General features: G+C 33.2%; 1 protein-coding gene across 1 annotated transcript; it reads left to right on the top strand.

The window, feature by feature from the left end:
• The first annotated feature begins 2,161 nt into the window (after positions 1 to 2,161).
• On the top strand, positions 2,162 to 44,444 carry LOC127863321 (cell adhesion molecule Dscam2-like). The gene is made up of 5 exons (XM_052402741.1): positions 2,162 to 2,334; positions 11,609 to 11,766; positions 25,219 to 25,382; positions 28,368 to 28,533; positions 44,356 to 44,444. Exons 2-5 carry the CDS (start codon positions 11,682 to 11,684, stop codon positions 44,442 to 44,444), a joined length of 504 nt encoding a protein of 167 aa, XP_052258701.1. The 5' UTR covers positions 2,162 to 2,334; positions 11,609 to 11,681.
• Positions 44,445 to 55,123: the final 10,679 nt, after the last annotated feature.

Below are 55,123 nucleotides of genomic sequence, written 5' to 3' on the forward strand. Positions count from 1 at the left end.
TATAATGCAAGTTCTGATTGTTTGTATTGATTAAACCAATTAGGAGTAACTCCAGCATTAAACCTCCCTTATTAAATTTGAATTTGTTTCATTTACTTCTTTTTTTGGAGATGGGGCGATGAGTTAAATATTTATAAACAAAACATTAATAATGATTAATGGATTTGGTTACTCCTACTTCTTCAGTGCCTGGATAACAGATCGAATCATGGTTTGCTGAGCTTTAAACAAGTATTAAAACAAACAATTTACCTGTGACTGTTTTGTTATGATAACAGATTATTATAGCAGAAAAATAACCGTCTCAATTTAAACATGTAAACAATGTGCTGAATTTGTGTCGCCACACAGGTCTTATATATAATCAGCCAGTTTGCGATTCGGATACGATTACTATCCTAAAACACGTGAGACACCACTGTGAAAAAAAACAGCATACACGATAATAATTGCTAGAATTTATCTTAGACACTACTTGAATCAAATAACGCTGACACGACAACAATAACACACCATGCGTTATGTACTTTACAAGTCATTAAATTCGTCAGCTGCAGAATTCTCTTTAAAAACTTTGATGTGAAAGGCTATAAAATACTTGTCAATTCAATGGATTAAACGATTGCATTTACACTTTAAAATAGTTACCTAAACAAAATTACAGAATAAGTTATAGGTACTTGTATATGGCATGTATTGTTCTACGTATTTCGTAGAGGTCAACGCAATGTAATTGCGTCTTTAGATAAAAAAAATCTTTTTAATCTTTTCTTTTGATATTTAATCTTATTTTTCTTTTCTATTTGAGCAACAGAAAAGAATAACAACTTAAAAACTAAAACATATTTGACGGATTGTGTTGAATTATTCTCAGATAAATTCATGACCGGCACATTTACGTTTTTGATCGACAATGATCTCGACAATGTTATTTGTTTCACTTCAAAAGTTGATACTTAACAATTCCTATCATAGAACATTGATTCCGTAACCCGGTCGGGAAGAGAACATTAAAGTGTTTAACAATCATACAGTTATTGGTTCTTTATAAGGACCGATGAGTGTTTATTAACAAGAAAAGTATTTGCTTTCCCACCTTTACAGCCATAACAAATAAATACAGTTTGTATATAAGCTCTTTAAACAGTGGATCCATTTATTGTATTTTAGATAAGTTGCATTGGATTTCCAATCAATATAAAAGATTTGTTTTATAACAAATATTAGTATGTCCGTAATACATGGCGAAGGGCTCATGCAAAGAACTGTTTTATACACATGCGTTTGTATCGAACATATGAAAAAAAATCTGTTCAAACAGCTAAGTATTAGATTACAGTTCTGTGTTGTATGGAAAAAGGTACTTTGATGTTTCTTCTCTATGACGTTTTCTTTCATCAACTACCTCCAGCAAGAGAAATTCTAAAATAAAAATGCACACCCAGTTGTGTGTTAATTTAGAAACCAATTTAATAGTACATATTTGTAATAATCTGAATCAAATGATATACGATTACATTAAAGTTGTTATCAACGGATTAAGTCAAAACAAAAAACTGTCAGGGTTAAGCAAGAAACCATCACTACAACATTACTTTATTAATTCAAAGTAAAAAAGTTCATATCCTGTGATGCGATGCAACATATTAAATAACAATTTAATTACATTTTTTAACAGAAACTTGGGTGCACATACAAGGCCGGTAAGTACTAGTAGATTTGTAGGGAAAATACGCATGTCTATGGTTTTAATGACATCAATACCAATAACATTGAGTCATACAAAGACTTAATTGCTTTAAAAGTTGATGGGAGAGTAGCGATACCGATGACGTATATGAAAAACGAAATGCATTAGCGGTTTTTAGAAAACCATTTTCGATTCCAATTCAACGGCCTGACCTTGTCAACATCGCTTATAATTGAAAGGAAATAGATTCCAGCTTCAAACCATGTTAACATACTCAAGCACGCAGATTTGTGCGATATTTCGCGATATTTTACGACGTTTGCTTGCAATTGGAACATTCACCCTGTGAATTTCATTGGCCAATATCCGTTGCGCGCTACAACACTCTCAAGTGTCACGCGCATCGATTCTGCGCAGGTTGCACTGTTGAAAGCGTTTGTTCTCTGGTGACAGAATAGTACTTCTTCTTGATTAGCGCTCATCGCAAAATTGTGACAATTGGTGACATTCTTTTTATACGCGATTCTCAAAATCCACTTGGAATATTAAGTAATTAAAGTTGTGATTACATATACAGGAATCTTACGGTGTCATTAACCAGGAAGGTCCTGGATTTGGAAATAACTTTAAATTTTATCATTAAGGTAATAAACACGTTGAAAATACTTTTGAACTGCTTGTTGGATCTTTATTACACAACACCGTAAAATGTGTTATTGTTTTTTTCTCGTAATATATTGAACTAAACAAACACGGTTATAAACGTAATGATAGACTTACCATTTCTTATCTTGAATACGTTTGTAAATTAAAAATACGTGTATTAAATGTTGTTTTAACATGGTTGCTATTTTTATTATATGATTTATTTTATATTACGAGTAAATACTTGATTAAGATTGTTTTTGCATTAAGATTATGAAGAAAAATTTACTAAAAAGTAATGCTTCATATAGGCGGCCCAACGTATGAGTCATACAGTAGGGGTTCCAAAACATTGCAAAAACATTGTTTTTAGTATAAGAATTTATTTAATTTTATTATATATCTCATGGGCTACTTTTTCGTGTGTTTTCCTAAATGCCTGAGTTTCGGAATTTCTTAATTTATATTTTGTCGTATATAGATATATAAGTACATGTACTATAACTTGTTTTAGTCCCCAAACGGTTTCACCTGGGGACACAATAGCTTTACCAATGCAAATGATCGCGGAAACATTGGTGTAACAAAATATGACATACAAACGACCAAATTTTATTAAAATAAGACACATGTGATTTGTTCAATTATGTATTAACATATTTTTTTATGTCGTATTATGTTCGTGTGTTAAAACGTGTCTGAAACACACAACAATCGAAATAAAAATACATCTTTAACCGATTTCTTTATTTTTAAAATGTAATTTAAGACAAGCATTTACGTACAAGAAAGATATTTAGCAAATTTTAACATGATAACAATAGCACCGAAACATGTTAAATATAATCGTTTGCCTTCCCCGGTATTCGAACCCGGCATGGAGCAACAACTTACGCGCTTCCAGTCCATCATTCAGTGTATGAAATTAGGTCGTATTCAAAAGCTTTCTTTAATACTGATACACGTTCTTGCCAAAGTATCGATTATAAGTCTGGGTGTTAATTTGGCTGGTTTGATTATAATAGATACTTTATTTTTGAATCAATAACCATTTGTTTGAAAATTGACATTTATCCATACAGTGGACAGGTACATATATAACATATTTGACAATTCTTCCTTCATTATATCAATGAGTATATGGCTTTATCAAACGATAGACCAGACCGTTAAAATTATATTAACTATGTAGCATTGTGATATTGCCCTCTATGTATTCGCATATACTTTGGTGAAAATATATTGTCTGTTCTGTACAATGAAGTGTTAATCACTTCAATTCATTATAAGTATAAAGGTTACAGTTGTCAAACGATAACAATATTTTAAAGCAGAGATTTTACTGCTAGGGAAAACTGTATTATTATTGCTTGAGCTTCATTCTTTCCTTGCGAGAATGCAAATTTTGACACCATTTCAAATGTAAACGCTGTCCGCTAAGTCACTCAGTTTATAAACACTTGCTTTGTTTATATACTTGCGGTGGCGTGCCTTTGGTTTAGGTCGTCGACGTATTGCTAGTGTTAAATGAAAGCATTACAATTTACGCTGAGCTACTCTTCACGTTTAGTGCGGAAATATTATATTCATTTGATTAATTCACCGGCATTCTATAGTAATTACTCATTAAGTTCACTGCCAAGTTTAAATTACCTACCTTTTATTCACAACACACACGCACGGTGAGACTAATTGATCCGTGTGTAACATAACACGTTACGCTACATCAAATACATGTAACATACACGCCCAGCTGCATTTAAAACATATGTTACGGGACGAAGCTTTATTTACCAGGAATAATAAAACCCCAGAAGCGCTTGATGACATGTGAAACTCACACGCAATCGATCATCATTAAATGATATTTCGAAATCAAGTCGTAATGGTAAAACACTTAATAATTCAAATGTAAAGGTATGTAACAAAATTGCATTTCAAACTCTTACGGTAATTGAGAGAAAACAACATACATTAGCATGTATTATTTGCATAAGTGAACATATTTTCAATTCGTTACATACATGTTTGATTGAATATCAACACTGTTCCGGTTATCAGCAAGGTGCGAATTGTCAACTCTATGCTGAGGAATACTTAGACCTGCCAGGGGTCTACAATTAGAATATTGCATCCTTCCTTGAACATGTGCTATTGTATCCAGTCTCATATCTTGTAATTTGATTACTGTTGAATCGAATGCTCACGTTATTGGATCCCAGACTATTGTGTATAAAATTGATTTAGCTGCAATGATATTGCGTCTGTAGTATTTTCATTAAAATGTTTTCGGTTTCGTGTTCGAAGCAGCAAATTTTGAATGGGTTTTGCTCAACATAGTTTTTGAAACAAAAATACCAAAATGTATTAACTATTTACGACTATTTCAAGTGATGTATAAGTTATCATAGGATATATTTAAATCGTACAATAAAAATCTTGAATTATGGGAAATTCTCCCTCATTTTCTTTTGATTAAACATTGGTTGGGAGAACATAACTTTTAAATATCGGGTATGGCATATTTTTGTAACATTTCGTTTTGCTTTTTAAAATATGTATATGCGCGTCTATCGGTTTAAGAACGTATCTGTGTTTAGCTTTATTCCCCATCTTAATTGATAATACGCTACTATTAAATTATACAATTTCTTTGATATAAAAAGCATGATCGTGTAAAAATCTTAATTCAAGCCATGTGGTGTTATTACTTAATAATATTCTAGAATATATTTCAGCAGTACCTTAAACAAAAAGGTACTTTCATGATGACAACTGCCGATCCCCGTTATGGAACTTCGTCAACATAATTAAAGCAACACATTTGTGACAAGTTTACATTGGCAAAGATTTAACTTTATTTCGAATTTAAACAATAACAAATATCCTTAGACGTCTAATAGACATCAAACTGGTACTATGCAATTTTATTATACTAATAAAAAAGTAAAGGAATATAAAAAAATGGCGTTGATGTATAGCATATGAAATTTATATGAAATTAATTAAACCTTGTGACATTAAACCTTATTTAATGTATTGGTATTGTTTTTGTTTTTTTTAATCTGAAAAATAGTTCAACAAAAAATAAACAATGATCGTTTAGTAAAATGAGGCACAGTATAAATGGTGATGATAAATCTAGATACGAATCTGTTTTTCATGCAACTTCTGGAACGTACTACATTAATTGAAAGTGCAAACATATTAAACATTATTAATTTACACGAGTTAATAACATTGTAGCATGTTTTTGGTCGCAGTCCAGTCATTTGCCGTACCGCATCAGTTTATGGCTATTTACTTTACTTTTACGTAATAAACAATTCTGGGCACATATGGTTCATTTCAATAGCGTCATCGCTGGAATTTTTTTGTTCAATAATTGACAAAAAATTATAGTGCATTGCATGAAATCGTGTGAAATACGAAACAACTACACATAGTACAAAAGCATATCTAAGACCCTATCAGAGGCACAACTGTCCCTTTCAACGGTATTATGTTCAAGAAATGTGTTTTTGCATTAAGAAGAAAATATTCTGTAAAGGTGCATTTTGTTTATTAAGACACAATTATAACGCTTACAATATTATTATTTTATTGCTGACTATCAATAATACTTATGTCATCTCAATTAACTATTATGTTTATAATTAATCAAATTGAATCAGTGGCCAATAAATTACTGTCAAACGATACCAAAGTGAGTATCATAGTCATACCATATAGGTTACGCATGCGCAATTAATTTCCTTCTATATTACATAAAAAATAGTTGATGTTCTATATCAATTTTTACCATGACCAAGCGTTTCCACACTATATCATCATACATCATTGGAAAGATAAATGCATAATCTTTTGAAAAAATGCATGCCATCAAATTTTATGTGTTGTAACTCAAAATATTTACCTTAGAATAAGCACACCAGTTTTGACACATGTAGAGGCGACCATTTTTACTCAAATAGTATGACCTACTTTCAAAGCCGGGAACCATCAACAGAAAAAGTAGAGCACAAAAATGGCTCTTTTTCTTATTGCTTACAAATATACCTTCAAATTAATACCAAAACGTACCATTTGCATGCTATTTTACAAATCCTAGGCAACATTCACTGAACAATGTGTGCTATATATCAAATTGACTGCATGTAGCCCTGTAAACAGGAGTTCCGGTTTGGGGTTATGTGACCTATATGCGGTGGCACAGATGTGACATTTGCAAGTTTGTATTCGTTCCTACAAATAAAAACCTCTTTCCCAATACTGTGTAACTCGTTCTCACGATTTCGCGATAAGTTCCAACGACTAAATAAGTCGCGAGAACGAAATAACTTAATCGTGTGAATGATTTTCAATGCTGTGAAAACCATATAGCTAAGTCGTTTCAACCCCATAGCTTAGTCGTTTCAACTACTTAGTAACTCTTATGAACGAGCTAACTTACACGTCTTACTAAAACTTTAAAAAACATTTTAAAGCATGACTCCGTCCGATTTATATAATCCAAAACTATGCTAGCCTCACTTGAGTCAGCCATTTTAAAACATTCACTATACAACATGTTTTGATACACCGGGTCGGCAAGCTCAGTGGATAGAGTGCTGGGCTAGACATCCGAGCATCGCGGTCTCGATCCCCTACTCGGTCACATAATTCTATGTACGGCCATTCTACGCATACCTCTGATTTAAGTAGGGAATTTGTCTGTTAACGGCATAAGTGATTTCACTTAGTACTGGTGAACCAGCTGTAAGTGCGAGTTGGTAAACTGACCGCAGTGATGTGACTGAGACATGGTTAATAATGGATAAATATAATACAAGAAATAAAACAATGTTGGTTTTAAATGTCGTTACCACGCATGAGTTAGCTCATTACCGTGAATCCTAAGTCGTTCCCATGTCATATGAACGAGAAGTCGTTGAAAAAACATAAAAAGGAACATACACTTGTCACATCTGTGCCATATATTCAAGACGATATGAAACTAGAAAGGAAAATAGCTGTCATAGATAAGAAAAGTGTACATGATCGAACGAGGTCTACGATAAATGAATACAATATACCGGTAAATAGATATAAAATAGTTTGTATCATTTATAACCCAAAAGTATTATGATTGCTTACTTACGTCTGTATATTATAAATGAGGACATATTCTTCATAAACAAAATATCAGAACACAATTTCTTCGTGTGGGAAAACCCCTTGTCCACTCGTGAGCTGTAAAACTGAACTGTATGACTGCCGATTGCATTAATAATGCACGATCTTGGTTTGTATCGTTTGTACGTGTACCACCTAAACACGGAATAGAACCATAAAACATGGTCTGGAACACCTCAAGTGTTAGTCCCCTCTTTAATTACATAGAATATTTATGCCCAATGTGAATTGTTCGTGTCAACATATTCTAGTATGCTCATGCAGTTCTCCTAATTTACGAGCGTAATTAGTTTAGTGAAGTTATGCAGTTGTTTTACAAAAGCAGATAAATATAAATGTACTTCTAGTTTGCCAATCCAATTCTCCAAATTTACGAGCGTAAGTTTAATGAAGTTATTCAGTTTTTTTACAAAACGAAGCTAGACATAATGTACATATGATGCATGTCATAAATTTAATTATGGGTTGTGTTTGTGTATTACAAACATTATTTCAACAGTTTATGATATATTGCCAAATAGATTCCAAGGTTAAAATTTAATATAATATCAAAGTAAATAATCAACAATACGTTTGCAAAGATTATTCAACAATATAATTCAGTAAGGCATCCATGCGAAATTAAAGAGTTTTTTTTAACATTTGATGTACAAGATTTAATATTACTTGACTGTCCGTAATGGATTGTGCTTGTGCTTGCTTTGAAGTCCATAAACTGGGTTCGTCTGCCATTACATGCGGGTAAATACAGCGCTAATCGATGTCATGCTCGTTCGCTTATCTGTGAAGTGGATAATAACAATATTAATATATCCGCTATAACGGTGGCCTCGCAATACTACGTCCATTTTGCATTGTTTTGCTGTCTGTGAATATTTTGCGTAATACGGACGTTAAGATACTACTTACTACGCCATTATTACGACATGAGTTATATATAATTAAGTCATAAGTTATCTTACAACCAAATGATTCATCGAATGTAAATTTATTTTGAGCGCCATAGTTCCTTCAACAAATTGTTTTTACGATACTTGATTGTGTTTATGTTCTTTTGTATACAATGTATACAAATATAATTACAAAACTCGGTTTTCGTTTACGTTTGTGTTTGATTAACAATCATAGCAATTTTAGACTTATGGCATTATAACAGAGGCCACCAAAGCCGCTTATTTAGCAAATAGATATAAAATAATGTTATTCGATTTTTTGTTTATAGAGATAAAACCACAACACATGCGTTGAATATTTTGTATTGACTTGTGTGTTTCTATCGTACATTAGAGTGAATTAATTTGTAATCAAGTCAAATAACTCAAAGCGCTAATTGCGTTATAGTATCTGATAACAAATCAATAATGTAATATAAAATATAAGAACATATTCAAATATATTATTTTCTTAAACAAAAGAAATTGATAACATATTTGGAGTTTTGACCATTTTCTAATGAAAGTTGACGCCAATGTTTGTCGTCTATCTAACCAAGATTCAACAGAAAAGCACAAATGGTACTAAAACTTGGTCTTCGATAAGTTTTCCTAGCGTAACAAATTTGCAATAAACCCATATTGCTACTGAAATATCGGCTGCTGCGTAGTACACATTTCAATTCGGGTCATGGTATTTTTATTTATCACGTTTAAGAATACGTTTATTTACCTCTATATTTTTGGTAAATGTCATGCATTTCAACTTGAAAGTAATAGCAGAACATAGGTATTTATTCTATTTATTTTTTGTTAAAATCGTTATTTTAGATACGAGTTTGAATGGATATGCGCGTGTGACTCGTGTATATCGCCGCCGTTAGATAGTTAACCCATTTATGCCTAGTGGGCTCTCCCATCCTTCTAAATTGGATCAATTTATTTCCAAAATTAAGGATGTCTAGTATATTTATTTCTATATTTAGAATATTTCTTACAGAAATTCCTTTAAGCAAACAGCGCAGACCCAGATGAGACGCCGCATCATGCGGCGTCTCATCAGGGTCTACGCTGTTTTCCAAGGCCTGTTTTCTTGACGCTAGGCATAAATGGGTTAAAAAGAACCACGTCAACGGTATTCATAAATGCATTTACCGGCCATCAGCAGTTCGAATGAAGGCTGGAAACAGAAATTGAATGAATGGTGGGAAATCTTTGGTACTAACCTGAAACACAAGATTAATATCGTCTCAGTTTCAATAAATAATTCAAGTAGCCGGTTAGTTTTGTATGAAGAAGGAACCTTTGCACACGTCATCAGCGATGACATACGATGCCATTAGAACCCAATCGGCTTTAGCCATAAGCTCTATAGTATATACTTAGAATAATACACATGACAGGAACCAGGGAATTATTTCCATCGAAATTAAATTACACAATTTTCACACACAGCAAATACGGACAAGGAGGAATATGAAGGGATATAACTTACCGAATTAATTATTAAGATAAAATAACTGAAATAATACTCTTTTTTAATTTGTTTTCAATGTTTCAAGCTATTATATAACAAACATTACCTGCACTTGGAATGCTATTGTGGAGTTCGGCATCGGTACTGCTATAATTAATATTTCATGAGGTTTGTGTCAATCATGAATAACATCATCGAGTTTTACTTTGCAGGTTGATTTACACTGAAACATAGCAATATGTCCTACAATGTGCAAAGCCAATTCAGTAGAGTAATAAATCCGCAATGACGGTTTAAATGGTTGCAATTGGTGTTATTAGTATACTTTTGTTAAGATATCACAACTTATATTGCATCCATGTATAGCACCACGTGAATCAATCACACTTTTAGGTGACATAGCTATGATCAACCTTAAAATGTCAGCGTCGAATGTTAATTCAAATCTTAAATTTAGGATGTAGCTTTCAATTTTTCTTTGACATACTCTTTAGAATGTAGTTTACACATCGAAGTAAAACACAAACACTGCGACACGGGAAATATATGCGAAAAGTTGTTACCATGTAATAAATTAAGCAAGGCATGAATATAAAAAGCGATTTAATATATGCTGTTTTCATGGAACATTTTGAAATACTTGTATCACTTCAAAAACCATACATATTGATGATTAATTGGAGTATTGTAAAGATTCTTCTCCGATAATGTGCTAGAAGTGATTGTGATGATTGTTCTGTTTATCTGTCTTCTATACCTAAAATGGTATGTATTACAAATGAATTGTGTAATTATGAATAACAGGAAAAAGACATTTTGAAGATTAAGTGGTGAATTTTAGATTTTAATAGCAATGTGCTTATGTGGCTTCTGGTAATTTTAACATAGCAATAGCACACCGCCATCAGCTTGCCAACTAAATGATATATAATTGTGTAATTCTTAAATCGAATACTGACGGTACACAGACTTAGAATGGAAAACAATATGTGTATACGTCAGTGCACTAGTGCTAAATCCGTATCGTCACATGTTGCCCAAATTATAGTCAAGAGATTAACCCATTTATTCGTAGTGGACTCTCCCATCCGTCTAAATTGGATCAATTTATTTCCAAAATTAGGGATGTCTAGTATATTTATTTCTATATTTAGAATATTTCTTACAGAAATTCCTTTAAGCAAACAGCGCAGACCCTGATTAGGCGCCGCATCATGCGGCATCTCATCTGGTTCTACGCTGTTTGCCAATGCCTTTTTTTCTAGACGCTAGGCATAAATGGGTTAACAGCAAACCGCAACGTATATGTTTTAAATACAAATGCACTGCGGTTTTAAACATGGTCTACTTTCCAGATATCGAGTCGTTAAATACCTTATCATTACGAACTTAATAAATGAGTTTCAGTATTCGACCACAAGTAAATCATAACGCGAATTTTTTTTTATTTCATTTCAACCCTGTGTGCTATGATGTTTTATGATGTTTTAAAATGGTGTTTTTTAAACATCATCGTCAGAAGTTTTTTTTCTGAATAATTGCATCTGTTTCGTCATCAAATGTATCATAAATCTCGGAATTATTTTAATAGATGTTTCTGTACAATTTTCCGTGAATTGAAAATATGTGGATCTAATTTTCTTATTTTTCTAATTTATTTTCTTCACTTATTAATTTTCTTTTTTCCAGAAATGTTTAGTTACGTGACTCTGCCGTAACCAAGACACCACCCAAGTGAGCGGTGACGTCATGCGTGTCCACAATGCGCAGCTTTGCACGTGACGCACATGCGGTTAGAATTGTCGTCGGGTTACTGACTCTGACCTTGGAAATTCATCAAATTAATAGTAAGTATATTTCAAAAGTAATTCACATGGAGCAACTCTACCCCAAACCGAATATCTGAAAATGGTATCATGCATTGAAAATATTTGTAAATGTTTGAAGTAACTTAGCAGGTGCGTAATAAGTATTGTTAGTATCGTAAGAAACGTTAACATTTGGAAGATTTCTAAATTAAAAGGAAAATAATACAATGAATGTTGCGAATGATTTCAGTAGAACATTTTTGCATACTGTATTTTCTGTTTTCAATTTTGGTAATTGCATATTTATTGTACTGTTGAAACACTTAACCAACACTTAAAATCGACATTATGTTTCTTGAGTTATGTTCCCCAAATGTCAAACAAATGAAAGTTAATAAGCGAATATTGTTTCCGGGAATGTTTCTGTCACGTATGAGGCCTTTATATGAACCCGTTAGGAATTGATTTTTGGAAGTATTTTTATGATATTCAATTAGTGGTGTTTTTTGCTTTCTGCAACACAACAACGGAACCCATGGGACACATTACTCATTATTGTTGCACAGCTGTCTTAAGTCATATATTTTTATGAAAAATAATAATTAACAAGTAACCGAGGAATATTGCGATTATATTCAACGAAAGAATATGTTTTAACAACATATTTGAAAAAAAAATTGTGTTCTAATGGCCAATCACAATTCGAAATAAATATTATCTTATACAAGTATTTAGATTGCATATGTGTTATTAACTACATTCGTTACAAATCGATAAAGATGTATGTTGTATGTCCATTGTGCAGCTATGTAATGTGAAAACTACAGGAATAATTAGACGTAACGATTTTTTTTTCATTGTTTGAAACAACAATTAAAATGATTGCTTTTCCGTGTGAGCATGAGTTGTATATATATATATTTAAATGATCTTCTCTTATTTGAGAAAAGATACATGTTGATCACTACAATCACAAATTATATGAACACCACTTAAACAAATCACTGATTGTTTTGAAAATCGGCAATTCGTTTGTCTGAACATAACTGTCCCAAAACATTATACATTATTAATTTCACAAATGTTCTTGCTTTTCGCCAATAAATGGAGTGTTATGCTTAATTATGTGGAACTATTTGAAATAATTAACAGAATGGTAGTGTTTGGATTATTAACAACAAATCTGATGGAAATGTATTCATCTGAAGTAGACCAGGGGATTGTGGTATTATTACTCCTATAAAGACCGTAAACAAAGTCTTTCAAACGGATTTATGAATTATGAAACATGGAACCTTTTAACAAGACAAAGGAATCATTTGAAAACGAAAATAGCAAGTGAATGCTGTCTATTTTACCAGAGGTATCTGTTTTCAATTTAACATTGAAAATAGTCATTGTTTAAAATGAAACACGCGCAACTATTATGGATTTGTATAAGGATCTTAAATAATATCTATATTTAGTCATAACTTCTAACTCAAGTACATGAAGACGCTTGTCGGTTTATATAACCCATTTATGCCTAGTGGACTCTCCCATCCTTCTAAATTGGATCAATTTATTTCCAAAATAAGGGATGTCCAGTATATTTATTTCTATATTTAGAATATTTCTATGTTGGCGGAATACGCTTTGTGTTAAGAAATAATAAGGAGCGAAATCCAGGTTCAACCTTTTACTTGCATCTCATAAAATCAACAACAAAACATAACGGGCGTTACGTCATGACGGGAAAGCGTGAAATCCCAACATTCTGGGTGACGCGAAATGCAATATACCATAGAATTAATAAAAATAATTAAATACATACTCATAACAAAATATAAACACTACTTAATTTGCAACATACACAACACAATGAAAACGTTCAGTCAATGAAATCAATCACAAGTTTTATAAATGTTTCATTATTTTCACTTCACTTCCAGGGGATAAAGTTTCGTAATTCGTCTGCTAGTCAATTAATTTCCAACAGGAATTTTTGCTGAATGCACCAGTCCATCGTTTCCCTTGACCACCTCCTCGGGGTGTATTTAAGGCGCCGCAGTATCTCTTGTTTGTATTGTTCAATGTGCGACCAGGCGCACATATCTTCCGAGGTGGGCCCACTGTCACTCGCTTCCGGTCGAACGCGGTAGCCCTGTCCTTTTCCCGGCTTCGGCTATTGCGCGTGCACTGCTTGTCGCTGGATCCGTGGATTTGTTCATACATGATGTCAATGATTCGTTCTATAACAGCTTTTCTTTCGTCATTTTCGTCAGAGCTGATACTGCCAGGGACGACGACCGGCTGTCGGCGCTCGGAGTTCTTTTTCCGTAGGCGTCGTTTCCAGCGGTTGTAGCGTTTATACAATACTGCCTCGAAGCAAAACGCATGACCCGACAGCATGCACGAATCATTTGGACTCTTGAGTTTGGAGCGCTGCATGCGCTTGAGGAACGTGTCGCCGCTCTCATCCACTTCCGGCGCACTGTTGAGAACCGGTTCGTTGTCGCCTGTGAACGACATCCGCTGGCTGCAGGGAATCGTGCGGTCCGGTATAATCAACGTGGAGCTCATCGTGCTCTCTTCCTGACTGTTATCACCTAAAGTGAACGTCACTTCGTTTCTGCCCGAGTCGTCTGTACCACTGTCATGTACCGCCTCCATCAGATGGTCTTCTTGGTTTCCGACGTGATATCTTATTGTATTATCCGTTTGCATTCCATTACATCGATCGACACAAATAGATACCGACTGAGCGTTTTGCTCTTTTCCTTCAGATTTTACAGTAAAATGAAGAAACTCCCCGATGTTATTACGCATACTTGTCTCGGTAGTGTATTTGTAGCGCGGTAGCTTGTAGGTTAGGGGAGCGGCCGGTGTCGTATGAGTCAGCATTTGTTGTGCAATGTAGGTGGCGTTGTTTACGACCGGAATGCTGTGCACGGTTTTGCCGGGCTGCTTCCTGTTTTGATCAGCTCCCGGGGAGAGAAAAGCGTTGTTAACGGGTCGCGGTAGAATAATATGCAGTTTTAAGCTATTCGATGAATTTTCGTTTCTGGACTGCTCATTTTGTGGCTGTGCTTCACATCTTCGTGTTGGTACAACTTGAGCATTTTGCTGGTAGATTTTTGGAGTAGATAATGCCGGAATCTGCGCAGTTTGACTTCTAAGTCGAATGTGTATTCTTCGTATTCCAGCATCTCGTCCGGTGTAGATTCGGCGTCGGTAAGCGATCGAATCTTCTCGTTTAGACTCTGAAGACTGCATACTTTGTTCTGTAGTGCTTCGACGGTAGTCTCGTATTGTAACATGTCATCTTCTTTCGCTTCTGCCAGTTTCCCAAGAAATCGCTGAATGATTTTCTTTAAACCGAAAAGCTGGCTCAGTTGCTTTTCTAGATCGTTGATTTTCGTCATGGTTTTCGTCACGGCACCAAAATATGTAGGCGGATTACGCGTTGTGATCAGAAATATAAGAAGCGAAATCCAGGTTCAACCTTTTACTTGTATCTCATAATATCGATAACAAAACATAACGGGCGTGACGTCACGACGGGAAAGCGTGCGTGAGCGTCCCGCAACAAATGGCGCATTAACGTTACGAAATCCCAACAATTTCTTACAGAAATTCCTTTAAGCAAACAGCGCAGACCCTGATGAGACGCCGCATCATGCATAAATGGGTTAACATGTAAAACATGTATTTATGATCGGTAATTGTATACAAATAAACTGTTTATGATAAATTATTCGAAATTGCGTTTATGCCATAACAAATGGACCATTTGTCCTATAGATTTCTTCCTCAAAAGAGAGCGATCGCAATTAAAATATTATGGTTCCATCTTCGATATAATAATATATTAGAGGCAGGCGTGTCATTATATAAGTCTATGCGAACATATTTGTTGAAGATTTCAGCAAAACGCATTCGGCTAATAAGAGGCTTGCATTTTAACAAATTACACACTGTTTGGCGACAAAATAACAGTCTCTATGTCATGTGAACCTTTTAATCTCGCGATACATAAAACATCAGTAAATAAATGTTGTAATATCTTAAATTGTTCCGCAAACACTAATAAAATATTTGTATCGCTTTTAGTGGGATATTTTCTCTTCAAAAGAAACGCCAAGTCACACATATAAAAGATCTTCAACTTGCAGCTTCTTGACTCAAACTGATATTTTATGACATGTTGTCACCAGCAAACATGTGTGCACCGGAGAGAATGTTTTGGAAACAATGTTTCTTTTAATAAGATATAATTAAATAGCCGTTTTTCATTAAAGCATATAGGATAAAAAATCAAGAGATCTTAACACCACTATGTAGTCACCGCATTGCCATGACGTCATAACGTAAAAAAGCTGGTATGAACTCTATATTAAAAACTTTAACATTCTAAGAACTCTTATAAACGAATGCGTGTTACAGCGTTTTGATTACCATGCTAATAGGCTATCTGTGATGATCCATAACGGGTGTTAATGACAGTTAGTACAAAGAATAAACGCACGCACCATGAGTCATACAATGTAACGAATGCGCTCAACACAGTTTTGTAATTGAATAATAAACTAGTACGTTGACGTTATTTTGTGCAATTTGTTTTCATATATTAAATTACAATGATCTTGATTTAATATAATGTCACCAATTTGACGATTGGCATTCTATCGAGCAATTGTACCATAAAAAAGATTTATTAAAAACGCAGTCAGCGATTCAAGTATGTTTTTTATCACTAAACCCATAATATGTTATGCATGCCATGACAATTAGCACTTAGGCAAGTGAAATAGTAATAACTATCAAACCGTTCTGTTGTATAACATTGATTTTTTCGAATGCTTCTCAACACATGCCAAAAATTATTATTTCCGATTGTTTCCAAGATAGATATTTGGCAAAGCATTCCATTATAACAAAATAACAAATGTGTTTGTTTTTACAAAACTACCCATAGTGTTCCAATATCATTAAACAGCTTAAAGCCGTACTATGTTATGTCTATAGCTACCATCCTACATTAAGTGCTTGCGACATGAAATGTTCTTAAAAGACAAATATGATACAATCTGCTAATTTCTTCTTAATATCAAATTGTGAAAAAGCAAGAGACTAACTGAGAGACTTTCGTAATTGACTGGGTTTCGTAAATGAACATTAGAATCCGGTATAAAAATTATTTTTTTCGTTAAACTGTTTAAATAATAATTGATGTTAAACGTGGCTTTTTTGTCCATGCAACACATTTGATTACGGTGTATGTGTGCTTGATTTTGCGTCTTTTTTCTTTTTTTCTTGGAAATAATAAAGTGTTACATTATGTAGTTAACATCCACCAGTAATAATAACATATTGTATAAAATGTTCAGTTAAAAACATGAACCTCCTACACGCTATTCGGAGACGACACTTTCCGCATAGACTTAAATTTTTGTTTAGAAGTGACTTTCGTTAAATTTACAACTCCAATGCGAAAAGTGTCGTCTCTGATTAGCCTCTTTACGTGCATGCATTTAGCCCACTTTTCCAAGAGAAATGCTCGTATATGTTGTATACGGTATCATACGAAGATTTACAATACAGATGCGAATGTTACTTATACTGAAATGTATAAATTACAGAATCATAGCACGTAGCACTGTGAAGCAGCTTCTTCAAAAAGTTATTTTCCGGTATTAGGAAATTATTCAATTATTACGCCTCTCATTGTATTCATTTTTTAACTGAATGACGAAACATATTCACTGTATTATTGTATGTGTTATTAACACGTCGATTGTATATTTACATTATGTATGTTTATATAGAGAATAATAGGTTAATGTTGATTATAGATCAGGTTTATCATACGAGGCTTAGAAAACAAAAAGCACGAGCCTTGGCGAGTGCTTTTTCGTTTTCGTGCCGAACATGATAAACTTGATCTATAATCAACACTTATCTATTTTTCCATTTATCCCACTTTCTATTTTGTAAACCTTTTTGTTTAAACAAAATTAGTTTGACTGGATGATTTCGCTGGATTTTTGACGTCATTTCGTCGAAATATTGACGTCATTTCCTGCCGTTGATTATATATGATATTTAATCAACGGGGCTTTAATCAACCGAATTCGCTGTAAAAGTGGGATAAAATATTTATTATAAAATAGAACTGTTAATAATAGGAATATACATGTTTTGTTAAGTACATACTAGTATTTATGTATATTTATCACACAATTAAATGAAAATTAAGTCCACTCTTGTACGTTTATATATTATAAAACGCATCAGGTAACAAAATTTAAAAGTGTTTATAATTTGAATTTCATGCACAAATACTTAATAATTGATTCGTTAGCAGAATTATGCAGGTGTAATAATGATATGAGAACGTGTGTTATTTCCGTACGTTTGTGAAATACTAAGCGAGTTACTAGGAAGTCATAACCATATTTATTAATTAAAGACACGTACGTTTAATTCAATTAGTACACGCCTAACGATTACTCACATCAAAATGAATGGCATTTTGGCCGCGTCATGCGCAAATGGCTAATGCGACAAGTGTAACTTAAAATCAGCCTTTACAATCGCACTGTCTCACCAAAGGATACCATATACCCGCTTTAAACTCATGCAATGTTTCATCGTCTCGTAACAGTAGGTAACAGTAGGTGTGCAAATGCGCAGAGCAGAGCTACACTGGTCGCATATGACATTAACCCCATTTTCGCATGACGCGGTTCATTTTATTCCCTTCGTTTCTTGTTTTGAATGTCAAAGAAATGCATGTAAATGAGTTTGAAATTGAGGGTAAATGTTCGCTCAAAATTACCAGCAGATCTATGTGAGCTAGTGATTATACAACCAGTGGGCCTTCATCGTGATACAGTATTTCTGAATAATGATGCATCTGTTGTATGTCCCAGTCCTTCAATTAAACACACTTTCAAAGAATGAACATTCTTAAACTTGTGTGAATTTAAGCTCATCTCAGCTTTTCTGATCGTCTTTACTCAGTCGTACGTCGTCTGATGTGCGACGTAAACGTTTGCCACGTGACAAATATATTCGCTTCCTTTCAACAGTAGTTATAGTTAAAAAAAACATTACCCGAGCAGACAGTGTTATTAGTATTATTGGTTTAAAACTATGTTTTTCAATCAATCGTATAATTACCGATAAATAGAGAATTATTCTAGTATAGATACGTTTTTGAAAAAGGTAAGAACCAAATAGATTAAAGAGTTATTCCTTTTAGCACATAAGTCGCATGCATTCAAGCGAATTGATGTTTTATTTAGTCATATAGAAGAATAGTTAATAGTTAATTAATAATATCTTAAATAGACATAAACAATAACAATTTAAAAAAAATAGAGGGGATAATTTAAAGATGATTTTACTTTTAACAATACTTTTTATAACAACATCATTTCTACTATTTATCTTCAAGTCATAATAGTCATCGATATACATGTATTAAATAGTTTCAATTGACTAACATAAAGAACTTGTTATCAAGTTCGTCGCGGATGTTTACGTAATTGATGATTTCAGAAAAGTAATAAAAATGCACTTTCCGCTATACAGATGCATAATTGGGATAATGTTTCGTGAGAACAGGTTATCATTAAGCACTCTCCAACCTGTTCGTGTGCGTGTAAGTAACATTTCTATTGAATGAAGCGTTTGACCGTGAATTTCTGATTAATTACCTTCGGAAAAATTGCTCAATTCGTAGATAGTAGAGGGTAAATATGAGCAAGAATATATAGCCGTTCGTGTATGAATTGTTTAAAAATGCGCCACATTTGTGATAATATGTGATATTTATGAAATTTGGCCAAATGCATTTTTTCCCGATGATATTACGCCCAATTTTAAACCTGGGTCACGTGGGAATAAAACCTCAAGAGACCTCATATATTGCCCATTCTTGTTAAACTTGGTCAGAAAATCTGTCTCAATTATATACTAGTATCTGGCGAATATGAAACTAGGTCATTTAAGGTAAAACAACCGTGACACAATTTTAAATTGAAAAAAGTCTCTAAACACTCTCAATGGATCTTTATTTCAAATCTCCATAAAACTAACTAAACAACATTTGTTCCGATGATATTTCGTTCGACTTTCAAACTGGGCCATGTTGGATTAAAATCAACGTTACCATGGTAAATGAACAGACGTGTTTGTTACAGGGGCCTTTTCACAGATTTTGGCACATATTGAAGTTTGTCATTTAATGCTTTATATTGATAAATGTAAACATTGGATCTAAAAATCTTCAATAAAAAAAGAATACAATTTAAAAAAAGAAAGAAAAACAAGTTACCCTCAACTGGGCTCGAACCACTGACCCCTGGAGTCCTGGAGTAAACGTCTGCCGCTTAAACCACTCGGCCATCCGTGCTCATACTATGAGGGGTGTATTTTGTATTTATATATACAATAAACGTAGTTTCACGAAAAATAACGACAACAACAGAACTTTCCAAATTGTTCAATCGGTTCGCGTTGCAACGCTTTATAATTTTCAGGTTTCAAATCGTCAAAAGATGCATATACTGGATATTTTAAAGCATGGTAAATGTTCAGTATCAGGATGTTTCCTCACAAATATCATAACTAAAACCAAAACTTGCGAATCTGAGACAACTTTTAATTTAGTCAATTTACCAAAACGTGAAAAGGCCCCTTAAACACTTACAGTCAGCTTTTTACGCAATCTTCCTCAAACTTGCTGAAACCATTTGTTCGTATGATTTTTCCGACGAGAGAAAATAGTTTCCGGTCGATTGAAAAACATGGTTTCCATGCTTCGGGATATCTTTCCTTCTGTTGCTTAAGTAAAACTGTTTGATCACTCTAAAATAAACATGTTGACCCTCGCATCGCGAAACTTGCTGAGAGCGACATTAGTGCTTATATGATATCCGACCTAATTTCTAAATTAAATGAGGTTTTCCAAAGACAGGCATGTCAGATATTGTAGCAGTTTTCAGTATAAGTATGTTGTGAAACATTGAGCCGTGTTCTGTGAACAGGGGGTTAAATGAATGTGCGTAGAGTGTCGTCCCAGATTAGCCTGTGCAGTCCGCTAAGGCTAATCAGGGACGACACTTACCGCTTTTATGGTATTTTTAGTTTCAAGGAAGTCCCTCCTTACCGACAATCAAGTTTAGGCGGAAAATTGTCTTCCCTGATTAGCCTGTGCGGACTGCACAGGCTAATCTGGGATGACACTTTACGCACATGCTTTAAGCCCAGTTTTCTCAGAACAAGGCTCGATTGTAAACGTGACCTGCATGGTATATCTCTTGATGGTCTCGGGTGAGCGACTTTGGGGTTTGGTCCCCTTGTTACAGCTATATTAACGCTTATTGCTCCATTGCAGTTTCATGTACCTCATGAATAATTCATACCTTGTTCAGAATAATGTGTGGCTGTTTTTGTGTACACTTTCCTTCATTTAAACTGCATTATAATTAAATTATAAACGCATTTGCTGATGTAGGATCGATAACCGTACAGTTGGCCATTTAAACATTATGATGTGCTTATGGGGACAGAAAGAGGAGGCACTTTTTTATTGGAAAATATTTTGACAAAAGAGTATTCTGTTTAGCTTGAATAAAAATCTATTTCATGCAAATATGACAACAGACGCGCAAATGTCATCCAATTAAACAATTAGTTTACTTATTCAAATATGTTTTCATGCTAAGTGCAAACAAAACATCATACAATAGCGTGTACGAACATTTTGGTTGTGATGCTGCTTACGACACGTGGTTATTTTTCAATTTATTATTTTAAATTAAAAACAATTGAAAACAAACTTTTCATTACAATCCCCGGTTTTGTCTTTTGCATAATTATTTCGTACACTGTACCTTGTAAAAACTCTTGAGGAAACATATTTTGTCCGATCTTCGTGACATTTGATCAGAACATTTGTCCCAATGATATATTGGCCGAGTTTTAAACATCGTCATGCTCGGGGAAAAACAAGGTCACTGTCAAATTGAAGAAAAAGCTTGTTAACACTCTATGTTCGAAGAAACCAGACATTACCATTTTGAACAGAAGTTATTAATTTCCTAACAAAACTTCGAAAAGGCGTTCTGGTTAGCAGAGTTGTTTGTATAAGCAATGTAAATCATTGTTATAAATTACAATATCAATGCATACTTTCTAAACGTAAAAAAGCCTTTTTTCTAAAAAGAAGTCTTTGCACGGAACAGAAATAAAATCATTAAATGGCTTTGCTATTTTGTTGATCATTTATTTTAAAACACCTGAAAGTAGACTATATACAATGATTTATTGATTTTAAAGGTACGTTTTCCATGAAATCTGCGAAAATTTCAATGTTTTATTAATTAATAATACTTTGCAAAATATTCAGCTATAATAATATGTGACTTATTACTTGTTTAAGTAGAAAATATATAATGTGTTGACTTTGTTGTCCTATTTCGTAGATAAGCAGTGTTTATAACGTGTAGTGTCGAATAACATTATTATCCATAATTTATACCAACTTCCACGCATAGCATACAAGTACGTGCACGGGTAGTAATTTGAGACTTCTGTATTTGCGAAATAACAGTAAACATTTCCGTATGAGACTACTGAATCGTGAGTGATTTTTTTTTAGACTGTTTCTTTCAACGTAAATTGTTATAAACACTGTATGCTATTTCAATACAAGCTAAATATGATAATTTCATGGTAAAAAAACACTTTTTTTATTCCAATATTTCGCCCAAATGGGCTTTATCAAGGTTTACAAATATAAATTTACTACATCTTTTTTACTGTCTTGTACATCTTTATCCCTACTGGATATTAAACTAAATATGATAAGTTATATTCGGTGTATATTGACCATAATATCGTTTAAATAATAAATCATGTTCTGTTTAAACGCCTCATCGAGTCATGGAATGTAAAGACCTTCTGCTTATAAGAAAAAGCTCCCGGAAATAATAACACCTCAAACATGTTAGAGCTTACAGCTCCGAGCTTAACAATGGAAGCACAGTCCATTCAACAGGATGTTTTCATTATTTCTATTGTTGTCGGTACGAGAGTTTTGATTATTTAATGCATGTTTTATTTCACGATCATTGTCAGGAGTTGTGTTTTTAACAATACCATCAAGCGACCGTTCTTCGTAGCGGAAATTGTATAATTAATCATGATGTGTGTGACCGGAACTATTAAGACTTTGTCGATGGCATGACGCAAGTGTCGTCTGCATTCGAATTCAATTGATTTAGTACATGCAATAACTGTAAGAGCGTATTTCATATACACGTGACTTTAGCAAACTAAACCTAGATTTCTCATTTGCAATGCTCACATAGTTGTTGTTGTTTTTTCGTAATAATAAAAAACAATATCGTGCACACATTAATATGGTAACGTTTGGTTTTTGGTCTGACATGTAAATCTTCTACTGTCTGCTTACTTTATTATACTTTTACAAATATAAACTATACGATTTTACTGCATTTCTCATATAAATATATTGCTGATTAAGAAGATAAAAATAAATAAAAACTGATACAGAAATGAATTAAATGAATTGTATGTATTTCCCGTACACAAAATATAAGTGACTTGTCGCTACAAGGTTTTTGGTGCTGTATGAGTTTTACATTCAGTACTGTGTAATGTGATTGGATGGAAACAAATTTAGATTCTGCACTATGCATTGAAACGGACGCTTTATATGCATTTACATCGAATTACATTCTTTATTGAAGAGGTGCAACTCCAAAACATATTAATTCCATGCAGAAACAATATATACAAGCAATTAAAAGGGTACAACGAAACATGCACCAGTATCAATATGTACTATTTGATTTTTTTAAACTACAAACAATTGTATTTTAAAACCAAATAACGTAATTTACATGCTTTGACAAATTTAAAATATTGTAGCTTATTAGCATGCGACAACTGACGACCCATATTGTGACTGAAACGCAGAGCTAATAAAACATGCTGCATTACAGCACAGAAAGAGAAACTGCAAAAGCCTTCTGCTTAATTTGTTCGGTACAAATTAGTAACAAAAACTACAGCATGTGTTTCCGCGAATCCTAATAAGGGCATTAGGCCTCGAACTTTCTAATCTGGATTCCTTTATTTCCATAGGAACGAATTAAAAAGGCATGTCTCATGTCGTTATTTCGTGAGCTCCACGAGCTGACATCATGACTCCATCAGGAGTAATTGCGTTAAAAATTGAAATGTAATTACAGTTGCGCGACGGGAGAAAGAAGGATCACCGTAGTAATTAGAATTTAAGCACCGGAGACTTTTTCACACTCGATTTCTTGGAACAACCGGGGTACAAATACATTTGCCCTTGTTGTTCCAAACTATTAACTATGACACACTAGCTATTTGCCATTCATAGTGTTTCTACAAAGCGAGTGTATGCTATTTTTAAATAACAGATAAAATGCTATTGCAACATGAATGAGCGGACATATGCAGATTATCAGATATCAGTGTATTAAAAACTGACGATCTGTCTTGGTCCCTTGGTGCTGCATCCTGTTTCCCATTCTCTGCTGCCCAACTATACGTAGGTTAAGAGAGTCTGGTGTACATCGCTTTAATAAAAATGTAAACGATAATAATTTACAAATGTGATGTCGGTCCTAAGCTGGGTATGTCTAGTGTAATACATCGGGCCGATGTCGGATCAATTTTTGAAATTTGAATTGTCTTAACGATTACTAGTCGAATAATTAATGCAACATGCAATAAGAAGTCTGAGAAATTATATTTTTTAAATATTTATACTACAATGTTAAATGTCTAGTTAAATTATGCACTTATACAATAGATGTTCAATCATATACTGGATAAATTATGGTGCTACTGTTCACAATCAAATCAGTAAGGAAACGACTCTGTTAAATGCATGTTTTAAATGAAAAGTACTGCACAAATCTGAGTGTTGCTGGTTGTATTTGATTCGCATTGCATATCAAACATGCCTACATGTATATTATAGATGATTCAAATGAATATTTCATTCAACTCAAGTGGGCACGTACTTCCTGTATAACTTCTTCTGACAGAGATTCATTACAATAATGTAGAATTTGGTATACATGGTGCTAAGTTATGAAATCTTTGTAAAAGGAAGGGATATCGATGATGTGTGTAAATATTTTATTTCATCCTACCCAACTATTGTATTAAAGTAGCTGTGGTGTAGCATAACAATTGAGAAATTAAAGTTAACATAAATCGAATTATTATTCTCTGTTATTGCTTTTTAATTTGAACCATGATAACATGAGGTCGCATTTTATGTCTTTTTACACACATGTCTTTTTGTGTGTGATAAATTTGAGCTTAATATGAGGACTTAATTTATGCTAGGGCATTTATAGTTTGTACATATGCTATCGGTACTTTACACATATGATTTTAATGTTAAATGATTTTTTTTAACTTGTTTTACAGGTCAGACAAGGGGCAATCCCGACGACGAGCTACGGGGTCCCATTTTCCTGTCGGAGCCCCCAGAACACGTAATAATACCGAACACTGAAGGGGCAGTAATCCCTTGCACCGTGTATGGAAACCCCGCCCCATTAGTCACGTGGGTTACAGAAGAAGGCGCTGAGGTTTGTGATGTGTTTGTTCAATATATATGTAAAATATATGTACTGCAAACTAAACATGATTGTGTTAAACAACTCAGTTTAATATTAACCCAGGGATATTATAATACACATACAAATATGGTTCAAGTCCGTACCACCTGAACAGTTTTGAAACACGTGTCCATATTAAAGGTAGCGTTTGATGAACGTTGTGTTTAAGCCACTGTATACAAATATTTACAAAAACAAAACTATGACTTGCAAAAAATCGTTTCTTATGGACAATGCGTATTGAAGTTAGTGACATAATAACGACTGGGTAATGTTTTAAGGTCAACCTTTAGCATTTGTTAACGCCTTACCTTGTGAAGCTTTTGGATCTAGTCTACTCCTTCCTAACAGACGCGTGCGTTGACCAAATGCTGTCCAATCCCAATGAGCTCTTTGAACATGAAGAATACAAACAAAATAGTTATCAGTGATCTCAGCGTTCTTCTATTAGAACTGATACATGTTTAAATGCATTGACTTTGTTTCGCTGGACTGGTACTTGAAAATGTGTACGTTGATATCTGAAAACTGTCGTGTCTATCTATTCTTAATTGCTTGCTTACGGCCGCCGAATAACGTAGTTGGATGACTGAGCCATTAAGCACCTCGAGAAAAAACAGACCACCCTGATTGAGCATGTCCCTGGGATATTACTGCATTCTCAAACGACACTTTTATGACCACATGCCTCCCAATGCTATTAAAAAGCCGTTATTGGTCACGAAACATTTTATTTCAATTTTAAAGAGAAATGCAGTAGCTTCATGATAGGCTCGCGTGCATTCGTTGATATTCCATAATGCATTGAGGTGCACTTTCATGTTGTAAAAAATGTGAAAGCAATTTGAATGATGGCTTTATGCTTTTACATTTTTTAATTGCATGCACAACTAATGCAAATTATTCAACGGATAATACACTAAATTTAAACGTGTATAAATTGAACTGATTTCGTTTTCAGCTTATATATAAATAATACAAATTTCTCTTTTGGTACTTTTAACGGTAGTGTTATTCTATTCGTCCGTATTTTACGATTATTTGTCTGACACCTGTAGTTATTTACCATACCATCAAGGGCCATTATTTTATCTGCCGGTAAAATATAAGTTGTTCAATACAAATATGTCAAGAAGTAAAAAGGCAGTATTGTTTATAATCTCGTTAGGTTTCGGCCATAACCACTTTTGTGGATCAATGGGCATCGATTCCGCTTGCTATCAAAAAAGCCGTATGTGTATCTTTCATTATTAGGTGTGCAGCGAAAATAAAGAAAATCATCGTAAAGATAAATTAAATATTTCATTTAGACAGATAATAATAATCGCCACGAGATTGACGCGCAATATGCCATGATCATTAAAATGTAGCCCATTGCTTCTGATAATGCCTGAAAGCAGAGCATTTAATGTTAGAACGCTGCAAGAACGGCCATAAAACATAATGCGCCTTAAAATTATGAGGCAATTTTAAACATTAACAGCGGCAAACTTTGTCCCCTGAGGTTAAAGAACAATACATGTCAGAACAGAATGATCGACGAGCGATTTGAGTCGATTGATAAAATACTATCGTGACGTGTATGATAGTGTCTGTGACATTTAGATTTATATAATTTGTATATGCCAACAGTTAAGAAGTTTTGCCTTCTTATTAACATGTTAATATAACGTTTCTCCCTTCCTAGGAGTAATACCACAAACATCGTTATTGGATGAGTTCAAACCCCTTGTGATGTCATGCTTTGGCTATTAACATCTGCAGATATGTTTCTCTGTGCAATGCCCCTGAATTGTCTCTCATTGCGCTCGCTCCCTATAATATGATATTGTTCATAACTTCAAACGATGCATTACTTTGTTTCTTATTTCAAACGATGCATTACTTTGTTTCTTATGTATTACTCCAAACTTAAAAAGCTCTTTTTGTGACCGTGAAGTGACAGAGATTGCAACCGTATTGCCATTCATCAACATACTATGAAAATGCATTAATCGTGTATGGAGCTATAGAAATCGTGTTCGCTAGAAATGTTTTCAACGCACATGCTGTAGGAGAGAACACTCAATATGACTAACGCGTAATGACATTTGATGCAAGAATACATTGCGGTCATTATTATGAATTGATTATGAAGACAGTATTGCAAACACCATTACCAAAATTATTTTTGGTGCTCTTTAGAAACTGAAATTCACAGAAACAGCTGCCGTCTCAATCGTATGTTACGCTTCACAAACGTTCCTGAAATTGTTTTAGATGTTGGAAATCACTTTTAAGCGACGAATACGATCTCAATGTTAACTTGTTATGTTCGCAATCTTAAACCGACGTATGGAAATTAACGAATACTAAATAAAATTAATCTACAGCTTTTTGCAGGTACGATAAATCAAATATGTTTTAGTTCACTGAAATTCATAACGAACACGTTTACGCCGATACCAATTCGTTAACCGCTATTTAACACAAAACCCCAATTGTGCATATGTGTCGAATGAACGACTTTTCACAGGCTAGTCGGGATTTCCTAACAAGGAAAATGCCTGTTGTATATTGAGGTGTTTTTGCTGTAAAAAGAAATATATTTGCTTTTTAACAAAACTCATATTTATTTTTATGTGCTTGCACTTCATCGTTGTTTCCAGTCATTAACGTTTATATGTTCGGAAATATAGTAAAAATATCGTATATACTCATGTTCATATGTAACAGGGACTCTTTTTCGGCATTGGAATATGCTAAAAGTAAAGTTTGTAACTGCCCGTCGGAAGTATAAAAACAATAAACAGCATAATGAATTTATTAAAAAAACAAAGCTATAACATAAGATTATAAAAATTATAAGTATCGTATTTAAACTTCAAAGTCAAAGTTATACACAAACTTATATAGATACATGTATATCAACCCGTAACAAATAAATACATCGTACAGATTTTACTATATTTTCAGGTCGAGTTTGATCCGAATGTTGTCGAGGTGCTTCATAATAACAGTCTTTACTTCCACAAGTTTTCGGCCGGTGATGTCCGTGCGTCCGTCCACACCCACACGTACAGGTGCATGGCGCAGAACCGTATCGGACGAGTCATCAGCAGAAAGGTTCATACAAAAGTTGGTAAGTCGCTGTATGGGTATTTCCGTAAAAGTCATATGCAGTTATATGTTAATATAGTATATATTCAGCCAAATTTCACATTCACATATGTGGAATGTAACGACTTTTATGCGGCTGAGATAAATGTGTTGTCGTGTTGTCGATAAGTAATAAATATTTACTTTTATGCGGCTGAGATAATTGTAGTGTCGTGTTGTCGATAAGTAATAGACATTCACTTTTATGTGGCTGAGATAATTGGTTAGTCGTGTCGTCGATAAGTAATAAACATTCACTTTTATGTGGCTGAGATAATTGGGTTGTCGTGTCATCGATTAGTAATAAACATTCACTTTATGTGGCTGAGATAATTGGGTTGTCGTGTCGTCGATAAGTAATAAACATCCACTTTTATGTGGCTGAGATATTTGTGTTGTCGTGTCATCGATTAGTAATAAACATTCACTTTATGTGGCTGAGATAATTGGGTTGTCGTGTCGTCGATAAGTAATAAACATCCACTTTTATGTGGCTGAGATAATTGGGTTGTCGTGTCGTCGATTAGTAATAAACATTCACTTTATGTGGCTGAGATAATTAGGTTGTCGTGTCGTCGATAAGTAATAAACATCCACTTTTATGTGGCTGAGATTATTGTGTTGTTTGTCATCGATAAGTAATAAACATTCACTTTTATGTGGCTGAGATAACTGTGTTGTCGTGTCATCGATAAGTAATAAACATCCACTTTTATGTTGCTGAGATAATTGGGTTGTCGTGTCATCGATAAGTAATAAACATCCACTTGTATGCGACTGAGATAATTGTAGTCTCGTGTCGTCGATAAGTAATAAACATTAACTTTTATGCGGCTGAGAGAATGGTATTGTCGTGACATCGATAAGTTATAAACATTCACTTCAATGTGGCTGAGATAATTGTGTTGTCGTGTCATCGATAAGTAATAAACATTCATTCCGTATCGTCAATTTAAGTTTCTTATAGTATAAACAATTTTGTTCGCTTGCTTTTATTGTTATTATTATTTCGCAAATGTGTTCGAATTCGGTATCAAAGTACAACTTTAGTCAATGTTGAAGATAAATCGATAAAAATAATATGCCGCCTCTTCCTCTTGATCGGTATACACGTGAATATTTAACTGGCTAAGTAATTGTATTCTGTAGTGTCAACTGCATAAATTGAAAGCACATGCATGGAAACCGGCAACTGAATGTGAAATATTGCACGAGTTTTACATATCTTATCGTTCGTAATGCAATAGTAAGTAACACGATGTTTGGCACCGTGTTACAACAATTAAAGCTATGTTATTTCGGTTCACTAGCCCCTTATTATAGGTATGAGCAATGCGAAGAAAATGCTATTCCATTTGGAGAATATGGCGATTAACATAAATACAGATATTATTAAATTATTTTTTCTAATTCAGCTTTATCGTTGATAGCTAAACGTTATGTTATGTAATCACAGGCATTTCTTAATTTTCTTAATTAAGAATGTGCATTATAAACTTCATCAAATTTTCCTTAACTATTAATCAAAATGTGATTAGAAACCCGCATTACTTCGTATGCATTAAAGTACTCTTTTATCATCGCTTCGATTCATCTTTCGATATTTGATTACTGGGCATGTCTATGCTATATCATTCAAGTTAAATGCTGCAGTCCCTCGATTGCAAGCTTAATTGAACGACGTTTGGTAACCTATAAAACTTGTTTCATAAAGCCAATCACTTATCAATTTGTATGTTATTTCCGACTCTGCTAATGTCATTAGTTTAGATCGCGAAAGAACATCAGCTAATTTGATGTCGACAATCTATGATCTAACTGCATCGGAGCATTATTTGGTATGACTAATATAAACTTAAAAAGCACTGACAAAATCATAAAAGAAAACAAATCACATAGTCCGTTTAATCTTTTTAAACCATTTAACTCGGGGTTTCTTAACATCGGCTTGTAAAGCAATCCGCAAGTCGTACTTATAACTTAACTGAGGTCTGTCTGAAATGTGACGTGTGACGCCAACACGTACAAACAAAGCCGTGTTTAATTGACCACAAGTTTAAGGCACTCGTGTAACAAATTTAAAAAGAAACGTTATTATGATTATTGTAAATAATATCCATCGCTGAAAAGGGATAATCGTGTTTGGAATTAAGCAAATGAAAAGCTTCTTACTCGTTTGCAATCGATTTGATTTCTTACTGTGCTCATTAAAAACAAATGGAATCCGGGGCATCGTGTTACAACAATTAAAGCTAGCGCATTCAATTGAAATTTATATTCAAATGTGATAAATGTAAAGAACTTCCACCCTTTGTTGTCAGATATTTATAACATGCTCTTCCTGCGATTTTGAAGACACTTTAACATGCTACCCCTTATGGGTACTTTACCGGGAAGCAACTTAGTGTATTCCCCTGTCAGTTTGTTTACACATATATACTTCTTGAATTCAATTCTCCCGATATCCTTACACCGGCGTATTGTACAATATTATATTTAATGAAATGCACCACCGATCGATATTTTAACGATAAATAATAACACCTAATGGTCACACAATTTGCTGGTTATCGTACAGCAACTTTGGTTCAGATGAGCAACCAACTATTTACGATTGTCTCTTCAATAAACTGACTTAAAAACTCTAACTCGTTAATACTTCTAAACTTCTATGTTAATTTCTCAAAGTATGATAACTTAGGAGATTAGTTTCTACTCATAATAATTAAGTCATTACCATAATTAGCATATTGCTAAACAACACACAACCGCAAATGTAAATTTGCCGAAATGAGCCTTGCGTAAAACTAAATGTCCTAAAATCGTTCTAAATCATTTTAAACATGATTGTCAAAGGAAGGTCAGTTTTACTTATACGTTTTCAGGCTAAATTGGTGGTCTAATAAACATTATGTTTATAAAGTAGAGCGGCATATGACCTTTTTTATACTTTATGGTCCAATAATTCGACAAGGGTCTGCATCTAAATTCTGGTAACATGTATCGATCTGTTACAATGATGTTTTACCAAGCTTACATTCGCGCGAAATGCCTCGAAGAAAAACAAATAAAAATGTCAGTTGCACACTCATAATGTGGGTCTGGTCTCTTTGGGAGTTAAAAATACAATACTCATGCCTGTGTGCACGCCTTGGTCTATCATTAAAAGCGAAATAGGGGGCGAATTGATGTCACGCATGAAAAACAATTAATGTTGTTTTAACGTTATACGGGTCTCTCTGATTGATTGAATGGAATCTAAAACAATGTGAGGAATGACAGAGGATATAGCTTGCCGTGCTATAGAAATGACACACGTCCTATTTTCATGTAATGTACCTCATTCGTTTCTATTAAATCAGTGTTGCTGGTTGATATAATTATAAATAACAGTATGCAATATTCGAAAGAGAAACATTTATGACCTCGTAAGTAAATAATATTTAATAGGAAAAATGATTGAATACAATTTATGTCGGCAATCTACAACAATAATTTTGCAACAAGCAATCATACGTTCGGAACAATAATATCGAAGTCCATGTACAAACAAATACTTATTTTTTAAGTACAGCACTTCAGTATTTTATATACTATATTCTTTGTATTAATGTCTTATATGTATGCTACATACACTATTCAATTAATGTTGCTTCAATTTAACAATAAAACGCTTATCTTAATGCACGTCAATGACATGTGTTTAATATGGATCTGTTCTCACTAGGGATTAAAAAGGGTGCCGATGGTTCGATCGTGTGTGAGAGCAACATCTCCTAACATGTCATGGAGAACGGAAGAACATTCCAATCATGATGAAATATGGTTTCGCGCTTTAATTCACGCGTCATGTTTTGTCATGTGATTGAGATCGGTTTAAAGGCGTGATTAATTCTGAAGTAATTGTGTGGCCCGGCTTGCCCTCCAACATCGTACCTTCCCATCTCAACAACAAACAAGAGCTGTGTTTGTGAAACACAATGCCCCCTACTGAGCTTTGAAGCCGCACGGCAGCTATTTTAAAAACAATGTTATATTTTGAATGTAAAAGTCACAGTGACCTTGACCTTTGACCTACTGACTTCAAACCATGTTTGAGTGTAGATCTCAATGAGATGCATGCACATGTGAAGTTTAAAGAACATAGACTCAAGAGTTTTCATTTTATAAGCAAGGTTAAAGTTTTTGGACAGACACACACATACAATGACAGACAGACAGGCCAAAACAATATACCCTCGATCATTCGATGTTCATAGTAGGTGTTGTGTTAAAACGTGGTGGATAAAAACTATATTTCTTTTCCTGTAAGTGTTTATGGTATATTATCGTTTGCTATATTGCTGTAATATATTATTGACTGCTTACGAATTTTAATACAAGAACATTTTAATTGACTGAACAGTTGTTTTGTAGTCCCTAACACAAATCAAATTACCTACATGATTTCGTTTGAATAAAATATCCTGTGTTTTCTTCTAAATTTACTTATCACGAAATAGAAAATCCATTTTCTTGTGTAAAAGTATTAAAAAAACAATACCTTAATTCCAAATGTTTTAGTGTAGCATGTGAAATGAGGATTCCAATAATATCGTGAACGCAGTTTACTGCCTATAAATCGGTCGTGTCATCTTGACACTAATGGCGTTATTTTTTCATGAACACGCAAAAGCGAATTAATGGCTTCTTCATAATTCGTGTCGCTAATTTTCGACCATATGGATTACAATATTGAGAACAAAATAACTCGCCGTATTATTTTGTCATAACCCCTGTTTTTGTTTAAAAACAAATTGTTTTGAAAACGACCAACTTTATCGACTTTTTATTCAACGCAAGCATTTTGTTGTTTGTTTGTTGTTGTTTTTTTTTGTGAAGTCGTTGCTCGTTTGAATCTATTCCATCACATTTCGTTGTATGAAATAACGATTTTTATTTTGAATGTTTATTTGTTTAGTTTAAACCTATTTATTTTAGCTCGATTGCATAGAAAGTAATTCCTACTTATTTGAAATGCTCTTGAGTCCGTTTCCTGGGCCTAGAACCAGTACTTGGTGTCTATATGGGAGATCGAAAGAACGCTCCCACAGCGGGGATCGAACCCGTGACCTCCCGGTCGCTAGGCGGACACCATATCCATTACACCACGACGTTTATTTGTTTAATACCTATACAATATCTTGAACAAAAGTGCCTCGGTTATTTATGTTAATGTAAACGTATTTCCCTAAAATTGCCAAAAACAACAATTGCATCATGAACTTTATTCTGTTTTCAAAATATCTAGGAGATATTCACGGTGAATAAATATTTTAAAAACATAAAAAAGTAATAGATTAACCTGCAGCAATGTATTATATTTCCGTGAGAGCTTGTAAGTGAAATAAAACTGATTTAACAGAACACATGTGAAATCAGTAATTATTTTGTTGATCTACTTACCACAACTGCTAACTGAATTTGTGATGTGTTGATCACTTCCACCGAGTAATTGTTAGTTGCCATACACGTCGCAAATCGTGCATAACAATCGATCAAATGATAGTGTCGTTTTGCATATATTTTTAAAGCTCAATATATAAAATAAAGTTATCTACGTCAGCTTTGGTAAAAAATAGGAATAATAAAATGGAAATACAGATAACGGTCCAATTATATAGAGGATATTTGTTGGATTCGGTGGATTATCGATTTTAATTCACGAGTGATCATAGAAAATAAAAAATAATTTCTATGATCACGAGTGAATTAAAATCGATATTCCACCGAAACCAACAAATTTTCTTTTTATTTTATGCTTTTTGTTACCGTTTATATACATTGTTAAAGAGTTTAACTAAAGAATTTCGCTGGGATAATTACGTCATTTCGTTAAAAAAATGACGTCATTTCACAGTAAACAGTGAAAATTATCGATAATTTTCACTGATAATTTTCACTGTTTGAAACAGTGAAATTATAAGTTTTAATGCACTGATATTTCTCTTTAAACAACCGGAAAGCATAAAATAAACATTTCTTATCACAAGGGTAATATTTTCTCCGAACTGGACACGACTTTCGTCGCAGATCGTGCTATCGTTATGTAATCAAATTCGCTATTGATTGCTGAAATCGCTTTTTATGAGATAAAGGTAATATATTAGTAAAAGTGAAAAACGGCTTGACAGTTCTTAACTATGCATTTATCTTCGGCTTAAAGTGGCAAGAATACGATATGTATAAGTTGCATATCAGTATATACATTAAAAACGTAAAGGGAGTATAAACAAATACAATACGAATTCCATGTTAATCTTCAAATTCAGAATATGTGTTTAACATACAAAAATTATTTATTTGGGGATTTTAGAAGCGTTTATAATGCTCAAACAAATCAATGTCGACAGGAAATATGACGCACTCCTACGCACTTAAGGACATATAAAGTTCTGTCCTAAATAAATATGTTTTTGTAATGAAATTGTTGTATGGAAGATACGTATCTGCAGTTTTGATACTTTTGTGCCACGATACTCCAATGATGTAGTATTCACTCAGTCGGATATTTGTTAAATTAATCCAAGTGTAGCAATTAATTAATGTATTGCTCAGACAGTCTGAACAAGTTGTATACCCTGGCAATGGTTTAATAATAACCATAGAAAGAACGTACATGTATGCCATTTAAATAACCTTTTTTTAAACAATACGTATTAGAAAGTATTGCCAGGGTATACATAATTTATTATGGCATCTGAACCAAAGTTTACATACACTCTGACCTGAAATTTAAAACATTACATGTCGATACTAATCATATGATGAATACCTGTAATTGTGTGTACTTTAATTAATTATTAATTTCATTTTCCAAACCTGTCGACCTCAAGCGTTGATTTTTAGTCTTATCAACGTCGATTTTAATCACATTCTACCAGAATCGTTTGGAGCAAATTTCTGTATTCACAACCGTATCAGAATTCAACCATCGACTTTGTTTATAAATGGCAAAACGTGAAGCAGTTTAAAAAAACAATATAAAAGCAACAGATTGAATTCGAACAATAATTGCTTTAGGTCTGCCTCGTTAATATCTTGAAATATCTCAAGTGAAAGTCCGTTAATATCTTGAAATATCTCCAGAGAAAATCTGTTAATATTTTGAAATATCTCAAGTGAAAGTACGTTAATATATTGAAATATCCCAAGTGAAAGTCCGTTAATATCTTCGAATATCTCAAGTGAAAGTCCATTTTAATATCTTCCTCGACAACTGCCAATATTTTGAAATCTACAGTTGCCTGGGACAAAAAAAATTACGGTAGTTAACTACAGATCGTTTGATAAAAATGCGCTGATCAAAATGTATTGCATCTATAACCCATGCTTCATGTCCGGGTTTCGCTAAATTTACGTTTTAAAAAGAGAAAACAATGCAACACATAATATTCATAAAACATCGTTATAAAGTAAAGTCTACCGCCTAGGATCGGTCAATTCATAATATGCAGTATAGAAAACAATGAAAATCGAGAAACTCTTTGAGGTGGGAAATTATTGTTTTTTATTCAATACATTTATAGCAGTACACCAACTATTCACATTAAATGTGGGATCATCGCCTTGCAAAATATTGAGGGTCCAGATTTGTTAAGGGCTAACTGAACCTTGCGTTACCACATAATTAGCCATAACCCAAACGCGCGTCTTAAACGAATGTTATCGCACGTACCTTTGCATACAGACTACGGAAACACGAATGTAATCGCCCGTACCTTTGCATACAAACTACGGAAACACGAATGTAATCGCCCGTACCTTTGCATACAGACTACGGAAACACGAATGTTATCGCCCGTACATTTGCATACAGACTACGAAAACACGAATGCAATCGCATGTACCTTTACATACAGACTACGGAAACCCGAATGTAATCACACGTACCTTTGCATACATACTACGGAAACACGAATGTAATTGCACGAACCTTTGCATACAAACTACGGAAATACGAATTTAATCGCACGAACCTTTGCATACAGACTACGGAAACACGAATGTAATCGCCCGTACATTTGCATACAGACTGCGGAAACACGAATGTGATCGCCCGTACCTTTGCATACAGCCTACGGAAACACGAATGTAATCACACGTACCTTTGCATACATACTACGGAAACACGAGTGTAAGCGCACGAACCTTTGCATTCAAACTACGGAAACACGAATGTAATCGCACGAACCTTTGCATACAGACTACAGAAACACGAATGCAAAACTGCAAGTGTTAATTGGATACTACCCACAGAGCATTGTCCTAGGTTTGAGGACTTGAACCAGCTTTAAGGTTAGTTTAGTATTACGGGTTTAAAGGGTTACATTAATACAGTTACAAAGCTGTACATGGAATTAGCACATAAGTACAATTCGATTGAAACAGGCTCCATGTGTGGGAGCAAGAAAATAAACTTAAATTTAAAAGACAAACAGAACACGGAAATGCAATGCAGAATATTATTATTAGATAGGTTCATTCCATTCGTTTTTGAAACCTGTAAGTAATCTATATTATCAGTTAGTTCGTTGTATGTAACCGCAGATACTTTATAAATAATAGTAAGATTTTGCAAATAATGTTTCATAATATTTGACAGAAAAATAATCAGATCTAACATCCATTCGGTCAAAAACACAACAGTCACACAGGAAACAAAAATCATGATAAAAGATCATTGTTTTGCCATTTCAAAATTAGCTATTAAATAAGCTTATCGATTTAAGCGAATGTGGGTATTTATGTGACCAAATAACATGGTATTTAAAAAATTACTTTAATTATTATATAAAACGTTAATCATTTAATCAGTTAAATTACAACGTGCCAAACTAATGAGATGCAGTTGAAGAGACAATCTAGTTATATTGCGAGGGTAAATATTAAAAAACAAAAATCATGCAATACTACGGGAATACTCATGCATTTGTCACGAACTAAATAATTATCTCGTGTTTAATTAAATTTTACCGAAATAACGAGCCTATGTGAATAATTAAGTGTTGGGGTAAATAGCATGCGCAGCGTATATCGAAAGTTTTGCTTCATATGTGTTCGAACTGCGTCTGTACACAGGTAGTTACATGTAGTTGCACAGTTTAAACCTAATCATTTACAAAAAGCAAACAATAGTATTATAATTAGCGTTTTAACAACATTATCTGGTTGCCCAGATAAACACGAATGGTCATATGCAATAAGAAATTTAAATCTGTTTAACGATACTGTAATCTGATTAACTGGTAATAAAGGTAGGTATACAATTTTTGCAAATGTAAGTAATTTTATCCAATAACAATATGCAAATTGCATACTCAAATTAAACCGTAATGAGCACGTTGTGTTTAAACTTGATTAAGTTTATTTTTAAGCGTTATTTCGCTTATTAAAAACCAGTCGAATTGTAACTTGTTTTCGGCATATTTTCATTTTTTATCTCAAGTGCTGTAAATGTAAGCATCGCTGAACAATGCAAACCGTAATAAAACTGTTCAATTATTTAAAAACGTTAAAACTTGTTGTTTTTTTACTTGATTCCGAATATGGATTTACGCGGTAGAATCGGAAAGGAATACTAATCTATTTGTTTCCCATATGAATCGTATATTTCCCTAAACTGACATTCCTAATGAGAAAATACAAGGGCTTTTGCGAGTTGTGTCATTTTAAATTGCTGCTTGTAAATCAAACAGTTTGATAATGTAAATTTGGTAAATGGAATTAATTGAATGGTTCATAGTGTTTTGAGCGAACAAAATAAACACTTAATTGTCAAATACTGCTCTTACTTTTAAAACGGTTATTTTCCACAATACTAACAGTTGTGTTTATTTAATTCATCCAGTGTCGTTGTATTTTAATGTGACAATGGCATAGCACCCAATCCATTTTAAGTTTTTTTTAATTCAATTGACATAAGAAATCGAAGGCATTATATACGTAAAATTGGTGAACTTTTTCTGTGCACTATAGCAGTTTCAAATACAAATTTCGTTTGAGTTGTATCGACTGTTTTAGTCGTTGTCTGACAATTTTGTTGTGCTGAGATGTGTTAACGTTTGGGTCACGTGAATGAATTACAATACGAGTGGATCTGGAAGCGTTGATTCCAAGTCTCACATCTTATGTTTCAAAGAAATTAAATATTTGGAACACAATTATACTGTATTTTTAATATGTATGTAATCATTTTAAAACATAAACATAATTTTTTTTGAATATTCAGAATAAAACGTGGGCTAATGCGGAATCAATATTTAATCAGTATTATTTCTTTGACAGTAATGAGGTATATACACGAGTCAATACTGGGGAAGAAGTATTATAGCTGTATGTGGCGAATCTTAAAGTTATGGATATAGTGAGGCTATCAAAACATTTGACACCCAAATAAAAATAAAAAGACTTGGTTAAGTGCAAAACCGGTGTGATTTGTTTGATTGTATGCGGAATTATATTGAAAAAGTCCGTCAAAAAATAGTTTGGGGAAAATATTTCTTATATAAAAGTTAAAAGTTTTCTGAATTTTTACTGGTGCTTATTGGGTTCATCAATTGAATTCAAATTAGTCTAAACAAAGGTTGTTCTTTTAAACTAAGGTTAACACTAACAAGAAGCATGCGAAGTAAAATGACTTAGATTTCTTCTAGAATATCCATATCACCGTCACACGTATCTTTAATTGTGTTATGTGTCACTGTCAATGGAAAATAATATCGAAAATTTCATCTGCACATACTTTAAAGGTATGCAATTGATACCACTTCTTGGTGATTTGATGAAAAAAATCCTTCGCTTACTTTTGTTGTGTTATTTTGTTAAAGATAATTGCAATACAAAATTTGGAATCAATATTCTTGATATGTGTTGAAAATGATGCTTTTGGCTCAGGGAATAATGTGTGTTAGCGTTCTTAAAGAAGGTGATGGAATATTAAACCCCATTCAATCCAGTTTAACTATGATTTTACATAGAAAAAAGGTTACATCTTAAATTGAAATGATTTTACATCAAGTAAATACGGTTGTGTTTACTGATAAAACGTTGATGAAATAAACAAAACTTGATTAATGGTGCCTATTAAAGAGTGTTTAGTAATTTTATCTAACATATCGTTCGTATTTATATGTTGGTTTAAGATTGCAACAATAAAATGCGACATTTAAATTGCTTTACTTTATTCTAATGGATAAATATTTCGCTCTCCCTTTCTCGAAAATTATACGCATCTTGCGAATATAGCAAGTTAATTTCGCTTGATAAGACTTTCGAATGCTGACCTAAGTTTTCCTGGTTACGTCTTCAGGATTTGAAAGTCCTCTACTCTTCTGCAATATCATTTTATATTGTGTTTTAACATAACTTTAATTGCAATGTATTCCGTTTTTAGTTCATCTATTTTTTGAACAAAAAATATGAGCGCCCGGTTAGGTTTTGAGATTAGGTCCACTTGTCTTATAAAGTATCAAAGCTATTACATTCAAACATGGCACACTTACTAACTATCATTAGGGGACGGGGCAGACAAAGTTAGATAACTCTTGCTGGCATTTTGACAAAATTATGTGCCCTTTATATACTTAGAAAATTTGGTTAAGTTTTGAGTTTAGGTCCACTTTTCTCATAAAGTATCAAAACTATTGCTTTCATACTTGCAACACTTACTAACTATCATGAGGGGAATGTGCAGGCAAAGTTATGAAACTCTTGCTGGCGTTTTGACAAAATAATGTGCCCTTTTTATACTTGAATTTAGGTCCACTTTTCTCATAAAGTATCAAAGCTATTACATTCAAACATGGCACACTTACTAACTATCATAAGGGGACTGGGCAGGCAAAGTAATGTAACTCTGTCTGGCATTTTAAAAGAATTATGACCCATTTTATACATAGAAAATTAAAATTTGGTTAAGTTTTGTGCTTAGGTCCACTTTATTCCTAAAGAAGCAAGTCTATTGCTTTCATACTTGCAACACTTACTAACTATCATGAGGGGACTGTGCAGGCAAAGTTATGTAACTCTAACTGGCATTTGGACAGAATTATGGCCCCTTTTATTCTTAGAAAATTGAAAATTTTGTTAAGTTTTGTGTTTTGGTCCACTTTACTCCCAAAGAATCATAGCTATTGTTTTCACACTTGGAACACTCTCTAACTATCATAAGGGGACTGTACAGGACAAGTTGCATAACTCTGGTTGGCATTTTGACTTAGTAACTTTGAATATTTTGTTAAATGTTGTGTTTAGATCCACTTTACTTCCGAAGTACCAAGGCTATTGCTTTCAAACTTTAAATACTTTCTTAATATCATGAGAGTACTGTAACTGGCAAGTAAATTTGACCTTGACCTTTTAATGACCTTGACTCTCAAGATCAAATTATTAAATTTTGCTAAAATTGCAATATCTTCTTTATTTATGATCAGATTTGATTCATACTTTGACAAAACAACACTTAACTGACATACCACAATGGACTCCACCTAAACCATCCCCCACGCCCCACCTTAGAAAAAGGTAAAATGTAAAATGTATATGCATGGTTAATTACTTTAAGTTCACATAAAATATATCAAAACAGTTTGATAACTTGTATATACGTGTTGGAATGTCTTCATATAACAATTTCATTTGTCGAAAAAAAATTGCTGTTCCATTTTTTCTTATTTCTGAAAGATCATCTAATAAAGGACCACACCCCACACTAAACCCCCTCTCAATCCCCCCACCCCCCCCCCCCCAAAAAAAAAAAATTGTTTTTTTTTAAACATGGTCACAAAACACAAATATTTTTTTTTTTATTATTTTATTTTTGAGACTGTCCAACCATCCCACCCGGGAATCCCCCCCCCCCAAAAAAATTTTTTTTTTTTTCTTTTTTTCATTGTTCAAAGATAATGTAATAAATGACCACACTCCTACGCTAATTACCCCTCTCCACCCCTCCACCTTTTTTATTTAAGTATTGAGATAGGTTCTTTAAAAAGAAAAATAGAGGAGCGGTCTGCACCCGCTAGGCGGTGCTCTTGTTATAATTATTACTATTTTTATACACAATCTAAAAAGAAACAGTATCAATCTTCATTAAAAAAAATATTACATTTAAAAAAATAACTCAAAGATATCAACCTCAAATCTTAATTTGCTAAGAAATCGTTGAAAGCAAACATGTTATATTAAGGAAAACCCTAACTTGGGACTTCCGTATCTGTGCCTTGCAATAGTACACTTCTTTGCGTAGCAAAGGACGTGGGCGTCGCATTTATTTTCTTAATACAATACACAAAATGTAGTGTTCGATTAAAAAAACTAACGCGAAATGCTTGTATTATTTCGGTTAACCTGTCCCATATAATAGATATGAGCAATGCGAAAAAAATGCGATTCAATTTGAAGAAGCTGACGATTAACCAGAATACCGATTTGATTTTATTGTTTCATAATTCAGCTTTATCGTTGATTGTTGAACAGTATGTCATGTAATAATAACCATATCTAAATTTTCTTAATTAAGCATGAGCATCATATACTTCATCAAGTTTTCGTTAACTATTAATTAAACAGTGCTTTGAAACTCGCATTACTTTGTATTGCATTAAATTACTCATGTATCATCGCTTCGATTCATCTTTCGATATTTGATTACTGGGCATTTCTATGCTATATCATTCAAGTTAAATGCTGCAGTCCCTCGTTCGCAAGCTTAATTGAACGACGTTTGGTAACCTATAAAACTAGTTTCATAAAGCCAATCACTTTATCAATTTGTATGTTATTTCCGTTTCTGCTAATGTCATTAATTTAGATCGCGGAAGAACATCAGCTAATTTGATGTCGACAATCTATGATCTAACCGCATCGGAGCGTTATTTGGTATGACTAATACAAATTTAAAAAGCACTGACAAAATCATAAAAGAAAACAAATCACATAGTCCGTTTAATATTTTTAAACCAACGTTTAATTTGGGGTTTCTTAACATCGACTTGTAAAACAATTCGCAATCGTACTTATAACTTAACTGACGTTTGTCTGAAATGTGACGTGTGACGTCAACACGTACAAACGAAGTCGGGTTTAGTTGACCCTAAGTTTAAGTCACTTGTGTCACACATTTAAAAAGAAACGTTATTATGGTTGATGTAAATCATATCCATCGCTGAAAAGGGATAATCGTGATTGAAATTAAGCAAATGAAAAGCTTCTTGCTCGTTTGCAATCGCTTTGATTTCTCACTGTGATCATTAACAACAAATGGAAACCTTGTCATCGTTTTACAACTAGCGCATTCAATTGAAATTAATAGTCGAATGTGATAAATGTCAGGAACTTCCACCCTTTGTTGTCAGATATGTATAACATGCTCTTCCTGTGATTTTGAAGACACTTTAACATGCTGTCCCTTATGGGTACTTTACCGGGAAGCAACTTGTGTATTCCTCTGTCAGTTTGTTTACACACATATTCTTCTTGAATTCAATTCTCTCGATATCCTTACACCGGCGTATTGAACAATATTGTATTTAATGGAATGCACCACCGATCGATATTTTAACGATAAATAATAACACCTAATGGTTACACAATTTGTTGGTTATCGTACAGCAACTTTGGTTCAGAATGAGCAACCAACTATTTACGATATTCTCTTCAATAAACTGACTTAAAAACTCTAACTCGTTAATACTTCTGAATTTTTATGTTAATTTCTTAAAGTATGAGAACGTAGGAGATTAGTTTCTACTCATAATAATCAAGTAATTACCATAATTAGCATATTGCTAAACAACACACACCCGCAAATGTAAATTTGCCGAAATGAGCCTTGTGAAAAACTAAATGTCCTACAATCATTCAAAATCATTTGAAACATGATTGTCAATGGATAGTCAGTTTTACTAATACGTTTTCAGGCTAAATTGGTGGTCTAATAAACATAATGTTTATAAAGTAGAGCGACATATGACCTTCTTTTTTATACTTTATGGTCCAATAATGTTACAAGGGTCTGCATCTAAATACTGGTAAATGTATTGATCTGTTTCAATGATGTTTTACCAAGCTTACATTCGCGCGAAATGCCTCGAATTAAAACAAATAAAAATGTCAGTTGCACACTCATAATGTGGGTCTGATCTCTTTGGGAGTTAAAAATACAATACTCATGTCTGTGTGCACGCCTTGGTCGATCACTAAGAGCGAAATAGGGGGCGAATTGATGTCACGCATGAAGAACAATTAATGTTGTTTTAACGTTATCAGGTCTCTCTGATTGATTGAATGGAATCTAAAACAATGTGAGGAATGACAGAGGATGTAGCTTGCCGTGATTTTAGAAATGACACAAGTCCTATTTTCGTGTAATGATCCTTATTCGTTTCTATCGAATCAGTGTAGCTGGTTGACATAAGTATAAATAACAGTATGCAATATTCGAAAGAGAAACATTTATGACCTCGATAGTTAATAACATTTAATAGGAATAATGATTGAATACAATTTATGTCGGCCACGAACAACAATAATTTTGCAACGAGCAATCATACGTTCGGAACAATAATATCGAAGACCATGTATAAACAAATACTTATTTTTTTATGTACAGCACTTCAGTACTTTATATACTATATACTTTCTATTAATGCCTCATATTTATGCTTCATGCACTATTCAATTAATGTTGCTGCCATTTAACAATGAAGCGCTTATCTTAATGCACGTCAATGACATGTGTTTAATATGGATCTGTTCTCACTAGGGATTAAAAAGGGTGCCGATGGTTCGTTCGTGTGTGAGAGCAACATCTCCTTACATGTCATGGGGAACGGGGGAACATTCCAATCATGATGAAATATGGTTTCGCACTTTGATTCACGCGTAATGTTTTGTCATTCGTGTTTTCATTTTTTTTTCATATGCACATTTGATTAAGATCGATTTAAAAGCGCGTTTGGTTACTGATTGATTCTGAAGTAAGTGTGTGGCTCGGGTTTTCCTCCAACAGTGTACCTTCCTACCTCAACACAAAATAACAACTTTGGATTGACCAGGCGGTGATCTTAGTTTTGATCATTTTATGTTCACAACAGGTGTTGTGTTAAAAAGTGGTGGATGAAAACTAGATTTTTTCTTCTGGTAGAGTTCATGGTATATTATCGTTTGCTGTATTGCTGTATTCTATTATTGACTGCATACGAATTTTAATACAAGAACATTTGAATTGACTGAACAGGTGTTTTGTAGTCCCGAACAAAAATCAAATTTCCTACATGATTTCGTTTGAATAAAATATCCTGTGTTTTTGTTCTAAATTTTAGGTACACGTACAGCACACAATTCTAACATCGATTTATATACATAAAAACGTACGCATCAATTAAAAAACAAAAAACAAATACAGAAAACAAATTATATTTATTACGAAATAGAAAATCCATTTCTAGTGTAAAAGTATAAAAAAAAACAATACCTTAATTCCAAATATTTAAGTGTAGCATGTGAAGTGAGGATTCCAATAATATCGTGAACGCATTTTACTGCCTATAAATCGGTCGTGTCATCTTGACACTAATTGCGTTATTTTTCATGAACACGCCAAAGCTTATTAATTGCTTCTCCATAATTTGTGTTGCTAATTTTAGACTATCTGGATTACAATATTGAGAAAAAAATAACTCGCCGTATTAAAAATTTATTTGTCATAACCGTGTATTTGTTAAAATAAAGTTTTTAAAACGATCAAATATATCGACTTTTTATTCAACGCAAGCATTTTGTTGTTTTATTTTTTTGTGTGAAGTCGTTGCTCATTTGAATCTATTCAAGCACATTTCGTTGTATGAAATAACGAGTTTTATTTTGAATGTTTATTTGTTTAATACCTATACAATATCTGGAACAAAAATATCTCGGTTGTTTTCGTTAATGTAAAATTAATTACCTAAAATTGCCAAATACAACAATTGCATCATGAATTGTATTCTGTTTTCAAAATATCTAGGAGATATTCACGGTGAATAAATATTTTAAAAACATAAAAAAGAAATAGATTAACCTGCAGCAATGTATTATATTTCCGTGAGAGCTTGTAAGTGAAACAAAACTGATTTAACAGAACACATGTGAAATCAGTAATTGTTTTGTTGATCCACTTACCGTCACTGCAAACTGAATTTGTGATGTGTTGATCACATCCACCGAGTAATTGTTAGTTGCCATACACGTCTCAAATCGTGCATACCAATAGATCAAATGATAGTGTCGGTTTACATATATTTTTTAAAGCTAAATATATAAAATAAAGTTATCTATCTCAGCTTTGGTAAAAGCATAGGAATAATAAAATGGAAATACAGATAAAGGTCCAATAATACCTTTCTTATCATAAGGGTAATATTTTCTCCAAACTGGACACGACCATCGTCGCAGATCGTGCTATCGTTATGTAATCAAATTCGCTATTGATTGCTGAAATCGCTTTTTATGAGATAAAGGTTATATATTAGTAAAAGTGAAAAGCGGCTTGACTTAAATAAAGGACCAACTTATTGTTTTTAATGAAAATTCAATACTGCTCCAGCAGCTGGAGTTTCACTTCTTTATATTGACAGTTCTTAACTATGCATTTATCTTCGGCTTAAAGTGGCAAGAATACGATATGTATAAGTTGCATATCAGTATATACAATTAAAAACGAAAAGGGAGTATAAACAAATTCGATACGAATTTCACGTTAACCTTCAAATTCAGAATATGTGCTTAACATACAAAAAATGTATTTATTTTGGGATTTTAGAAGCGTTTGTAATGCACAAACAAATCAATGTCAACAGGAAATATGACGCACTCCTACGCACTTGAAGATGTATAACGTTCTGTCCTAAATAAATATGTTTTTGTAATGCAATTGATGTATTGAAGATACGTATCTGCAGTGTCGATACTTTTGTGCTACGATACGTATCTGCAGTGTCGATACTTTTGTGCTACGATACGTATCTGCAGTGTCGATGCTTTTGTGCTACGATACGTATCTGCACTGTCGATACTTTTGTGCTATGATACGTATATGCGGTGTCGATACTTTTGTGCTACGATACGTATCTGCAGTGTCGATACTTTTGTGCTACGATACTCCAATGATGTAGTTTTCAATCAGTCGGATATTTGTTGAATTGTTTCAAGTGTAGCAATTAACTAATGCATTGCTCAGACAGTCTGAACAAGATGTATACCCTGGCAATACTTTCTAATACGTATTGTTTAAAAAAAGGTTCTTAAAATGACATACATGTACGTTGTTTCTACGGTTAATTATGGAATCTGACCCAAAGTTTACATACACTATGACCTGAAATTTTGAAACATTACATGTCGATACTATTCATATGATGAATACCTTTAATTGTTTGAAGTTTAATAAATTATCAATTTCATTTTCCATACCAGTCGACCTCAAGCGTTGATTTGTATTCTTATCAACGTCGATTTTAATCACATTCTACCAGAAACATTTGAAGCAAATTTCTGTACTCACAACCGTATCAGAATTCAACCATCGATTTTGTTTATAAATGGCAAAACGTGAAGCAGTTTAAAAAAATATATATATAAAAGCACCAGATTGAATTCGAACAATTAATGCTGTATGTCTGCCTCGTTAATATCTTGAAATATCTCAAGTGAAAGTCCGTTAATATCTTGAAATATCTCCAGAGAAAGTCTGCTAATATTTTGAAATATCTCAAGTGAATGTCCGTATATATCTTGAAATATCCCAAGTGAAAGTCCGTTAATATCTTGAAATATCTCAGGTGAAAGTCCCTTTTAATGTCTTCCTCGACAACTGCCAATATTTTGAAATCTACAGTTAACCTGGGACAAAATAAATTAGTTAATTACAGATCGTTTGATAAAAATGCGCTGAACAAAATGTATTGCATCTATAACCCATGCTTCTTGTCCGGATTTCGCTAAATTAACGTTTTAAAAAAGACAAAACAATAAAACACATTATATTCATAAAACATCGTTATACAGTATGGTCTATCGCCTAGGAACGGTCAATTCATAATATTCAGAATAGAGAATATGAAAATCGAGAAACTCTTTAAGGTGCGAAATTATTGTTTTTTATCCAATACTTTTATAGCAGTACATCAACTATTCACATTAAATTATTAAAACTGGGATCATCGCCTTGCATATATTTTGGTTGAGATCTGTGAAGGGCTAACCAACGTTGTGTGTACCACAGAATTAACCATAACCCAAACGAGTGTTTTATACGAGTGTTATCGCACGTACCTTTGCATACAGACTGCGGAAACACGAATGTAATCGCAACTACCTTTGCATACAGACTACAGAAACACGAATGCAAAACTGCAAGTGTTAATTGAATACTACACACAGAGCATTGTCCAAGGTTTGAGGACTTGAACCAGCTTTAAGGTTAGTTTAGTATTACGGGTTTAAGGGTTACATTTATACAGTTACAGAGCTGTACATGGAATTAGCACATAAGCACAGTTCGATTGAAACAGGCTACATGTGTGGGGGCAAGAAAAAACCTTAAATTTAAAAGACAAATAAAAAGAAAAACGGAAATAAAATGCAGATTATTATTATTATTAAAAAGGTTCATTCCATTCGTTTTTAAACCTCTCAGTAATCTGTATTATTAGTTAGTTTGTGGTATGTAACAGCAGATACTAAAAAAATATAGTAAGAATTTGCAAAAATGTTTCATAATATTTGACAGATAAATAATCAGATCTAACATTGATTAGGTCAAAAACACAACATAAACACAGCAAACAAAATCTTGATAAAATATCATTGTTTTGTCATTTCAAAATAAGCTATTAAATCTGCTTATCGATTACAAGTGCATATGTATGGATTTAATCAAATGTGGATATGTATTTGACAAAATAACATGGTATTTAAAACAATTACAATTATGATATAAAACTTTAGTTAAACTACAACGTGCCAAACTAATGAGATGCAATTGCAGAGATAATCTAGTTGTCTTGCGAGGAAAAAAAAATATATAAAATCATGCACTTCTCTGGGAATAATCATGCGTTTGTCATGAATTCTATAATTGTTATGTGTTTGATTAAATGTTACCGAAATAACGAGCCTATGTGAATAATTAAGTGTTGGGTTAAAAAGCACACGCAGCGTATATTGAATTTTTTTTTTGCTTTTGTTTCATATTTTTCGAACTTCGACTGTACACAGGTAGTTAGTTGCTTAGTTTAACCCTAATCATGTACAAAGAATTTGCGTTTTAACAACATTATCTGGTTCCTGTCCAGATATACCCAAACGGTCATATGCAATAAGAAATATAAATTCGTCTAACGATACTGTTATCTGATACTATTTATATAAATGTAGTTAATCACCAGATAAAAATATGCAAATTGCATACTCAAATTAAAACCGTGTTGAGCCCGTTGTGTTTTAACTTAATTTAGTTTATTTTTAAGCGTTATTTCGCTTATTAAAAACCAGTCGCATTGTAACTTTTTAGCATATTTTCATTTTCTATCTCAAGTGCTGTAAATGTTAGCATCGCTGAACAATGCAATCCGTAATAAAACTGTTCAATTATTTAAAAACGTTAAAACTTGTTGTTTACTTGGTTTCGAATATGAATTTACGCGGAAGAATCGGAAAGAAATACTTATCTATTTGTTTCCCATGTGAATCGTATATTCCCGTACACTGACATGGCTAATGAGAAAATACAAGGGCTTTTGCGAGTTGTGTCATTTTAAATTGCTGCTTGTAAATCAAACAGTTTGAAAATGTCAATTTGGTATATGGTAATAATTGAATGGTTCATAGTATCTTGAACAAACAAAATAAACACTTAAGTATTAAATACTGCTCATAGTTTTAAATAGGTTATTTTTCAAAATATTGTTAATGTTGTATTTATTTAATTCGTCAAGTGTTGTTGTTTTTTAATGTCAAAATTGCATAGAACCCAGCACATTAAACGTTTTGTTTAAGTTCAATTCAATTAAATTCAATTCAAAGAATTCGAAGGCATTATATGTAAAATTGGTGAACTTGTTCTGTCCACTATAGCATTTTCAAATACAAATTTCTTTTGAGTTGTATCGACTGTTGTAAACGTCGTCTGATAATTTTGTTTTGCTGAGATGTGTTAACGTTTGGGTCACGTGAATGAATAACAATACGAGTGGATCTGGAAGCGTTGATTCCAAGTTTCACGTCTTATGTTGCAAAGAAATTAAATATTTGGAACACAATTATACTGTATTCTTAATATGTATGTAAACTTTTTTTTAAATAAACATAATTTTTATTTTTTTGCGATTATTCAAATGGGCAAATGCGGAATCAATATTTAGTCAGTATTATTTATTTGACAGTAAGGAGGTACATGTATACACGAGTCATTATTGGGGAAGAAGTATTACAGCTTAATACGGCGAATCTTAAAGTTATGGATATAGTGAGCCTATCGAAACATTTGACACCCAAATAAAAATAAAAAGACTTGGTTTAGTGCAAAACTGGTGTGATTTGTTTGATTGTATGCGGGATTATATTGAAAAAGTCCGTCAAAAATTAGTTTGGGGAAAATATTTCTTATATAAAAGTTAAATGTTTTCTGAATTGTTACTGGTGTTTTTATGGGTTCATCATTTGCTTTACATGAGTCTAAACAAGGGTTGTTCTTTTAAACTAATGTTTAAAAGAAGCGTGCGAAGTAAAATGACTTAGATTTCTTCTTGGATATCCACATCACAGTCACCCGCGTCTTTAATTGTGTTTTGTGTCACTGTCAATGGAAAATAATATCGCGAATTTCATCTGCACTTATTTAATAGGTATGCAATTGATACCACTTCTTGCTGATTTGATGAAAAAAATCTTTTGCTTATTTGTGTTGTGTTATTTTGTTTAAGATGATTGCAATACAAAATTGGGATTAAATATTCTTGATATGTGTTGAAGGTTATTCTTTTAGCTAAGGGAATAATGTGTGTTTGCGTTCTTAAAGCAGGTGATGGAATATTAAACCCCATTCAATCCAGTTTAATTATGGTTTTACACTCTAGTGCTGATAAGAAAAAAACAAACAGATGATATCTTGAAAAGATTTTACAGTAAGTTAATACGATATTATTACTTTGTGTTAACTGATAAAACGTTGACGAAATAAACAATACTTGATTAATGGTTCCTATTAAAATTCGTATTAATATGTTTGTTTAAGATTGCAAAAATAAAATTAGACATTTAAATTGCTTTACTTTATTTTAATGGATGAATATTTCGCTCTCACTTTCTCGAAAAATATACTCATCTTGTTTTCCTGGTTACGTCTTCAGGATTTGAAAGTCCTCTACTCTTCTGCTAAATCATTATTTTATATTGTGTTTTAACATAATTTAATTTAATTCCAATGTAACTCGTTTTATCGTTGTCACTTATTTTTTCATGCACAATCTAAAAAGTAACATTATTAATCTTCAATAAAATAAAAATACATTTTCAAAAAATTGACTCAAACCTAAAAACCTCAAATCTTAATTTTCCAAGAAATCATTCAAAGCAAACGTGTTATAATAAGGAAAATCGTAATTTGGGACTTCCGAATCTGTGTCATGCAATAGTACTCTGCTTTGTGTAGCAAAGGACTTGGACGTCGCATTTATTTTCTGAATACAATTCACAAAATGTATTAATGTATTGTTCGAGTAAAAAAAAATAATATTTTAACGCGAAATGCTGATTCACGCGTCAGTCTTGCGATAAAATCTAAGATAAGTTAGAGAAATTAGTAGAAATTAGCAATCCGAATACAGCGTACAAACACATGTATTACAAGCATGTATGTTAACGGCACATCCAATAATACGTAACAGAAACCATTGTTACGTGTTTTGTTTGTCCTTTCTTTATCAGGTTTCAAAAATAAACGAAATATCCCCGTGATAGACAAATGTTATATAAATAAGAAAACGAGAGGTGTTACAACAAACTGAGGCACTGTTGACTGAACATCCATCAGACATATCAGAGGTTTAGCGTCCAATTTGTTCCATTCAGTCTGAGCTCTGCGCTATTAAAGTAACATAAATACTCAAAATCAACGAATATTTCGCAAAATATTTCGTAAAAAAAGTTGCAAAAGTTAACCCATGCAACATCAAGTGTTCCTTATAGCTATAGCCAAAATTTCAACGCTAAATGTGGTATGGTAACAGATTTAACGAGATACAAAACGCTCTTTTTTATTTTTGTGTGGCACAATATATTCCATTTAAATTTCCCGCAAAGATATCTATTCATTCGCCACACGAACACTTACTTGGTACATGAACATTTGTTTAATATATTGTCCAGCAAAAAAAAAAGAGAGCATTTTGCATCTTGTTAAATCTATATTACCTGACCACGTCCAGCCTTGAAAGTTTGGCTATTGCTATAAGGAACATTGATTTTTTGTATGTGTTTACTTTATTTTTCTAAATATTGTACGAAATATTCGTTGATTTTTAGTGTTTATGGGCCTTTAAGGTTCTCGGTTCACAGAGGACACCTTTCATCATCGAACCACTGTTCTCGTTTTTTAATGATTTTTATTATGTCAGAAGACAATATTCAGAACTGAATGTACACTTTTGTAGTTTATATGAACGAAGAATAATTCGAACACGTCTTCTTAGTGTGAATAAAATTGACAATGTCTGAAATTTCAATTCGATCAGTTTCTACAGCAAATCCATCACTTCAAGGACACAAAACTAAACGTTGTTACAGAACATTTCCTCACCAGCTTCCGATTTTGGAATTAAGTGTTCCTCTGGGACATAGATTTTATTTTTTCTGAAGTTCGAGGGACACGATGCTTTGGCAAAATAAGATGTATGGCATGTCGAAACCATTCTTCATCGGGGCTTATTGGTTGAATAAACATTGTTAATTTAGTTTGTAGCAGCGTCAAGAACAATGTAAACATTAGTTTCTCTGAGAACCCAAATAAAGCCAATGCCTTGATTTCTCAGTGGTTGAAGATTCAATTTGTATCGGTTATTTTGAATACATGTTATGATTAAGCGCTAGCTATAAAGCGTAATATTACACCTCAGAGATATTGGCCCTTCTGTATCTATATGACCGGTTTCAGTCTGTAAAATGCGATAGAGAAACCTAAGAGTATATGGACCGGTCACTATTTTTTGTATATGGACCGTTCGGGGTTACACACGACTAAATGTGAACTGTGTTGAAGCGTTTTATTGAACAGCATTGACACTATTTCAGCTTTAAAGGGATCTTTTCACGGTTTGGTCAATTGACAAAATTGAAAAAAGTTGTTTCAGATTCGCAAATTTTCGTTTTAGTTATGATATTTGTGAGGAAACAGTATTACTGAACATTTACCATAGTCCAATATAGCCATTATATGTATCTTTTGACGATTTGAAAACCTAAAAATTGTAAAGCGTTGCAACGCGAAACGATTGAATAATTTGGAGAGTTCTGTTATGGTTTAAATTTACGAAACTACGAAGATTGCTTATATAAGGTATAAAATACTTACACCGTGTATACCCGGCGGAATAGCCGAGAGGGCTAATACGTTTTTACTTCAGACTAACTCCAGGACTCCAGGGATCACTGGTTCGAGCCCTGGTACCGGCTACATTTTTTTCCTTTTTTAATTTTATTCTTGATTTTTTACTGGAGCTTTTAAGATCCAATGTTTACATTTATCAATATAAAGCATTTAATGACAAACTTCAAAATATGCCAAAATCTGTGAAAAGGCCCCTTTAACAAGAGTAAAAAAACAACAATTTAGAATAAACGACACACTCACCTCAATGTCAACGTTAATCCAATGTTTATAACAATAAAGTCAAAACGATATTCACTTCCATTTTTTATTCTTCCATCCCTTTATCGAAACTTTTTTTAAATCACACTATTTTATTGTATTCCTATCGAAGTAAACATTATGTATGATAAACACACAATCCGAAATACGTCTTGCTTTCGTTCCATGCTTTAAACAAATAAGTAACTTTAAAAAAAAAAACCACGTCCCACATGTCCTTAACATCCAGAGAATTTAGCTCAAACTGGAATGTTTCGTCAGAGAAACTACGTCACACGATATACGTCATCGTTTGCGCATTCAGTTGCATGAAAAATAAAATTACGGAAAGCCGGTACAACTCTGTACAATGATACAGGAGACACTCTTCGGTGTAATATAAGAAATAGTAAACTCAACTTCGGTCTAGTGGCATTATAGTGACCGGTAAGGCAGCCAAAAACTGTATATGGACCTCAGCCTACGGTTTGTGGCTGCCTGGCGGCTGGTCACTATACTGCCATAGGGACCTCAGTGGGATTTACTATTTCTTAATTAAATGGGTTGGTCTACATTTTTATGAATGCCTATACATTAAGTTAAATAAATTTCAATCGGGGAGAGGATTTTTTTAATCTGTAAATTATCATGGCAGTATATATGTAATGTATCAACTAAATAAACATTATTAAGTGTGATTTTGCAGTAAACAATACTAATTAAATCGTTGCTTGAATTTATAATTTGCTCTAATCAAACACTATCTGTAAGAAAAGGGTCGTGCAAGGTCATTCTTTGTCACTCGCAATGTGTAAATAAACCACCACGAAGACAGATTGTCAAATAATATTCCCTAACGGTTAAATTTTATTTGTTAAACCGGAGAAGGAATTCCCCGCTCGAGTGAAAGTTAAATCGACACACGGACTACTAGCTGAAAATCGCCAATTTTCATTGGAAATTAGAATTGATTCCACGCATTACCATGCGAACTATTTTAACAAATTTACATTAACGCGGCCCAAGACATGTGGATTGAAATCTCTAGAACGGAAACGAGAAAATAATGACACTCGCAATGACATCATTTCTGAAAAATGTAATTAGAGTTGACAAAAACGAGAAAATCGAGTTGGTTTCCTAAAAATGCAATGACACCTTGGTATTTTATGCGTCAGCGCCTTACAAAAATCGGTTCGAGAAATATGACGAGTCTTATTTGTAATTGATTAGTTGCTTGACAAACGCGTCACGTGATGCTGTCATAGTAATGCTTTGTGTTCGACGGCTTACTACCAGAAATTAGACAGAAGGACACATGAAAACAAAATTGAGTTCCGAAATAAACATATCCCGATTATTAATACGGTTCATTTTCCTTAAGAAAACTTTTAACTTGTAAATGTTACGCGACATTGTTAATGCGCATCGTTCTTTGCCGGAAAAATGCACATTTGTAAACAATACTAGTAGGATGTAACGGTAATAGTTTTGAGGAACAATGAAAGTTCCTATTTCTCCTGCAAATATGGTATGCTTGAGGATTATTTTCAATCAAACGCAACATTAAAATAATATACTTAATTTAATTCAAACATTTTTTATGAGTTAGACAATATATACTGTATTTAATTACTGTCACGATTTT

The sequence above is a fragment of the Dreissena polymorpha genome, unplaced genomic scaffold (genome assembly GCF_020536995.1).
Source record: "Dreissena polymorpha isolate Duluth1 unplaced genomic scaffold, UMN_Dpol_1.0 chrUn004, whole genome shotgun sequence".
NCBI classification, from domain to species: Eukaryota; Metazoa; Mollusca; class Bivalvia; order Myida; family Dreissenidae; genus Dreissena; species Dreissena polymorpha.

Excerpts from the sequence above, each read along its gene's own strand:
- LOC127863321 (XM_052402741.1), top strand. The coding sequence starts at position 11,682 with ATGCGCAGCTTTGCACGTGACGCACATGCGGTTAGAATTGTCGTCGGG. Across the intron at positions 11,767-25,218 it reads GGAAATTCATCAAATTAATA|GTCAGACAAGGGGCAATCCC; the intron begins GTAAGTATATTT and ends CTTGTTTTACAG. Across the intron at positions 25,383-28,367 it reads TTACAGAAGAAGGCGCTGAG|GTCGAGTTTGATCCGAATGT; the intron begins GTTTGTGATGTG and ends CTATATTTTCAG.